Source organism: Bufo gargarizans, chromosome 1, assembly GCF_014858855.1.
Source record: "Bufo gargarizans isolate SCDJY-AF-19 chromosome 1, ASM1485885v1, whole genome shotgun sequence".
NCBI lineage: Eukaryota > Metazoa > Chordata > Amphibia > Anura > Bufonidae > Bufo > Bufo gargarizans.
Window position 1 is genome coordinate 3,192,182 of NC_058080.1, and position 72,089 is coordinate 3,264,270.

Genomic DNA, 72,089 nt, shown 5'->3' on the forward strand with positions numbered 1-72,089 from the left:
AATTATTTCATGTTTGAAGACTCTTACTATTTGCAGAAACGGGGGACCGCGATGGGGTCGAATGTGGCCCCGCCCTATGCAAATGCATATATGTCACAATTTGAGGACGAGTTTGTATATAGCAGCGAATGGTATCACAACCATATCTTATTGTGGAAAAGATTCATTGACGAAATTTTTTGCATATGGGCGGGGTCACATGAGGCCCTCGCGTCCTTCATCTCACATCTGAATCATGTGTGCATTGGCCTACAGTTCACAGTCACATGTGATGAGTATACAGTCAGTTTCTTGGACACTAGGGTAACCAAGGATCCTAATGGTAATCTCTCCACTGACTTATATAGAAAAGAGACAGACAGGAACAGTATCCTCCACTTCACCAGTGCTCATCCACCCTCTTTGGAGAGAGCAATTCCGAAGTCCCAGTATCAGAGGGTTAGGCGCATTGTCTCTAATCCCTCAATATGGGAACTCAGAATTGATGAAATGACCAAGAGCTTTGAAGAAAGAGGGTACCCCACTTCAATTCTAACAAAGACCCTATGTGAATTAGAAACCCCTGGTAGTTCTGATAAAAAACAAGCTAAAATCTCAAGAGTTGCATTGATCCACAAATACCATCCGTTTAACTGGATAATGTTGTAAGAAAACACTGGCATTTGTTAGTAAAAGCGTACCCCCAGATTAACGAGTTCAAAAATCCGCCCCTTATTTGCAATAAAAAGAATCAAAGCTTATAGGGATAAATTAGTACGTGCAGGATATCGGGAGTACTCGCGGTGCCCTCAAACAAAGTGTACTGGCCACACAGCGGAAGGGTACGTTTCCGTGTCTGCATTGCTTCCAATGCTCTAATTAATCAAAGGGCCCAATATATACCACCCACACTACTGGACGTAACATACCCAGTGGACGGCTTCTTCACGTGTGAATCAGCCAATGTTATATACCTGATCAAATGTCCATGTGGGTTGCTATATATTGGGCAAACAATGCAGAGCATTAAAGATCGTATTGGCAAGCACAAGTCAACTATTAGGACTAAAAATCTACTTTTACCTATCCCTTCCCATTTTGAGAAATATAACCATACAATTGCCCTGAAGTTTCAGGTCATAGAGCGGGTCACTCGACCCAGGCGGGGAGGTGACATTAAGAAACTTTTATTGCATCGGGAGGCCTACTGGATCCATACCCTGGACACCCTCCATCCAAGGGGTCTCAACAGAGATTATGAAATTATGCACATTTGAATTCTGGTTCTGTTTACCTATGCATTTTCTGTGTACCATCTAATATTAATTTATGCATTATTGTTTTTTAGACATCCACCATATAATGAAGAATTTTCTCTGCTATGCTGGTATTTACCGTTTACTATCTATCTATATGTTCTGACACCTGTGCCGTTCGCTTGATTGATTAACTTTTCATTATGTTACCATGAATCTACCGCCCCTTATGGGTGTTGACGTCACTGGGAGGTTCCCTATCCTCAATCATTGATGTGTGTATATATACCTGTTATTCACAATGTACATCTACCTGTTGAAAAATGCAGTCTAGCCGAAACGCGTCCTAGATGATGGGACATATTGATTTATGACAATAAATTCTATGAATGAGCATCAAGTCACGTCTGATGGCATTCTGGTAGTGGCAACAGCATGCGTTGATTGGCGTGCTGTCTGGCTGACCCCGGGTGCCGATACATGCTGTCTGACTGTGCCACTAGCTCCTTGCGACGACCTCCCCCTGCTTCCAAATCATCTCCTCCTGCTCTCTGTCTCCCCTTCTTAACTTTCCCCCTCTTCTTCTTCTCTTCGAGCAGGCACCCACGTGGCATCCACAGAAACATCGTCATCATCAACCACTTCACTTTTATCTGACACCTCAGCAAAGGAAGCAGCAGCGGGTACAACATCATCATCTTCATCATCATCACACTGTACGTCCATGTGTGTAATCCTGCCTGAGACATATCCCTGTTATCTACATCCTCTGGCAATAATGGTTGCACATCACTAATTTCATCCAATGTGTAAATAACTCCTCTGACAAATCAAGTGAAGCGGCTGTGGTGGCTGTGGTGGTAGTGGTGGTGGTGGCGGCGGGCGGGAGAGTGGTAACTTGAGAGCAGGTGACCGAAGCTGAGCTGGAGGAGGATGGTGCATCAAGGTTCTTAGCGGAAGCTGTTGAAGATTGGGTGTCCTGTGTAAGCCAGTCAACTATGTCCTCAGAATTTTTTGGGTTCAGGGTACGTGGCCTCTGAACACTGGGCATTATTCCAGGGCCAGTGGAAATCACAGCACCACGACCACGACAGCCCCTGCGGGGTTGCCTGCCTCTGCCTGTCATTTTTATTTAGATACGTGGTACTATGCGTGCAAGGTACTGTGCCACCCTATATAAGTGGTGGGCAGTGGGCACAGTACAGTCTGTGTGGGCCTGACACACACTGGCTTGCAACTGCGATTATATCCCAGAGAAAAAAATAAATTGACTTTAGTTTTATCTGCAAGGTATTGTGACACCCTGTAACGGTATGAGTGGTGGCCTGGCCAGTGGCCACAGTACAGTCTGTGTGGGCCAGACACTCACGGGCTTGCAACTGCGATTATATTTATTACAGAGAAATAATACATTGACTTTAGTTTTATCTGACACCCTGTATGAATGGTGTGCACACAGTACAGTCTGTGCAACTGCGATTATATAAAAAAAAAATAATAATAATTGACTTTTTTTATCTGCAAGGTACTGTGACACCCTATATGAGTGGTGTGCACACAGTACAGTCTGTGGGCCTGCAGCCTCTCACACACGGGCAGGCAACTGCAATATATATATATATATATATATATATATATAAGAAATAAACAGACTGATGTACCAGCCCTAAAAAGGGCTTTTTGGGGTGCTGTCAGGATGCTGTCCTTACAGCAGATGAGTCTGTGGACACTGAATACACTGGCCTAGCTATCGATTTCCCTATTAAATCAGCAGCAGCTACACTGTCCCTCCTCTCACTAAGAATGCAGCTTCCAAATGAATCTAAAATGGATTCTGTCCAGGAGGTGGGAGGGTCTGGGAGGGAGGGTCTGCTGCTGATTGGCTGGAATGTGTCTGCTGACTGTGAGGTACAGGGTCAAAGTTTGCTTAATGATGATGTATAGGGGGTGGACCGAACATCGCATATGTTCGTCCGCCGCGGCGAACAAGCCATGTTCGCCGTAAACTGTTCACCAGCGAATAGTTAGGGACATCACTGGTGATCAGTACAACAAAACACAGGATAGTGCACAAAAGTATCTGTGAGTTTTAATGAATATAGGCCTAAATCTGTTTCCCTTTATTTCTTTCCCCACATGTTTCCAATCATTTGCTTGCAATATTTCAATGTGCAAAAAGCTGTACTCCACAGCTGACACCTGGAGCAGTGGTGACAGGTAGGGACAGTACATGTCTTTAACAGCCCACTGGGTAAATGTTTTATACGGAACTGGAGAAGCAGCACCCTACCTAAACGGCCTAGCTCCCTCATCCACCACCCCTTCCTCCATGGATACGGTCTTGTCCCCAACAGCAGCAGGGTACAGCATTGCTCACACTACCCGTCCTTCCAATAACATGTCAAGTCAAGCATTGCCACGCCATGTTGGAGCTGATCGGCCTTGGCGACAGTACCCACAAGGAGAACAGTTGCAACTAATGTACATTAAGCATTAAACTTCCTGCTGGCTGTCACCCCACCAACTCAAACTGGGCAAGGTGGTCAGCGACAATTGGCGCAACGTCCTGGCCATCTTCAACCTGGTTGAAATAACAAATGCTCCTCTTTTCATCTATTGTCATGTGGTGAGGAACGTTCTCCTGGAATTGCAGCATTAGAAATGTCTGCAGCTACACTGTTTGATCCGCAATGTTGCAACACTCTGGAATTCAACATTGCACATGCTTGAGCATTCCAGTTTGGGCAGTGGCATCTTACACCGGTTATGCTGCAGTTGTCCCTCATCCCCATCATATATATTTTTGAAGAGACGCTGACACTTATGCAATAGGTGGTGACGAAGGAGGAGGAAGGACAGCTAATGCAACTTACTGTTCACCCTGTAGCTGTTACACACCCAAAATGAGAAACTCCTATGAAGGAGGAGGTGCTGCCACTTAAGAGGAGCAAGTGATGATGATGATCACTGTGACAGGACTTTGTTTTCTGTTCTGCATAACGGAAAGCAGATAGATCCATTATGCTGCTCGTAGACTTCTATTATGATGGATCAAAACAGAATGTCTCTTAAAGGCTTCTGTTTTGCATTCCATCCAGGAATTCTGTTATATTCTGTTATAAACTGAACCAATAATGAAATACCCTATTGCAAGTGTTAACCCACCCTTACTGATACTGTATGTCCAGTAAAGTTTCAAAAATATTTCCCTAAGATTTCCTTAATGCACACCTCATGTCCTGGAGTTTTTGGGGTAAAAAAACAAAAACTGCCTAAAAAATCTCCTGATTTGATCAACATTTTTTGCCCCTTTTGTGATTATTTTTTTAGGTGTTTTAGCACCTGCCATTTAATAGTTTCTTTTCCATGCCTAGCATTATTTTCAGTGGAATTTATGTGCCCCTAGTAATGTCACTTCCAATTAGCTGTGTAGGGAAAAAAAGAAAAAAGCAAAAAAGCAAAAATGCTATTATAAAAATCCAACACACATCTCACTTGTTTTTTTTGTTTTTTTCAAGCAGGGCAGAAAAATACAAACATGGTCTGTTAGTGAAGAAAATAAATGCCAGACCCATTTCATGCTGTGATTTGAAATAAACACCAAAGGTAAAAAAAAAAATCTACTATAAAAAAAATGCCTATTGTCCTGTTTTTAATAGACTTTCACACAACATTAGAAGCTGACAATTATTTGCCTAAAGAAAGTGCAGAAAATGCAAGACCCCCGCAAAATGTACCAAAAATTGCAAAACCTATGTGTGACCCAGCCTAAAATTGTAGATTTTTTTTCTAGTATAACTGTGATTTCTTCTTTTTTCTACTGTCTTATCTTCAAATAAAGAAAACCAGTGTAAATTTAAGAAAGTTGCACAAAGCATTCTGAAGGGCATCCATCCACAAAGAAGATGAGCTGCTGTGCACTATAATGTTCTTTTTTATATAATAGACTCACAAAAAGAACAACCGGAAAACAAAATAGATTTTCTTACTAAAAATCCAAAAATGATCTGATCACGGTGCACTGAAGCATGATATATGACAAAGAAATGTCACAAATGAAGAAGTACCTGGCAGCGGGTGTCAGGATTTAACGGTGGTATTAATGAATTAATGAATTTGGTCTGGATGGATGTTATGCCCTAGGATGCAGTCTGTCTATTAATGTTGTATGATTACATTTGGGGGTCAGGGGTTAATACAATAACCAACAGACATAACATGATGTAGCCTATGGTATAAGATACTCTATGAGATACACATTTGATTCATCCTGGTTAGACAGTAGCATATTACATCTTTTCAATGCTACAGTACAAACTGGATTTTGCATTGTGTAAGCTATAACTAGAATACAGTATCTTATTTAGTTGTATTTACTTTTGTGCTGCTAAAAAAGTGCTATATTATTTTATTATTTTATATTACCTGCCCAAACATAATTGGACATCATGTACTGACTGTAGTAAAAAAATAAAATAAAAAGTTATATGGATTTACAAAAAAAAAAAGCAATGGAAGATTATTCTTTATTTTCTATATTCTATTATATACCGGTATTCTTATTTTTATTATTCAGCATAAAGTTAAGTAGTCTTTATGCTAAATGTATTTTCCATTTTATGCATTTGCACAATAATTTGAATCCAAATGTACTCAATTAATGTATTTCTTAGATCTTTGACTTTTCTAATGAATACTTAAGTTATACTTTACGTTGAATGTGCAGTAATTTCACAATATTTTTATACATATTTTAAAATATTTAAACAATATATAAATCTAAAACTTACAATAGATATAATCAGTGTTGAAAAATGTGGATTTTATAGCTCATTTTGTATGTTATTAAAGGGCTTTTCCTGGAGTACAATATATATATATATATATATATATATATATATATTTTTTTTTTTTATTATTTAACATCTTTATTACTATACAAAACAAGTACTAAAAAAAAGTTCAACCCTAATATAATTATCACCATTTTCCCCCTAACCCCATTTCCGCCCAACCCCCCACCCTGCGATGCGTCCACCCCCTCCTTCCCCCCCAAACCCGCCATCGAGAGGGAATAGGGAGAAGGGAAGAGAGAAAAAAAAAAAAAAAAAAAAAAATATATATATATATATATATATATATATTAATTAATTAATTAAATAAATAAATTCCATGTACAATCATATCAGAATTTCCAGCCGTCCCATATCTTAATCCATTTCTCTAATCCACCTTTCTGCTTATAAAGAATCCATTCATAGTTTTTAACCTTATTAACCAGATTTATCCAATTGTTTACCTCTGGAGCATGGCATGCGAACCAGCTCCGACTGATCAGGAGTCTGGCCAATAGTAGTATTCTACCTAATAAGATCTTTTGAGATTTATGGCTACTTAATGTCGAAAGATCGTTCAGTGGAAACAATTGTGGCTCAAGAGGTATCCATATTTTGTGGGAGAGGAGATTATTAATACCATTCCAGTATGCTCCAAGTTCTGGGCATGCCCAGATCATGTGCTGATAATCCACACTGACAGTATCACCTAGAGGACACTTGGAGGTATCTCTTAATCCACACTTGTTTAACCAGATGGGGGTGACATATAGTCTATGATAAATATTAAACTGTATTAGAACATGGTTAAACATGGAGAAAGTACATCTGGGTTAGTAAAAATATTCCCCCAACCTACCATTTGTATGTTTGGGCAATCCATCTCCCAGGCCCTTTGTCCTGGTGATCGTGTCTCAGAAAATTTATATATATTTGAAATCTTCATTCTTAATGATATCTTCCCAAACCTCTCATTTAGCGGAGAAGAATTATCTATTTCTAACAGTTATTTATTATCCAAACTAAAAAGTGCCGACCGAAGCTGAAAATACCTAAGAAAGGTTCTCTACGCTGTGTGGTAATTCCACAAATGACTTAATTTCTCTATTCTTAACAGCCTGTGCCATATAAAGAATCCCATTTTTTTGCCAGAATTGCTCCATTACTATACCATCTAAAGTCTGTAAGCGAATATTGTGCCAGAGTTAATATATCGGGAATAAATCGTGAATATAAGTGATCCCTTTACCCCCATCCATCCTCTAGTAGTAGCCCACATTTTCTATAGTAATTTTGTAGTCCCTTTGTAACCCCGCCTCTGTTAGTCAATAGCCCAGATTCAAGAAGCGTAATTATTATGTGTAGAGCTTCTTACTAGGCTACTTAGAAGTGTACTATTTGGCCATTCATTGCACATCCATAGCTGAGCAGCAATAAAGTAGCCTTTAAAGTATGGGAGATTTAGACCGCATGCTCCAGCGGTTTATATAGATATTCCAGTTTGAGTCTCACTCGTTTTCTTCCCCAGACTAAGTCATTAATTATTCTGTCCATAAATTTTAAGTATTTATCCTCTATCCAAATAGGTATATTCCTAAGAACATAGTGGAATTGGGGTAGAATTACCATCTTAACCAGTGAAACTCGGTCAGCTCTGGATAAAGGAAGTCTCAGCCAAATCCCTATTTTTGCCCTAGTTTTCATTATCAATGAGATCAGGTTAAGATATACAGAATTTTCAACCTTGGGAGATATCATCATACCCAAGTATCGACAACGTCTAGCTGGGTTATCAAGGACTCCTTTTGGGACACCGGGTCTATTGGCATCAAAATTATCTTTGACCAGTTTATATCTAGGCCTGATACCTCACCAAATAGTTTATTATCCATACGGATAATTCTTGGGACAGTTATTTCTGTATTATCTGTGAAAAAAAGGACATCGTCCGCGTATAGAAAAATACGATCTTCCACTCCTAATATTCCAAATCCTTTAATTTGTACATCCTGCCTAATAGCCAAAGCCAGGGGCTCAATATAAATTTAAAATAGGAGTGGGGATAGTGGACAGCCCTGGCGAGTACCTCTATTTAAATCAAAACTGGCAGTAAGGCTCCCGTTGAGACTCAGCTTAGCTGTAGGGGATCTATACAGTGTTTTAATCATATTTATAAATCTCTCCCCGAAGCCCATCCTTGGCAGAACCCTCCATAGGAATCGCCACTCCACCCTGTCAAAGGCCTTAGAGGCATCTAAAGACAGGATGGAGCGAGCAGACCCCCCAGGAGCCTGTATGTTGACAAAGAGCCGGTGAAGATTATGATGAGTACCCTTGTTTGGAATGAAGCTGTTCTGGTCCGGATGGACAATGGAGGAGATGACCCCAGAGAGTCTTGTGGCCAAAATCCTTGTCAGGAGCTTTACATCCGCGTTCAGCAGTGAGATCAGTTTATAGGATCCCAAATCAATGGGGTCCTTACCTTTTTTGGGAATTAGTATTATTACAGCATCCATCATTGAACCCGGCAGGTTCCCCTTCTCCATCGATTCAGTAAGGACCTCCAACAATCTAAGAAAAGCAACCTCTATATTTACCATAAAATTTATATGGTAGTCCGTCTGAACCAGGGGTGGAGTTGGCCGAGCATAGTTTAATTGCCCCTTCAAGCTCCTGGATAGAGAGGTCGACCTCAAGTAATGTACCTTCATTTCAGCCAGAGCGATAGTAGGGAAGACAATACCACAAGATAAGAGTCCATCATTTCATCCGTGATCCTGCAATCGGCACTATAAAGGTCTGAGAAGTAATCAAGGAAGGCCTTCTCTATGTAGTTTTGTCCCCTAACAATCCTCCCATTAGCCAATCGTATATTATCTATATTTTTTTTAGATTCCTGGCTCGAGATCACTCTATATAGGAGTTTCCCGGTCGCCCGATTCAGTAAAATATTTTTGACCCTTAAAGAATAAACTCTGTTGTGCCTTCTCCAGCAAAAAGTTGGAGTATGCTTGTGTAGTCTTCTGCATAGTTTCCCTATTTTCTCTAGTCCTATTTATATAGAAAAATGGTGTGACTGAGGAGTCTTGTTCTTTTAAGTTTTTCTCATTTTTCCCATACTCCCTTCTCAGGTTTGCAATGTAGATGACCATTATTCCCCATATAGGCCTTAAAAGTATCCCATACTATTTGGATTTTAGTTGACCTATAATTAGTATCCCAGAATTGGTTAATTTTCTTTTGTATTATTTCATGGTTCTTTATTAGTGATAGCCAATAAGGATTCAATCTAAATAGAGGCCTCCCTATTTGTTTATCCTGGGTCAGGCAAAGTTCGAGGAGTAATGGTAGATGGTCCAAGAATTACCTAGTCTCGTACTTCATTCGTTTTACATATCACACATTTTTTATTGATCAGAGCATGGTCTATTCTGGACATAGATCTACCTAATTTACTAATATATGAGAAGACCCTTCTCCCCTGACCCAGACTTCCCCAAACATCCTCGAACCCAGCCTCAGAGCAAAAATGTGCCAGGGGGGACCCCTGAACAGAGGCGTCTCCCTCGACACCCATAGAGACCCTATCTACTGCTCTTAACACAATTAATGTCACCAATAATCAATGTAGGGAATTCCGGCCATTTGTCCATAACTGTTAACAGAGAGTTAAGTACTGAGAAAGAAAATGGAGGTGGGATATAAACAAAGGACAGTATAGGAAGACGAATAGGAAGACGAATCTCCCCTGGTGGTCGACAGAGGATTGTCATGGAACCATGAACCAGACGTACAACAAGAGATAAGTGGAAAATAAGAAGGTTTTATTGAAGAGCAAGCCGTAGCAAAGTCCGAACGGATGGCTAAACCGAAGCAGGGTCTTGCGGAGACAGAGGTCAGGAACCAGAAGGGTAGTCAGACGAAGCCAGGAACAGGAACCAACGGGGTAGTCAGACGAAGCCGGAATCAGGAACCAACGGGGTAGTCAGACGAAGCCGGAATCAGGAACCAACGGGGTAGTCAGACGAGGCCAGGATCAGGAACCAGAAGCAGTCTTGGAAGCATGTGAACACAGGAGGACCAAGCAAGGAACTGAAGCCACAGACCTCCTATATATATGAGCTAGGCATCCAGCTCCTCCCAGTGGGAAGGAGGAGCCGCAGGGTGGGAGGCTACAAGAAAACCCAGAAACCAAGATGGCCGCCAGCACATGTCAAACGAAGGGAACAGCAAGGAGGTAAGACCATGACAGTACCTCCCCCTCAAGGGCCCCTCCTCCGCGGAGTAAGGAACGGTTTCTGAGGGAAGCGTGCGTGGAAGGCTCGGAGCAAGACAGGAGCATGGACATCTGCGGAGGGAACCCAGGAACGCTCCTCTGGACCATAACCACGCCAATGGACCAAAAACTGCACCCGGCCGCGGACCAGGCGTGAGTCCAGGATATTGCTCACCTCATACTCCTCACGATTGCCCACTTGGACCGGACGAGGCCGAGGAATCGAGGAAGTGAAACGATTACACACCAGTGGCTTCAACAGGGAGACATGAAACACGTTGGAGATACGCATGCCAGGAGGAAGCGCAAGGGCATAGGCTACCGGGTTTACCCTGCGAAGCACTCGGAAGGGACCAACAAAGCGAGGCGCCAGCTTGGGAGTGGGCACTCGAAGGTTGAGGTTGCGGGTGGACAACCATACGCGGTCTCCGACCTGGTAGGAAGGAGCGGGCGCTCGTCTGCGATCAGCCTGGAGTTTCTGGCGCTGCGCAGAGACCTCAAGGGACCTCTGGATCTGTACCCAAGAAGCACGTAGGACGGAAAGGTGATCCTCCACAGCCGGAATATCCTGGGGAGAGAATACCTCCGGTAACACGGCAGGTTGGAACCCATAATTGGCCATGAAGGGAGACGTCCCAGAGGAAGAGTTCACCGCCGTGTTCCTGGCAAACTCAGCCCAAGGCAGGAGGTCAACCCAATTGTCTTGGTGATCGGAGACATAGCAACGAAGGAATTGCTCCAAGGCCTGATTGGATCGTTCTGCGGCCCCATTGGACTGAGGGTGGTAGGCCGAGGAGAAAGAGAGATGAATCCCCAGCTGGGAGCAAAAGGCGCGCCAGAACCTGGACACAAACTGACTCCCCCGATCCGACACAATCTCCTTGGGCAAACCGTGCAACCGGAAGACCTCCCTGGCAAAAATCGAGGCCAACTCTTGTGCAGAGGGTAACTTCTTGAGAGGAACACAGTGGCACATTTTGGAAAACCGATCCACAATCATGAGAATGACCGTATGGCCTCGGGATGCAGGGAGGTCCACAATGAAATCCATCCCCAGGTGTGACCATGGACGCTCCCCGGTGGCTATGGGTTGCAAAAGGCCCAACGGAAGGTGCCGAGGGGACTTACTCTGGGCACAAACGGAGCATGCCGCTACATATGCGGCGATGTCGGAACGTAGAGAAGGCCACCAGAACAGACGTGAAACCGCCCAGGACAGCTGATTCTTTCCAGGGTGCCCCGCGGCCTTGGAGTTATGGTAGGTTCGCAACAACCGAGTGCGCAACTCCTCAGGCACAAAACATCTGCCGTTGGGTCTCCCAGAGGGAGCACCAGATTGAGCCGCCAAAATCTGCTCACCCAGAGGAGAAGTCAGGCTGGTGCGAATAGCGGCCAGGATCTGATTCGGGGGTATGACCGTAGTCGGAATCGACTCCTCCCCGGACAGCTCGGAGTACTGCCGTGATAAGTAGAGTTGAGCGAACACCTGGATGTTCGGGTTCGAGAAGTTCGGCCGAACATCCCGGAAATGTTCGGGTTCGGGATCCGAACCCGATCCGAACTTCGTCCCGAACCCGAACCCCATTGAAGTCAATGGGGACCCGAACTTTTCGGCACTAAAAAGGCTGTAAAACAGCCCAGGAAAGAGCTAGAGGGCTGCAAAAGGCAGCAACATGTAGGTAAATCCCCTGCAAACAAATGTGGATAGGGAAATGAATTAAAATAAAAATTAAATAAATAAAAATTAACCAAAATCAATTGGAGAGAGGTTCCATAGCAGAGAATCTGGCTTCCCGTCACCCACCACTGGAACAGTCCATTCTCAGATATTTAGGCCCCGGCACCCAGGCAGAGGAGAGAGGTCCCGTAACAGAGAATCTGTCTTCATGTCAGCAGAGAATTAGTCTGCATGTCATAGCAGAGAATGAGGCTTCACGTCAGCCACCACTGCAACAGTCCATTGGCATATATTTAGGCCCAGCACCCAGGCAGAGGAGGGAGGTCCCGTAACAGAGAATCTGTCTTCATGTCAGCAGAGAATTAGTCTGCATGTCATAGCAGAGAATGAGGCTTCACGTCAGCCACCACTGCAACAGTCCATTGGCATATATTTAGGCCCAGCACACACACAGGCAGAGGAGAGAGGTCCCGTAACAGAGAATCTGGCTTCATGTCAGCAGAGAATCAGTCTGCATGTCATAGCAGAGAATGAGGCTTCACGTCAGCCACCACTGCAACAGTCCATTGGCATATATTTAGGCCCAGCACACACACAGGCAGAGGAGAGAGGTCCCGTAACAGAGAATCTGGCTTCATGTCAGCAGAGAATCAGTCTGCATGTCATAGCAGAGAATGAGGCTTCACGTCAGCCACCACTGCAACAGTCCATTGGCATATATTTAGGCCCAGCACCCAGGCAGAGGAGGGAGGTCCCGTAACAGAGAATCTGTCTTCATGTCAGCAGAGAATTAGTCTGCATGTCATAGCAGAGAATGAGGCTTCACGTCAGCCACCACTGCAACAGTCCATTGGCATATATTTAGGCCCAGCACACACACAGGCAGAGGAGAGAGGTCCCGTAACAGAGAATCTGGCTTCATGTCAGCAGAGAATCAGTCTGCATGTCATAGCAGAGAATGAGGCTTCACGTCAGCCACCACTGCAACAGTCCATTGGCATATATTTAGGCCCAGCACACACACAGGCAGAGGAGAGAGGTCCCGTAACAGAGAATCTGGCTTCATGTCAGCAGAGAATCAGTCTGCATGTCATAGCAGAGAATGAGGCTTCACGTCAGCCACCACTGCAACAGTCCATTGGCATATATTTAGGCCCAGCACCCAGGCAGAGGAGGGAGGTCCCGTAACAGAGAATCTGTCTTCATGTCAGCAGAGAATTAGTCTGCATGTCATAGCAGAGAATGAGGCTTCACGTCAGCCACCACTGCAACAGTCCATTGGCATATATTTAGGCCCAGCACCCAGGCAGAGGAGGGAGGTCCCGTAACAGAGAATCTGTCTTCATGTCAGCAGAGAATTAGTCTGCATGTCATAGCAGAGAATGAGGCTTCACGTCAGCCACCACTGGAACAGTCCATTCTCAGATATTTAGGCCCCGGCACCCAGGCAGAGGAGAGAGGTCCCGTAACAGAGAATCTGTCTTCATGTCAGCAGAGAATTAGTCTGCATGTCATAGCAGAGAATGAGGCTTCACGTCAGCCACCACTGCAACAGTCCATTGGCATATATTTAGGCCCAGCACCCAGGCAGAGGAGAGAGGTCCCGTAACAGACAATCTGGCTTCATGTCAGCAGAGAATCAGTCTTCATATCATAGCAGAGAATCAGGCTTCACGTCACCCACCACTGTAAGAGTCAATTTTCATAAATTTAGGCCCAGAACCCAGGCAGAGGAGAAAGGTCCCGTAACAGACAATCTGGCTTCATGTCAGCAGAGAATCAGTCTTCATATCATAGCAGAGAATCAGGCTTCACGTCACCCACCACTGTAAGAGTCAATTTTCATAAATTTAGGCCCAGAACCCAGGCAGAGGAGAAAGGTCCCGTAACAGACAATCTGGCTTCATGTCAGCAGAGAATCAGTCTTCATATCATAGCAGAGAATCAGGCTTCACGTCACCCACCACTGTAAGAGTCAATTTTCATAAATTTAGGCCCAGAACCCAGGCAGAGGAGAAAGGTCCCGTAACAGACAATCTGGCTTCATGTCAGCAGAGAATCAGTCTTCATATCATAGCAGAGAATCAGGCTTCACGTCACCCACCACTGTAAGAGTCAATTTTCATAAATTTAGGCCCAGAACCCAGGTAGAGGAGAAAGGTCCCGTAACAGACAATCTGGCTTCATGACAGCAGAGAATCAGTCTGCATGTCATAGCAGAGAATCAGGCTTCACGTCAGCCACCACTGCAACAGTCCATTGTCATAAATTTAGGCCCAGCACCCAGGCAGAGGAGAGAGGTCCCGTAACAGACAATCTGGCTTCATGTCAGCAGAGAATTAGTCTGCATGTCATAGCAGAGAATCAGGCTTCATGTCAGCCACCACTGCAACAGTCCATTGGCATATATTTAGGCCTAGCACACAGGCAGAGGAGAGGTTCATTCAACTTTGGGTAGCCTCGCAATATAATGGTAAAATGAAAATAAAAATAGGATTGAATGAGGAAGTGCCCTGGAGTCCAATAATATATGGTTATGGGGAGGTAGTTAATGTCTAATCTGGACAAGGGACGGACAGGTCCTGTGGGATCCATGCCTGGTTCATTTTTATGAACGTCAGCTTGTCCACATTGGCTGTAGACAGGCGGCTGCGTTTGTCTGTAATGACGCCCCCTGCCGTGCTGAATACACGTTCAGACAAAACGCTGGCTGCCGGGCAGGCCAGCACCTCCAAGGCATAAAAGGCTAGCTCTGGCCACGTGGACAATTTAGAGACCCAGAAGTTGAATGGGGCCGAACCATCAGTCAGTACGTGGAGGGGTGTGCACACGTACTGTTCCACCATGTTAGTAAAATGTTGCCTCCTGCTAACACGTTGCGTATCAGGTGGTGGTGCAGTTAGCTGTGGCGTGTTGACAAAAGTTTTCCACATCTCTGCCATGCTAACCCTGCCCTCAGAGGAGCTGGCCGTGACACAGCTGCCTTGGCGACCTCTTGCTCCTCCTCTGCCTTGGCCTTGGGCTTCCACTTGTTCCCCTGTGACATTTGGGAATGCTCTCAGTAGCGCGTCTACCAACGTGCGCTTGTACTCGCGCATCTTCCTATCACGCTCCAGTGCAGGAAGTAAGGTGGGCACATTGTCTTTGTAGCGTGGATCCAGCAGGGTGGCAACCCAGTAGTCCGCACAGGTTAAAATGTGGGCAACTCTGCTGTCGTTGCGCAGGCACTGCAGCATGTAGTCGCTCATGTGTGCCAGGCTGCCCAGGGGTAAGGACAAGCTGTCCTCTGTGGGAGGCGTATCGTCATCGTCCTGCCTTTCCCCCCAGCCACGCACCAGTGATGGACCCGAGCTGCGTTGGGTGCCACCCCGCTGTGACCATGCTTCATCCTCATCCTCCTCCACCTCCTCCTCATCCTCGTCCTCCTCGTCCTCCAGTAGTGGGCCCTGGCTGGCCACATTTGTACCTGGCCTCTGCTGTTGCAAAAAACCTCCCTCTGAGTCACTTCGAAGAGACTGGCCTGAAAGTGCTAAAAATGACCCCTCTTCCTCATCCTCCTCCTCCTCCTCCTGGGCCACCTCCTGTTCCATCATCGCCCTAAGTGTTTTCTCAAGGAGACATAGAAGTGGTATTGTAACGCTGATAACGGTGTCATCGCCACTGGCCATGTTGGTGGAGTACTCGAAACAGCGCAACAGGGCACACAGGTCTCGCATGGAGGCCCAGTCATTGGTGGTGAAGTGGTGCTGTTCTGTAGTGCGACTGACCCGTGCGTGCTGCAGCTGAAACTCCACTATGGCCTGCTGCTGCTCGCACAGTCTGTCCAGCATGTGCAAGGTGGAGTTCCACCTGGTGGGCACGTCGCATATGAGGCGGTGAGCGGGAAGGCCGAAGTTACGCTGTAGCGCAGACAGGCGAGCAGCAGCAGGATGTGAACGCCGGAAGCGCGAACAGACGGCCCGCACTTTATGCAGCAGCTCTGACATGTCGGGGTAGTTGTGAATGAACTTCTGCACCACCAAATTCAGCACATGCGCCAAGCAAGGGATGTGCGTCAAATTGGCTAGTCCCAGAGCTGCAACGAGATTTCGCCCATTATCACACACCACCAGGCCGGGCTTGAGGCTCACCGGCAGCAACCACTCGTCGGTCTGTTGTTCTATACCCCGCCACAACTCCTGTGCGGTGTGGGGCCTGTCCCCCAAACATATGAGTTTCAGAATGGCCTGCTGACGTTTACCCCGGGCTGTGCTGAAGTTGGTGGTGAAGGTGTGTGGCTGACTGGATGAGCAGGTGGAAGAAGAGGAGGAGGAAGCCGAGAAGGAGGAGGTGGCAACAGGAGGCAAAGAATGTTGCCCTGCGATCCTTGGCGGCGGAAGGACGTGCGCCAAACAGCTCTCCGCCTGGGGCCCAGCTGCCACTACATTTACCCAGTGTGCAGTTAGGGAGATATAGCGTCCCTGGCCGTGCTTACTGGTCCACGTATCTGTGGTTAGGTGGACCTTGCCACAGATGGCGTTGCGCAGTGCACACTTGATTTTATCGGATACTTGGTTGTGCAGGGAAGGCACGGCTCTCTTGGAGAAGTAGTGCCGGCTGGGAACAACATACTGTGGGACAGCAAGCGACATGAGCTGTTTGAAGCTGTCTGTGTCCACCAGCCTAAATGACAGCATTTCATAGGCCAGTAGTTTAGAAATGCTGGCATTCAGGGCCAGGGATCGAGGGTGGCTAGGTGGGAATTTACGCTTTCTATCAAATGTTTGTGAGATGGAGAGCTGAACGCTGGCGTGTGACATGGTTGAGACGCTTGGTGACGGAGGTGGTGGTGGTGGTGTTGGTGGTACATCCCCTGTTTGCTGGGCGGCAGGTGCCAACGTTCCTCCAGAGGCGGAGGAAGAGGCCGAGGCGGCAGCAGCAGAATAGGCCGAGGCGGCAGCAGCAGAAGAGGTAGCAGGGGGAGCCTGAGTGACTTCCTTGGTTTTAAGGTGTTTACTCCACTGCAGTTCATGCTTTGCATGCAGGTGCCTGGTCATGCAGGTTGTGCTCAGGTTCAGAACGTTAATGCCTCGCTTCAGGCTCTGATGGCACAGCGTGCAAACCACTCGGGTCTTGTCGTCAGCACATTGTTTGAAGAAGTGCCATGCCAGGGAACTCCTTGAAGCTGCCTTTGGGGTGCTCGGTCCCAGATGGCGGCGGTCAGTAGCAGGCGGAGTCTCTTGGCGGCGGGTGTTCTGCTTTTGCCCACTGCTCCCTCTTTTGCTACGCTGTTGGCTCGGTCTCACCACTGCCTCTTCCTCCGAACTGTGAAAGTCAGTGGCACGACCTTCATTCCATGTGGGGTCTAGGACCTCATCGTCCCCTGCATCGTCTTCCACCCAGTCTTGATCCCTGACCTCCTGTTCAGTCTGCACACTGCAGAAAGACGCAGCAGTTGGCACCTGTGTTTCGTCATCATCAGAGACATGCTGAGGTGGTATTCCCATGTCCTCATCATCAGGAAACATAAGTGGTTGTGCGTCAGTGCATTCTATGTCTTTCACCGCTGGGGAAGGGCTAGGTGGATGCCCTTGGGAAACCCTGCCAGCGGAGTCTTCAAACAGCATAAGAGACTGCTGCATAACTTGAGGCTGAGACAGTTTCCCTGGTATGCATGGGGGTGATGTGACAGACTAATGGGGTTGGTTTTCAGGCGCCATCTGTGCGCTTTCTGCAGAAGACTGGGTGGGAGATAATGTGAACGTGCTGGATCCACTGTCGGCCACCCAATTGACTAATGCCTGTACCTGCTCAGGCCTTACCATCCTTAGAACGGCATTGGGCCCCACCATATATCGCTGTAAATTCTGGCGGCTACTGGGACCTGAAGGTAGTTGGTACACTAGGACGTGTGGATGTGGCAGAACGGCCACGTCCTCTCCCAGCACCAGAGGGTCCACTAACACCACCACGACCATGTCCACGTCCGCGTCCCTTACTAGATGTTTTTCTCATTGTTATGGTTCACCACAACAACAAATATATTATTTGGCCCAATGTATTGTATTCAAATTCAGCGGGATATAAATTTGAGGCCTAGTATTTAGGCGCTGGGTGACCGGTATGGATTTAGTGACAGAATTAGACTTGGAAATGCACAGAAGCGTGTGTGTGTGAAGTTATTCTGAATGACCCAATGTGCACCTTGAATATTATATACCCTTTTAGGGATAGATTTCAAATAGCTCTGATATAGCAGAAACCACTAAATTATGAAATTGCTAAATTGGGAATTGTACTTCAACCCAGAACAAAAAATGTGCTTTGACGGACACTAAATATCTTGCCCAGCAACAACAGTACAACGGTGGGTAACGAGAGATTTAGAGGGAATTAAATTTGAGGCCTAGTATTTAGGCGCTGGGTCACCGGTATGGATTTAGTGACAGAATTAGACTTGGAAATACACAGTAGCGGGTGTGTGTGAAGTTATTCTGAATGACCCTATGTGCACCTTCAATATTATATACCCTTTTAGGGATAGATTTCAAATAGCTCTGATATAGCAGAAACCACTAAATTATGAAATTGCTAAATTGGGAATTGTACTTCAACCCAGAACAAAAAATGTGCTTTGACGGACACTAAATATCTTGCCCAGCAACAACAGTACAGCGGTGGGTAACGAGAGATTTAGAGGGAATTAAATTTGAGGCCTAGTATTTAGGCGCTGGGTCACCGGTATGGATTTAGTGACAGAATTAGACTTGGAAATGCACAGAAGCGTGTGTGTGAAGTTATTCTGAATGACCCAATGTGCACCTTCAATATTATATACCCTTTTTGGGATAGATTTCAAATAGCTCTGATATAGCAGGAACCACTAAATTATGAAATTGCTAAATTGGGAATTGTACTTCAACCCAGAACAAAAAATGTGCTTTGACGGGCACTAAATAACTTTCCCAGCTACAACAGGACAACGGTAACGAGAGATTTAGAGGGATTTAAATTTGAGGCCTAGTATTTAGGCGCTGGGTGACAGGTATGGGTTTAGTGACAGAATTAGACTTGGAAATACACAGTAGCGGGTGTGTGTGAAGTTATTCTGAATGACCCTATGTGCACCTTCAATATTATATACCCTTTTTGGGATAGATTTCAAATAGCTCTGATATAGCAGAAACCACTAAATTATGAAATTGCTAAATTGGGAATTGTACTTCAACCCAGAACAAAAAATGTGCTTTGACGGACACTAAATATCTTGCCCAGCAACAACAGTACAGCGGTGGGTAACGAGAGATTTAGAGGGAATTAAATTTGAGGCCTAGTATTTAGGCGCTGGGTCACCGGTATGGATTTAGTGACAGAATTAGACTTGGAAATACACAGTAGCGGGTGTGTGTGAAGTTACTCTGAATGACCCTATGTGCACCTTCAATATTATATACCCTTTTTGGGATAGATTTCAAAGAGCTCTGATATAGCAGGAACCACTAAATTATGAAATTGCTAAATTGGGAATTGTATTTCAACCCAGAACAAGAAATGTGCTTGAACGGACACTAAATAACTCGCCCAGCTACAGCACTAGGGACAGATTTAGCTGGATATAAATTTGAGGCCTAGTATTTAGGCGCTGGGTGACAGATATGGTTTAGTGACAGAATTAGACTTGGAAATACACAGTAGCGGGTGTGTGTGAAGTTATTCTGAATGACCCTATGTGCACCTTCAATATTATATACCCTTTTAGGGATAGATTTCAAATAGCTCTGATATAGCAGAAACCACTAAATTATGAAATTGCTAAATTGGGAATTGTACTTCAACCCAGAACAAAAAATGTGCTTTGACGGACACTAAATATCTTGCCCAGCAACAACAGTACAGCGGTGGGTAACGAGAGATTTAGAGGGAATTAAATTTGAGGCCTAGTATTTAGGCGCTGGGTCACCGGTATGGATTTAGTGACAGAATTAGACTTGGAAATACACAGTAGCGGGTGTGTGTGAAGTTATTCTGAATGACCCTATGTGCACCTTCAATATTATATACCCTTTTTGGGATAGATTTCAAATAGCTCTGATATAGCAGGAACCACTAAATTATGAAATTGCTAAATTGGGAATTGTACTTCAACCCAGAACAAAAAATGTGCTTTGACGGGCACTAAATAACTTTCCCAGCTACAACAGGACAACGGTAACGAGAGATTTAGAGGGATTTAAATTTGAGGCCTAGTATTTAGGCGCTGGGTGACAGGTATGGGTTTAGTGACAGAATTAGACTTGGAAATACACAGTAGCGGGTGTGTGTGAAGTTATTCTGAATGACCCTATGTGCACCTTCAATATTATATACCCTTTTTGGGATAGATTTCAAATAGCTCTGATATAGCAGAAACCACTAAATTATGAAATTGCTAAATTGGGAATTGTACTTCAACCCAGAACAAAAAATGTGCTTTGACGGACACTAAATATCTTGCCCAGCAACAACAGTACAGCGGTGGGTAACGAGAGATTTAGAGGGAATTAAATTTGAGGCCTAGTATTTAGGCGCTGGGTCACCGGTATGGATTTAGTGACAGAATTAGACTTGGAAATACACAGTAGCGGGTGTGTGTGAAGTTACTCTGAATGACCCTATGTGCACCTTCAATATTATATACCCTTTTTGGGATAGATTTCAAATAGCTCTGATATAGCAGGAACCACTAAATTATGAAATTGCTAAATTGGGAATTGTATTTCAACCCAGAACAAGAAATGTGCTTGAACGGACACTAAATAACTCGCCCAGCTACAGCACTAGGGACAGATTTAGCTGGATATAAATTTGAGGCCTAGTATTTAGGCGCTGGGTGACCGGTATGGATTTAGTGACAGAATTAGACTGGGATATGGCCAAAAAATGAACAGACTATTGCTGGTTAAATGCACTTGGTGTGACAGCTTCACCCTGATGTAGGCTTTAGCCAAAAAACAACCACACCATTGAGGGTTAAATGCACTTGGTGACAAGCGCAGCTTGCCCCTGATTTTGTATATGGCCAAAAAATGAACAGACTATTGCTGGTTAAATGCACTTGGTGTGACAGCTTCACCCTGATGTAGGCTTTAGCCAAAAAACAACCACACCATTGAGGGTTAAATGCACTTGGTGACAGGCGCAGCTTGCCCCTGATTTTGTATATGGCCAAAAAATGAACAGACTATTGCTGGTTAAATGCACTTGGTGTGACAGCTTCACCCTGATGTAGGCTTTAGCCAAAAAACAACCACACCATTGAGGGTTAAATGCACTTGGTGACAGGCGCAGCTTGCCCCTGATTTTGTATATGGCCAAAAAATGAACAGACTATTGCTGGTTAAATGCACTTGGTGTCACAGCTTCACCCTGATGTAGGCTTTAGCCAAAAAACAACCACACCATTGAGGGTTAAATGCACTTGGTCGCAGCTTGTGCTGGCGCACCACAAGACACAAAATGGCCGCCGATCACCCCAGAAAAATGAGACTGACAAACGGTCTGTGCAGCCTAAAAACAGTGAGCAATTGAGGATCAGCAGCTCAATGATCCACAGCTGCAGATCGATCAGTTAATCAAGTCCTTTGGAGGAGTTAATCTGCCTAATCTCGCCCTACTGTCGCAGCCGCAACCTCTCCCTACGCTAATCAGAGCAGAGTGACGGGCGGCGCTATGTGACTCCAGCTTAAATATAGGCTGGGTCACATGGTGCTCTGGCCAATCACAGCCATGCCAATAGTAGGCATGGCTGTGATGGCCTCTTGGGGCAAGTAGTATGACGCTTGTTGATTGGCTGCTTTGCAGCCTTTCAAAAAGCGCCAAGAAAGCGTCACAAAAGCGCGAAGAAAGCGACGAACACCGAACCCGAACCCGGACTTTTACGAAAATGTCCGGGTTCGGGTCCGTGTCACGGACACCCCAAAATTCGGTACGAACCCGAACTATACAGTTCGAGTTCGCTCATCCCTAGTGATAAGGCATCCGCTCTGATGTTCTTGGAGCCGGGTAGGTAGGAGACCACGTAATTAAAACGTGACAAGAACAGAGCCCATCTGGCCTGACGTGGTGTCAATCTCTTGGCCTCAGAGAGGTAGGTCAGATTCTTGTGGTCCGTCAGGATGAGAACCGGAACCACCGAGCCCTCGAGCAAGTGCCTCCATTCTTTAAGGGCCTGCACGATGGCCAATAACTCCCTGTCACCAATCTGATAGTTGCACTCCGCGGAAGACAGTTTCCGGGAGTAAAACCCACAAGGAAGCAGAGGACCCTCTGGTGTTCTACGCTGAGACAGGAGGGCGCCTACTCCCGTCTCAGACGCGTCCACCTCGAGGACAAAAGGCAACCCAGGGTTGGGATGCGACAGAATCGGAGCCGACACAAAGGCGGACTTTAGAGCCTCAAAAGCTCGGATGGCCTCGAGCGGCCAGACCTGAGGATTACTGCCCTTCCTGGTCAGATCCGTGAGAGGCTTGGCTAGCATGGAAAAGTCCCTGATGTACTTCCGATAATAATTGGCGAAGCCCAAAAAGCGCTGCAGGGCACGAAGCCCACTGGGCTGGGGCCACTGTAAGACAGCCGAAACCTTCTCAGGATCCATGGAGAAGCCCTCAGCGGAAATGATGTAACCTAAGAAGGTTACCTGGGATCGGTGAAATTCGCATTTCTCAAGCTTACCGAACAGCTTGTTCTCTCGTAAGCGTTGCAACACTCGTCTGACATCCAGAATGTGGGCCTCCATGGATGCAGAATATACCAAGATGTCATCCAAATAGACCACCACACACTGCTGCAACAGGTCACGGAAAACATCGTTGATGAATTCCTGGAAGACTGCGGGCGCATTGCACAACCCAAAGGGCATAACCAAGGATTCATAATGACCGGTCCTGGTGTTAAACGCGGTCTTCCACTCATCGCCCGCCTTGATCCTTACCAGGTTATATGCCGCCCTCAGGTCGAGTTTGGTAAAGACTGTGGCCCCTTTGAGGCGATCGAACAGCTCGGAAATCAAGGGTATCGGGTAAGCGTTCTTGATCGTGATGCGATTGAGACCCCTGTAATCGATGCAAGGCCTCAACTCACCGCCCTTCTTTTTCACAAAGAAAAATCCAGCCCCTGCCGGGGACGAGGATTTGCGAATGTGTCCGCGTGAAAGCGCCTCCCTCACGTACTCCTCCATGGCCTCATTCTCCGCTACCGACAGTGGATAGACTTTGCCACGAGGAGGAACGGCACCGGATTGTAACTCTATGGCACAATCGTATGGGCGGTGCGGAGGTAGGGCAACCGCGCGCACCTTATCGAATACATCCCGGTACTCTTCGTATTCAGGAGGCAACAGAGAGTCCGAGGAAGTACACAGCAACTTGACAGGCCCATGGATGCAACTAGCCCCACACTGCGGTGACCACGAGAGGATCTCGACCGATCTCCAATCGAAAGTCGGATTATGCTTCTGGAGCCAGGGGTACCCCAAGACCACCGAGTAGTGTGGAGACGAAATAACCTGGAGACAGACCGACTCTCTGTGAACGGCACCAATGGCCATCCCCACTGGAAGGGTCTCATGAGTCACGTGTGGCGGCAGAAGGGGTCTGCCGTCTATCGCCTCAAGAGCCAGTGGGGAACCTCGAGGCTGCAGAGGAATGGAATTGGCGGCAACGAACACTCTATCAATGAACAAACCACCAGCACCAGAGTCCACCAACGCCTGGGTCGTCACCGAGCCCCCGACCCAGGAGAGGACAACCGTGATCAGTGGTTTGTCAACACGGGAAACCGGGGACGAGGAGACTCCACCCAAGATCTGCCCCCGACAGGACCTCAGGTGCGAGCGTTCTCCCGGACGGTTCGGACATGCCAACCGAAAATGCCCACTGAGACCACAGTACATGCATCGGCCCTCGCGTCTCCGGAGTACCCTCTCCCCCTCAGACAGGCGAGCAAACCCCCGCTGCATGGGTTCACCCCCAGACAAGTCATCCCCAGGAGGCGTGGGAGGAGAGGGAGGCACGGGTGGGACAGCAAACGTAGGCGCCAATCTGTTAGAAGACCTCCGCAGGCTCTCCTTAAAGGAAGGTCTCTCCCTGAGTCTGGTGTCAATCAAAATCAGGAAAGAAATAAGAGACTCGAGCTCCACTGGTAGGTCCTTAGCTGCAACCTCATCCTTCAAGGCATCCGAGAGACCATGAGAGAAAGCAGCGACCAGAGCCTCATTATTCCAGCCCACCTCTGCTGCCAGGGTACGAAACTCAATGGCGTATTCAGCTACGGATCGTGAACCCTGTCTGATGGACATAAGGAGCTTCGCAGCAGAGGCAGCACGAGCCGGCACATCGAATACCCTCCGAAGAGAAGCAACAAAACCGGAAAACTCGGCAACCACCGGATTGTTGTTCTCCCATAAAGGGCTGGCCCAGGCCAAGGCCTTGTCCGAGAGCAGCGAGATCAAGAAGCCCACCCTTGATCTCTCAGTAGGAAAGGCATGTGGCAGCAACTCGAAGTAAATGCCCACCTGGTTAAGGAAACCTCGGCACTGAGTTGGCTCTCCCCCAAAGCGCTGTGGAAGGGGGGCAGAACCGGTCATACCCTGAAACACCACAGGCGCAGCAACAGGTGTCAGGGTAGACTCTGGCGCAACAACCGGAGCGGCAGTAGGAGCGGGCCCAGGAGCGACAACCGACCCATCGGCAACGGAAGCTAAATGAGCCGTGCGTTCAAGCAGGGTTTGCAACGCCACAGCGAACCGACCCAACAGGTGATCCTGCTGATCAAGTCTGGCAACCAGCGTAGGTAGCGAGGGTGGCCCTGTACCGTCAGAATTCATGGCTTGGTCCTAATGTCATGGAACCATGAACCAGACGTACAACAAGAGATAAGTGGAAAATAAGAAGGTTTTATTGAAGAGCAAGCCGTAGCAAAGTCCGAACGGATGGCTAAACCGAAGCAGGGTCTTGCGGAGACAGAGGTCAGGAACCAGAAGGGTAGTCAGACGAAGCCAGGAACAGGAACCAACGGGGTAGTCAGACGAAGCCGGAATCAGGAACCAACGGGGTAGTCAGACGAAGCCGGAATCAGGAACCAACGGGGTAGTCAGACGAGGCCAGGATCAGGAACCAGAAGCAGTCTTGGAAGCATGTGAACACAGGAGGACCAAGCAAGGAACTGAAGCCACAGACCTCCTATATATATGAGCTAGGCATCCAGCTCCTCCCAGTGGGAAGGAGGAGCCGCAGGGTGGGAGGCTACAAGAAAACCCAGAAACCAAGATGGCCGCCAGCACATGTCAAACGAAGGGAACAGCAAGGAGGTAAGACCATGACAAGGATGCCTCGCACAAAAATTCAATCGTTCTATGAATGAAAACAGTCACTCACTGGAGTACAATATTGATGATACATCCTCAGGATAGTTCATTAATATCAGATTGGTACAGTCTGACTCCCAGAACCCCCAACAATCACCTGTTTACAGCAAATGGCTGCAGCACTCAGATGTCATTGGCCTAGGAAGTGGTTGCAGTACTCAATGGAGTATTCAAACAGCTCATGGGAGGGGTGTCTGGTGTCTGTGTCTTTTCTAAAAATAGGTCATCAAAATTTTACAAGCAAATAATGTGAGGATAGGCGCTAAAACAAAATAATAATGTCTTTATTGATTGTCTGATTAAAAGAGGATATCACCCGTCAGTATGGTAATCAATACTGACTGTAACAGGTATGTGAAAAAACTGATATCTACCAAACAGCGCCACCATCTGGGATACCAGAACAGTATCACAAACTACTAACACATGAGGGGCTCAATACACCACAGGGTTCGAGATGTATGACCCAGGGTGAAAGAGCTCAAGGGGGTGTATTGGTATGGGAAATACACCAAACACCACTCCAAACAGTGAGAGCCGGCGCGCAGACTCTCACTGCACTGATAATTACAGGTGAAGTGTTCTCTGAACGGGACATATCCTTTGCCTCCCAGACTATTACCAGCTCTTCTGCTTTCAAACAAGTCACTAAGATCTATAAAAATTTTGTTAGATTTTGGTGGGAGGTGCAGTCTTTAGAAATGTATATTGGGAATAAAATTGTCCCACGTGGCTTGAGGAACCCTATTACACCAGCAGTTCGACTGAGATCTGCGGATTTCCTGAAAAAGTGGGAGAAGGAGTCCGTAGATTCTTCTCTGAGATTGATGAAACTTCTATTGGAGGAGGAAAAGAGTGTTGTGACATCTTTGGAAAGTGACCTGAAGGAAGCGATTGAGACAACAAAAAAATTCAGTAGTCACACTGATTTTAATAAAAAAGAGTCACTTCTCCAAATCTCTGTGGAAAAATACACTGCCCAGTTGAAAGAAAAGAAACAGTCCCTCTTCAATAGAGACATTAGAGACTTCAAAGAGGGCAAAATCTTTGACTATAGCACTAGACACTCAGATGCCCTTGAGTTAGATACTGAAGTTTCTTCCTCAGAGGGGGAACTAGACTCAGACGCTACTGGTGATAAACGAACAGGGTCCCAGTCTGCAAGAAGACCGTATGGTGGTAGAAATAGAGGTCGGGGTAGTAGAAGAGGACGAGGGGGTAGAGGTCAATACGGTAGGGTTTTTTTTTTAGACGATACCCCGCCGATCTCTCAATACCTACTGAGGAACAAACATTGACATCCTCCTATACGTCCAAAACAATATCCCAATTTTCATCTAGATCGGTGAGGGACGAGTTATAAGTTATTAACTTGTCTTCACGCATTCTAACCACCATGGAGACCCATGTTTTACAAAAGGGCCTTTCGTTTGTCCCGATGGATAGATTTGATTGTTTTGGGTGGGTTAAAGATCTTAATCTATTTGCGCGCAAACTCAAGTGGCACAAATTTTTTGTCACCCATGACCGCAGAAAATGCGAAGAATTAGGAATTGATATATCAGATCTGCCAGATGTCCAAATTCTATCAGATCTTCTTGCTGAGGGACAAAGAGATCCAGGTGATGGTCCATTCACCAAGCTCAGATTACCCTCAACTAAAATGCCACCTATTGGTGACTGCACCCCAATTGACACGTTTGTGTCCATAGTGTCCAATAAGTTGAGTCAGATTGACACGCATGGACTTAATAGCGACAATTTGAATGATCAAGAAAGAGGGGCCTTGTGGTTATTGCAACAGGACAAAGAAGTGGTGATTAAATCATCAGATAAGGGCGGGAATATTGTTGTTCTTGGGCACGAACAATACCGCAATATGTGTATGAGCGTGCTAAAGGATAAGCTTACATATGAATCACTCCCGTCTGATCCCACTCCAGCTTATAAGATGGAACTGTCTTGTATTTTGAACCAAGCCCTAGAGAAGAAACTCATTGATAAGACTGAATTGGCCTTTTTGTTACCTGCACACCCAGTCACTGCGGCCTTTTATTGTCTCCCCAAAGTCCACAAGGGGTATGAACCTCTAAAGGGGAGGCCGATAGTGTCTGGTAATAATTGTTTGACAGCCAATATCAGTACTTACGTTGACACCATCCTGCGTCCATTCGTTAACAGCTTGCCCTCACATGTAAGGGATACGATGGATGTGCTGGGACGCTTGGATGGTGTCCAATGTGACAGAGGCACCTATCTAGCTAGTTTGGACGTGGAGGCGCTCTACAGCTCAATCCCTCATGGATTGGGCTGTGGAGTGATCCTAACGTTCCTTCAGCAGAGGGGTGAACAATACAGGGACCATAATGCCTTTGTCATGGAACTGTTTAGTTTCATACTCACGCATAACGTATTTTTGTTTGATGGCTCTATTTTCCACCAGCTCAGGGGGGTCGCAATGGGTAGTCCCTGTGCCCCGACCTTTGCGAACCTCTACCTGGGCTGGTGGGAAAGGGAGGTAGTGTTTTGTGAGGATATGGAGCGATTCACGGATGTTGTCCCCCTCTGGATCAGGTACATCGATGATGTGCTGATCCTGTGGGGGGGCGACAGTGAGCTGTTCCGTGAATTTGTTGCAGGTCCTTAATAACAATACTGTGGGACTTTTTTTCACCTCAGAAATTGATATGAACAATATTTCCTTCCTGGATCTGTCCATTTCATTGTCTGCTGATGGGCCATATCAGTACCAACGTCTTTAGAAAGCCCACAGCTACGAATAACCTCTTGAAATGGGACAGCGAGCACCCTTTGGCCCTTAGGAGAGGAATTCCTAAGGGCCAATATTTGAGGGTGAGGAGGAACTGCTCTCATCTCAGTGACTTCAGGGTGGCTGCTAAAGATCTCCAACAGAGGTTTCGGTGTCGTGGCTATCCTCAGCAGTGTCTAAAACAGGCTTATCAGCACTCAATGAGCACCAACAGGGATCTGTTGTTGTCTCCGAAAAAGAGGGACACTAGTGAGAACATCGTGAGGATTATTGGGACGTTTGACAGTGCCCATGATAGGGTGCGTCATGTTCTTGCTGAGCACTGGGACATTTTGAAATCTGATCCAGATATTGGTGGTTTGATTTCAGCCAACCCCTCAGTCACTTATCGGCGCAACAATAATTTGCGTGATATGTTGACGCATAGTCTGTATACCAGCCCCCGTCCGCAATCATGGCTACGAAACCCACTTGCAGGTACATTTCCTTGTGGATCCTGTAAATTCTGTGGGTTCATTAAAAAATCTAAAAGCTTTACTAACAGTACTGCGGACAAAACGTTCTTCATTAAGTCTTTCCACAATTGCAAATCGGTTGGTGTTGTGTACTTAATGACATGTGTATGCAACATCAAATACTGTGGGTAAAACCATCAGAGAACTAAGAAGACGGATTGGGGAGCACATTCTGGACATTACTAATCTCAAAGATACGCCAATTGCACGCCATGTTCTTGACCTTCACAGGGGGGATACATCATCGGTCAAGTTTCAAGTGATCGACTCTGTGAAGCCATCACCTAGGGGCGGTGATAGTGATCGCATATTGTTACAAAAAGAGGCGAGATGGATTTTTTCTTTGAATACCATCAAACCATCTGGCCTTAATGATGCGATCTCATTTGTCCCCTTTATATAGTGACAAGGCTGGCTTCTTTGGGATATTGTGCAATGTATTGTGAAAAATAGATTCATGTGTATGATAACTGATGCAGATGGAGATACACATGAATTTATGCGTCTGCTCGTTCATATACATCTCCTGTAGTGATCATCCTCCACTGTATATCTACAGTAAGGCATCCATGCTGCGGTAATTGTATTTAAAGCCTCCTTGTTAATTCCTTGTTTCTTTAATGTGGCGCTTTCTGCGCTTCCCCTGAGACCCACTGTGTTCCTCCTTCTGACAGCCATTGGTTCGCCTTGTGCCGTGCCTCCTGGCCGGATTGGTTGTGTGACGGAGGCGTGTCTAGCAGGGCGGGGTTTCGCCCTGTAAAGCTCGGCGTTCTGTGGGCCGCTTTGCGGCCATCACAGTGCCGAATCCATATGCACACTAGCACACAGCACCTCAGTCTAGAGGTTGCTAACTCAGGCAGGATAGTAACTGTTTGTAAAAGCTCCGTACCTCACACTAGAGGAAAACGGCGCTAGGCAGGTATCTCTATCACTGTCTGTTCGTCCATTACCTCGTCAGTAAAATACAACTGAGGCTCTGGGCTCTATCATAAGTTTGGTGCACATAGCTCCTGACGAAATGCATTCTCAATGCATGGAAACGCGTTGAGCTGTTACCAATAAGTGTATGTCGGGGCAACCATTGCTCCCTTAATCCATCTGGAGTGACAGTGTTTGCTCTGCCATAGTCCAGCACCTGTAATTATCAGTGCAGTGAGAGTCTGCGCGCCGGCTCTCACTGTTTGGAGTGGTGTTTGGTGTATTTCCCATACCAATACACCCCCTTGAGATCTTTCACCCTGGGTCATACATCTCGAACCCTGTGGTGTATTGAGCCCCTCATGTGTTAGTAGTTTGTGATACTGTTCTGGTATCCCAGATGGTGGCGCTGTTTGGTAGATATCAGTTTTTTCACATACCTGTTACAGTCAGTATTGATTACCATACTGACGGGTGATATCCTCTTTTAATCAGACAATCAATAAAGACATTATTATTTTGTTTTAGCGCCTATCCTCACATTATTTGCTTGATTGTATTTATAGGCGTATATTCAATATACCACTTCAGTTTGTTTTCATCAAAATTTTACTCCTAAAACCTACTTTAACCCCTTCCCGACCAGCGCCGTAATAGTACGGCACTGCGGGAAGTGACTTCCCGACCAGCACCGTATTGCTAGGGCGCGCTGATCTGATGCCGAAACATTAACCCTCACTATGCTGCGGTCAGCACTGACCGCTACATGTGCGGGGTGTGTTTAGGGAGGGAGCTCACTCTCTTTCCCCATCGGGTCCCTGCACTCCTGTCACGGGGACCCGATGGCAGCTCGATGCCTTCAATGACAGCCTATGAGATCCAGCCCCCTGGATCTCACAGGCAGGAAGCTATACGTGTATTACAGTGTTTAATACACTTGCTGCCAATGCATTACAATACAGAAGTATTGTAATGCATTGTAAAGGGGATCAGACCCCATCAAGTGATCAAAAAGTCTTATGTACCTCAAAATGGTACCAAACAGTCACCTAATCTCACAATATATGAGCCTCCACATAAGACAATCACTTAAAAAAAAACAAAAAAACAATGGCAACCATAAACCTATCGATCAAAATCTGTGCTTCAAAAGCCATATGACGCTCCTTCCATTCTGAATCCTGCCTTGTGCCCCTACAGTAGTTTACCACTATGTATGGGGTGTTGCCGTATTCAGGAGAAAATGGGTAACAAATTATGGGGTGCTTTTTCTTCTGTTACTCCTTGTAAGAATGAAAAATTTGGGGCTAAAGCAACATTTTATTTGAAGAAATAAAACTTTTAATTTTCATGGCCAAGTGTTTTCAAATTCCGTAAAAAACGCTTAGGGGGTCAAAGTTCTCAGTACCCCACTAAATATATTCTTTGAAGGGTGTAGTTTTCCAAAATAGGGTCACTCTTTGAGGGTTTCCACTCGAGGGGTATGTCAGTGACTCTTCAAATACAAAATGGTGCCCAAACACCATTCAAGCAAAATCTGCCTCCAAAATCTGCCACGTGCCCATAGAGCAATTTATTGCCACATATGGGGTATTTATGTAAACTGCAGATTCATAGTAATGCATATTGAGTTTTAGTTTGCTGCTAACCCCTGCTATGTTGCACGAAAAAAATATATGATTAACATAAAATATTTGCATAATTTTTTTTGAAATTTTGCCTCCATTTTCCTTTAATTCTTGTGGAACACCTAAAGGGTTAACAAAGTTTGTAATATCAGTTTTGAATAATTTGAGGGGTGTAGTTTCTAAAATGGGGTAATTTATGGGTGGTTTCCATTAAGTAAGCCCCTCAAAATCTATTTGTAGCTGAATAGGTGCTTAAAAAAATGGATTTGGAAATGTTGTTGAAAATTAGCAAAATGGCTTCTAAACTTTTAAGTCTTTTAGCGTCCTGAAAAAAATAAAATTACATTTACAAAATTATGCCAACATAAAGCAGATATATGAGGAATGATGACTGATAACTATTTTATGAGGCATTACTATCTGTTTAAAAAGTAGAGAAATATATTTTTTTAAATGTAAATTTTTATATATTCTTGGTAAATTTGGGATTTTTTTAATAAATAAAGGAATAATATATTGACTCAAATTTATCACTGTGGTGAAGTACAACATGTCACAAGAAAACAGTCTCAGAATGGCTTGGATAAGTAAAAAGTGTTTAAAAGTTATTACCACATAAAGTAAAACATGTCGGATTTTCCAAAAATGGACTGGGCAGGGAGGTGAAAACTGGCCCGGGGTAGAAAGTTTTAAAATATAATAATAATAATAATAATAATAATAATAATAACCTTTATTATTAGTATTATGTGTTGAGTGAATAGAAGTTCACAAAATTGAATTTCAAGAAAACTTTGATTTGTTATGAAGCCGAATTTCCTGGCACTTCATGGTAATAAAACTGATTTTTTTCCTAAAATACCCGCAGCACATGTCACAAAGTGAAAATAAGTATAGCGGAGAAAAGCTTGGGAAAGCGAGATCACGCATAATGCTGTGCAGCCAGCCAATCCGGAGCTATCCACCTCCTGTTATGTCATAACCCTTCACAAGCCTAATCTCTCTTGGTCGCTGCCATTTCTGTATCAGCTGCACATAGGGAGACACGAGGAAGCGCTATTGTGCTAGGGATAGTTTTGCTGATAATCTGTTAAAAAAAAAGAAAACTGAATTGCAAGCGTGAAAGGGACAGTGCAGGGACAATCTTCTGAAACTGTAGGGATACTTAAGAGACAGTGCAATCTAATTGAACATTGTCCTCATTGGGGTGTCCACATTGATGAATAGATAAGCAATTCTATTAGTTCCAGATTCGCAAATTAGAGTGACACACCTGTCTCATTCAACTGTTTGTAGGGGGTCCACACTGATTAATAGATCAGCAATTCTATTAGTCCCTGATTTTAAAAATTGGGGTGATACACCTGTCTTATTCTATTGTTTTTGGCATGCCCACATCGATTAATAGATAGGCAATTCTACTAGTTTCAGATTCACAAATTGGAGTGATACACCTATCTCATTCTACTGTTCGTGGCGTGTTCACATTGATTAATAGTAAAGATAAGCAAATTTCTCAAAAACTTGATTTGGCTGGTTCGCAGAATTTTAAATAAAATTTGGTTTGATCTGAATTTATTTGTTGCAAATCTCGTTAAAAACGGCTATTTCCTGGCTGCAGAGAGCCTTTATAGTGGTATACAACACTGTGCCTTGCAGAAACACGCATAGGGAGTCTGCTGTGGTAGTAAAACAATACTGTGAGTCAGTATGACATGCACATGACAGGCGTCGCTCTTAGAATCACTGCACACTTCACTTATTTGGGCAGTTACGGGGCCAAATCTGATCAAATAACTCAAGTGTGAAATTAGCCTTACAGGTCAATGTTATCTTCAAGAAGAAGTGCACTCCTTTTACACTGTCGGCAGCTGACTCCACATAGATGTCTACATAATCTGATCTATTAAACGCTTATACAAGTGGAGCCCCCCCCAAAAAGAAAGATTGGAGAGGGTGTCAGCAGTAAGTTTGTGATGACATCACTGATTGTTTTGCCCTTCCTCTGATCCGTCAGAACAATAACCCCCACAAAATGGATCCTGTATTTATTCGGTCAGCATTTGGTCAGAATTCCTTCAGTATTGCTAAAGCCCCCCCAAAAAGGCTTGGATCCAAAACAGAGATGACACGTGAATGGAATAGATGCATGTCTTCTGTGTTTTGTTCCCACTCCTGCTTTTGGTGACCAAATCATAAGCCAATTCTGATGCAAAATAGTGACCATGTCATGCAGGCCTTACAGCTGTTACGTAGAAAGGATCCATTGTGCATCTCATTTTTCTTTCCTTCTGACAGATCAGAATAAGGGTCAAATAAATTATGATGTCAGCCAGGCCGAAAGGCAATATAGTGGCCCAATTATGAAGTGGGGAGGGTGGGAACAGCATGAGAAGTCCACAGAGTGGCCCTATGACATAGTGGTGAGGTGGAAGCAGCATGAGGAAACCACAGAGTGGCCCAATGATAGAATCTGGACGTGGCAGCAGCATCAGGAGGCCACAGAGTGGCACAATGATAGTTTCTCAAACCTATATAATCTAGATGACACCCATTTTATCTCACCAGGGAATCAACAAAACAAGGACTGCATAACCCTCATAAACACATTCTTAAATAGCCTTATCCACCCAAGAGTAAAAGATGAGGATTTCACATCCTTATTAGCACTAGTGATGGAAGAAAATCATCCGGGACGATTATTGCAGCCACCAAATACTTACAAGAAGTGCACAAATCATCCCGCAACATGGACAGTGACATACCAGAGGGGGATCAATGGAAAAAATTCCCACAAAAAAAATATGTATTTTAGTCAGGGGCCATTTTTATGCGTCTTAAAGGGAAACTGTCAAAAATGTGGCCTGCTGGAGCCTAGAATTTTTATTTATTTTAGGCCCCACGGGAGTACAGTCCCCAAACATTAGGCATTCACCGGACAGAAAACATCAAGTGATTATGTGACCGGAGGTATATTAGACGGCCATTGCATAACAATTTTACTTCAGGCCAATGGAGTACAGGCCCCAAAAATTATTCATTCAATATACAGAAAAGAACAATTGATAATGTGGCTGGAGGTACATTAGGCAGTCACCGTATAACAATTTTACTGTTTGCCAGTTAGATTACAGGCCCCAAAAATGATGCATTCACCATACATAAAAGATCACGTGATTATGTGGTTGGAGGTATATTAGACGGTCAATGGATATCAATTTTACTGCAGGCCAGTGGACTACAGTAGTGATGAGTAGAGATGTCGCAAACATGAAATTTTCCCTTCGCGAGCGGCGAACGCGAATTTTCGCAAGCGTTCGAACGGGCGAACCGCCATTGACTTCAATGGGCAGGCGAATTTTAAAACCCACAGGGACTCTTTCTGGCCACAATAGTGATGGAAAAGTTGTTTCAAGGGGACTAACACCTGGACTGTGGCATGCCGGAGGGGGATCCATGGCAAAACTCCCATGGAAAATTACGTAGTTGACGCAGAGTCAGGTTTTAATCCATAAAGGGCATAAATCACCTAACATTCCTAAATTTTTGGGAATAACGTGCTTTAAAACATCAGGTATGATGTTGTATCGATCAGGTAGTGTAACGGTTATGCCCGCTTCACAGTGACAGACCAAACTTCCTGTTTAACGTACCGCAAACAACCGCAAACAGTCCATTTGCACAACCGCAAACTCCCCATTTGCACAAGGTTAGATACCATGCTAGCCATGTCCCGTTCCTTGTCCTCACTGATGTCATTGAAGGTCTCTTCCTCCACCCAGCCACGTACAACACCAAGGGTCCACGAAAGGTGACAACAAGCCCCCTGGGACGCCTGCTGTGTTTGGTCTTCCACCTCCTCAAAGCCACCTTCCTCCTCTGACTCCTCTTCTTCAGACTCCTCTATCTGCGTTGCCACTCTCTTCGTTATTATAAGGTGTGTTAAGTAGTACTATTCCTATCAGTTTAATCCCTGTTACGTCCCCTATCAGGGGACGTGTATGGAATAGATTTTAGACAACCGCAAAGAGTTGTCAATAGTTGACACACTCATGACGTAATTTTATTTCTCTATGCGTCAATCTTGGTGTAGTGATGACTGTGCTTGTGCGCATGTTTGGGAAATTGCAGGCGATGGGGTTTTTTCAAAGTCTATGGTCGTGCTCAGGTAGTTCAGTGACAGTTAAGTGACCCAGAAAACAATGATTCTGCAGTGTGGGCCCATTGTTGGCCTAGTAAGCTTTAATGATCACCTTAGAGGATCACAAAGAAAATTAATGTTTTTTCAATGCAAAATTATCCAGCCGATCGCTTTTGGTTTGTTCACAATGAAGCAACGACCTTATCATCTAGGGTGTGCCAACATTGCCATTGCCAACACACTCATAGAGGTAGTCGCTTCATTGTGATACGCAAGCCCCTTCACCACAACAAGATAACGATCACGAAGGGGAATTGACACATGTATGTGCCTTTTTTTTGTTTGGTTTTTGATGCCGCAGTGCAGCACCAGAGGCCAGAAAAATTAGGCATGTACACATGCCTGAAAAATTAGGTATTGTTGCAGCCGCTGCTGTAGCAGCAGCCAGAAAAATTGATGTTTGTTTCCCAGGCCCTAAAAGTGCCCTAAAACATTGCGGCTTGAACCCTAGTTGGTGGCGGATAAGTCACACAAGTCATCCGGCATTCAGAGATATAATACAGCAGCGTGTGGACCATTTTTAGCCCAAGGCAGATCATCTCATCACCAGGCCTTTTTTAGTCGAATGTATCGCTCACTGTCAGTCCCTTTGGGATCCATCCCTCATTTATCTTAATAAAGGTGAGGTAATCTAGACTTTTTTGACCTAGGTGACTTCTCTTCTCAGTGACAATACCTCCCGCTGCACTGAAGGTCCTTTCTGACAGGACACTTGAAGCGGGGCAGCCCAGAAGTTCTATCGCAAATTGGGATAGCTCAGGCCACAGGTCAAGCCTGCACACCCAGTAGTCAAGGGGTTCATCGCTGCTCAGAGTGTCCATATCTGCAGTTAGGACGAGGTAGTCTTCTACCTGTCGGTCGAGTTGTTCTCTGAGGGTAAACCCTGAAGGGCTGTGGCGATGCGTAGGACTTAAAAAGCTCTGTATGTCCTCCATCAACATCACGTCTGGAAAGTGTCCTGTCTTTGCCGGCGTGGTCATGGTTGGAGGAGTATTACTTTCACCTCTTCCCCTGTTAGATTCCTATTGTGCTGTGACATCACCCTTATACGCTGTGTAAAGCATACTTTTTAATTTATTTTGGAACTGCTGCATCCTTTCCGACTTCCGGTAATTCGGTAACATTTCAGGCACTTTCTGCTTATACCGGGGGTCTAATAACGTGGACACCCAGTACAGGTCATTCTCCTTCAGCCTTTTTATACGAGGGTCCCTCAACAGGCTCGACAGCATGAAAGACCCCATTTGACTTCTCTTCCTCACACTCCTCTTCCGGCGTTGCCGCAGGTCCTGCAAGCGATGCTGGTAAGGCTGTTTCTGGTGGTGGTGATGGTGACCACAACTCTTCCTCTTCACGCTCATCTACAGCCTGATCCAGCACTCTTCGCAGGGCATGCTCCAGGAAGAAAACAAATGGGATGATGTCGCTGATGGTGCCTTCGGTGCGACTGACTAGGTTTGTCACCTCCTCAAAAGGACGCATGAGCCTACAGGCATTGCGCATGAGCGTCCAGTAACGTGGCAAAAAAATTCCCAGCTCCGCAGAGGCTGTCCTAGCACCCAGGTCATACAAATACTCGTCAACGGCTTTTTCTTGTTGGAGCAGGCGGTCGAACATTAGGAGTGTTGAATTCCAACGTGTCGGGCTGTCGCAAATCAAGCGCCTCACTGGCATGTTTTTTCGCCGCTGGATGTCTGAAAAGTGTGCCATGGCCGCGTAGGAACACCTGAAATGGCCACACACCTTCCTGGCCTGCTTGAGGACGTCCTGTAAGCCTGGGTACTTATGCACAAAGCGTTGTACGATGAGATTACACACATGTGCCGTGCATGTGTCAACTTGCCCAAATTCAATGGCGCCAACAAATTGCTTCCGTTGTCACACACCATTTTGCCGATCTCCAGTTGGTGTGGAGTCAGCCACTGATCCACCTGTGCGTTCAGGGCGGACAGGAGTGCTGGTCCGGTGTGACTCTCTGCTTTTAGGCAAGTCAACCCCAAGACGGAGTGACACTGCCGAGTCCGGGATGTGGAATAGCCCCTGGGGAGCTGGGGGGGGGGGGTGCCGTTGATGTGGAACAAGACGCAGCAGCAGAAGAGGACTCAGCCGAAGAGGTTATGGAAGAGGATGGAGTAGGAGGAGTAGAGGAGGTGGCAGCAGGCCTGCCTGAAAGTCGTGGTGGTGTCACCAACTCCTCTGCAGAGCCACGCATTCCATGCTTGGCAGCCGTCAGCAGGTTTACCAAATGCACAGTGTAGGTGATAAACCTGCCCTGACCGTGCTTTGCAGACCAGGTATCAGTGGTCAGATGGACCCTTGCCCCAACACTGTGTGCCAGACATGCCATTACTTCCTTTTGCACAAACGAGTACAGGTTGGGGATTGCCTTTTGTGCAAAGAAATTTCGTCCGGGTACCTTCCACTGCGGTGTCCCAATAGCTACAAATATTTTGAAGGCCTCAGACTCCACCAGCTTGTATGGTAAAAGCTGGCGGGCTAAGAGTTCCGACAAGCCAGCTGTCAGACGCCGGGTAAGGGAGTGACTTTGTGGGCTTAAACATGGCTCAAACATGTCCTTGACAGACACCTGACTGTGGGCAGATGGGCAGGAACTGCTCAAGGCGAGAGGCGGAGTGGCGGGTGTTTGAGAGGGAGCAAGGAGGATAGCAGTAGTTGACGTGGCTGAAGATGCTGGACCAGGAGGAGGATGGCGGCTTTGAGTTTGTGTGCTGCTTGTGCTCATGTGTTGATCCCATAGGCGTTTGTGATGTGCGATCATGTGCCTTCTTAAAGCAGTTGTACCTAGGTGGGTGTTGGACTTCCCACGACTCAGTTTCTTTTGGCACAGGTTGCAAATGGCATCGCTGTTGTCAGAGGCAGACACACCCAAAAAAAATGCCACACTGCTGAGCTCTGCAATGACGGAATTCTGGTGGTGGTGGTGGTGGCAACAGCATGCGCTGATTGGCCTACTGTCTGGCTGACCCTGGTTGCCAATGCATGCTGTCTGACTGTGCCGCTAGCTCCTTGCCACGACCTCCCCTTGCTTGCAACTAGTCTCCTCCTCCTCTCTGTCTCCCCATCTGAACTTTCCCCCTGTTCTTCTTCTATTCTAGTGGGCACCCACGTGACATCCATGGACACATAGTCATCATCAACCGCTTCACTTGTATCTGACAACTCAGCAAAGGAAGCAGCAGCGGGTACAACATCATCATCATCACACCGTACGTCCATGTGTGTTATGCTGCCTGACTGAGACATATCCCTGTTATCTACATCCTCTGGCAATAATGGTTGCACATCACTCATTTCTTCCAACTGATGTGTAAATAACTCCTCTGACAGATCAAGTGAAGCGGCTGAGGTGCTAGTGTTGGTGGTGGCGGCAGGCGGGCGAGTTGTAACTTACAGAGGTGCCCGAAGCTAAGCTGGAGGAGGATGGTGCCTCAAGATTCCTAGCGGAAGCTGTAAAAGATTGGGTGTCCTGTGTTAGCCAGTCAACTATGTCCTCAGAACATTTCGAGTTCAGGGTACGTGGCCTCTGAACACTGGGCATTATTCTAGGGCCAAAGGGAATCACAGCACCATGACCACGACAGCCCCTGCGGGATGGTCTGCCTCTGTCTGTCATTTTTTTTTCGATTAGTGGTACTATGCGTGCAAGCTACTGTGACACCAGATATGAGTGGCACTATGCACTGGCAGAAGTTGGCAGAGTAGACGCTGCAGGCCTGACACACATGCTTGCAGACAACTAACTGCTATTCAATCTATTACAGTCAAATTTATTTATTAATTTTTTTATGAACACTACTGTTACACCAGATATGAGTGGCACTGGTGTGACACTGTGCCCTGGCAGGCCCTGAAACGCACACATGTGAAGGGCAGGCAACTGACTGCTATTTCACAGTAAAAAATGTAATTTTTTTTTAATAACACTACTGTTACACCAGATATGAGTGGCACTGGTGTGACACTGTGCCCTGACTGGCCCTGATACGCACACGTGTGAAGGAAACTGACTGCTATCATTTCACAGACAAAAAAGTTTTTTTATTATTTTTTTTTATTCAAGCTATTCTGACACTAGATATGAGTGGTGGAACTGGGCAATTGGGCACAGTATAGGCTGTGAGCCTGACACACATGCTGGCAGGCAGGCAACTGCAATAAGATTACACAGGAAAAAAAAAAAAAAAAAAAAAAAAGCAGAAGGGCTTTTTGGGGTGCTGTCCTTACAGCAGAGATCAGATGAGTCCTTCAGGACTGTAGTGGACACTGAATACACTTGCCTAGCTATCGATTTCCCTATTAAATCAGCAGCAGCTACACTGTCCCTCCTCTCACTAAGAATGCAGCTTCCGAATGAATCTAAAATGGATGCTGTCCAGGAGGTGGGAGGGTCTGGGAGGAAGGCTACTGATTGGCTGGAATGTGTCTGCTGACTGAAGTTCAGGATCAAAGTTTACTCAATGATGACGAATAGAGGGTGGACCGAACATCGCATATGTTCGCCCGCCGCGGCGAACAAGCAATGTTCGTCGAGAACTATTCGACGGCGAACTATTCGGGACATCTCTAGTGATGAGCGAGCACCAAATTATTCAGGTGTTCGGCCCGAACACATTGCTATATTCGTGTGCTCGGTCGAGCACCCGAGCATAATGGAAGTCAATGGGAGACAACCAGGAACCTCCTGCTCAGAAGAAAAGAGGGTGTCTGGTTCATAAATGGTTAGAAATGGATGGAAACCACATCAAAATGGTTTGGAAACAGCATTAAGAGAATAGCTGGATACGACTCCTATTACATGTACCACATACAATAGACAACCACACAAAGGCTATATGCCAAAAGCTAGGTATGTGCATGCCATCAATCTATCCATGAGACAGATGACAGGCTTAGTAAGCATACCTTACAATGGCAGCCTTGTGCACCATGAGATACAGTGGGGCAAAAAATTATTTAGTCAGCCACCAATTGTGCAAGTTCTCCCACTTAAGACACCACCACCACCATATCCCCTTCACTCGAGTCAGAGGAATTATTTTCCCATACATTCCAAGACCTTACCTATGCGCAGCCATTCTTGGCATCGGATCAGGAAGAGGAGGTATAAATGGTCGCCACACAGCAGTCTGACGACAGTACCCAGATCAGCTCAAGGAGGGTGGTCCCCACTGTTGCTGCTTACTTCAAGATCTCTAATGTCAGAAATGGTGAAGGTGACAAATCCGATGATGACGTGTCAATGGACGTCATGTGGGTGCCTACAAGAGAGGAAGAGGAGGGGAGTTCAGAGGGAGAGACAGAGCAGCAGATAGGGAGGAGACGGAGGAGAAGCAGGTAGAACTTACAGTGCACAGGAGGCAAAAAGCAGACTGCTAATGTATCTGGAACTAAACAGCCACCATGCAAGGTCACATCTGGCGCTCCCTGGACGCCGGCACATGGCTCTGCAGTGTGGGCTTTTTTTAATGTGTCCGCTGCTGACAATAGTGTTGCCATCTGCAGCCTGTGCTGTCAACGCATAAGTTGCGGTAAGCCCAACACTCACCTAGGGATGACTGCCTTAAAAAGGCACCTGACCTCCCATTACCAAGCCTAGTGGGAGCAACACCGTCAGAACCCACAAAGCCACACTCCTGGAGCTCACCGTCCTGCTTCTTCTCCTTCTCTTTCTCCTCTCTCCTCCCAGTTATCCTCCACTCTACCTACCACCGTGCCACTGTCGTGTTCATCTGGCAAAAGGCAGGCTTCCTTGCTCCAAATGTTTGAGCGAAAAAAAGATGATGACGCCGGATAACCCTCTTGCCCAAAGGCTGACCGCTGGCTTGTCAGAACTGCTAGCCTGCTAACTTCTGCCATGGTGGAATCGGAGGCCTTTAGAAAATTTGTGGCCCTAGGAACACCGCAATAGATGGTCCGCGGAAGGAAATATTTTTTCCCAGAAGGGCATCCCAGAGCTATATGGCCATGTTCAGCGGCAAGTGAATGTATCTCTGGCGCACAGTGTCGGTGCCAAGATACATCTGACCACAGAAACGTGGTCTAGCAAACACGGGCAGGGAAGGTACATAACTTTTACTGCCCACTGGGTGAACCTTCTGACGGCCATCAAACATGCAACCGCCACAGCATGTGTGTTACCGCCACAGATTGCATGCAGGCCTGCCTCTTCTTCTCCTCCTCCTACTCCATCCTCCTCTCCTCCTCAGCTCTTCTCCTTTTCCGCTGCTACCGTCTCTTCTGCCGTGCCCCCCAAGCTCCCCAGAACCTATTTGACGTGCCAGTTGAGATGTTGCCATGCTGTGTTGCTTCTATTGTGCCTGGAAGCCAAGAGCCACACCGTTCCTGCACTCCTTTTAGCTTTGGGGTCACAGGCAGATCAGTGGCTATCCCCGCACAATTTGACAGTTGGTAAAGTAGTGTGCGATAACGGTGCCAATCTACTGAGCACACTGAAACAGGGCAAAATGACACACGTGCCGTGCATGGCACAGGTCCTGAACTTGCAGAGATTCATTGCCAAATACCCCAGGGTCCAAGACATCTTGCGGCAGGCCAGGAAAATATATGGTCATTTTAGAAGATCTTACACGGCCATGGCTTGCCTTGCTGACATTCAGCGGCGACACCACCTGCCCGTCACACCTCTGATTTGTGACTGCATGATGCGATGGAACTCCACATTGTATATGCTTGATAGGCTGCAGAAACGTGCAGTGAATGACTACCTGTACGAACTCTGCGGCAGGACAGGCTCTGGGGAGCTTGTTTTTTTCTTTATTGCGCCGTGTCATTGATCAATCGTCGAGGAGCAAGAGCAGAAAGATCAGGAAGTCACAATGCTGGATGAATTCCTAGGGGGGCTACTCCATCTGAGACAAGTCAACAACATGAGTCTGAAGAGGAGTCAGAGGAGGATGGTGCCGGGGCGGAGGAGGAGCAAGAAGAGCATGCTTTAAAAGTTTCTGGGATCCCTGGTGTTGTCCGTGGATGGGGAGAGGAGAAAGAGTACGACATTATCTTGGATGATGAGCAGGAGCCAGACCACTCCACCGCTTCCAGTTAAAGCAAATGGCGGCCTTCATGCTCCAGTATTTGAAGAGGGACCTCCGTATAAATAGCATAAAGGGCAAGGACAAGTACTGGGTGGCAACTCATATACAAACACAAAATTGCAGAAATGTTGCCACCATTACAGATGGCTGTCAGAATGAAGCACTTCCAGGCCTTGCTTCTAGAAATGCTGCATTCTGCTTTTGAGAGCGCTGGCAGAGGAGTTTCCACTCACAGAGAAACAGTTGCGGTTAACAATCCAACAGCGCATGTAAGAAGAGGGCGGTTTGACGATCTGTCGGTCACTTCAGATATAAGTTCATTCTTGCAGCCAACCTATTGACAGCCGTCCTCCAGATCCAGCCTCAGGGAACGCCTAGACAGACAGGTGTCCGACTACATCGGTTTACGGGCCGATGTGGATGCTCTGAGAAGCGATGAACCCCTGGACTACTGGGTGTGCCGGCTTGACCTGTGGCCAGAGCTGGCACAATTTGCCATGGAACTGTTGGCTTGCGCCTTGTCAAGTGTCCTGTCCGAAAGGACGTTCAGCGCAGCAGGGGGGGGGATCGTTAACAATAAGCACACTCGACTACCTCACATTTCTAAAAATGAATGATCTCATTGGAATTCAACACATGTGACATGTCTGTTGAATGCCTAATTTTTGGGGCCTGTACTGGCCAACAGTTACATATTTATCCTGTGACCGCCTTATGTACCTCCAGCCACAGAATCCCAAATTCTTTGCTGTCAGGTGAATGCCTATTGGCTAAATTTTGGGGCCTGTACTGGCCTACAGCTACATATTTATCCTGTGACCACCTAATGTACCTCCATCCACAGAATCCAAAGTACTTTGCTTTCAGGTGAATGCCTACTGGCTAATTTTTGGGGCCTGTACTGGCCGACAGTTACATATTTATCCTGTGACTGCCTAATGTACCTCCAGTTACAAAATCCCAAATTCTTTGCTGTCAGGTGAATTCCTGACCTGGTAACCTCCATCACATGGTCTGATATGGGTGTGGCTTACAGTCTGGCTTTGTTCACATTGCACTAGTTGTCCTGCTAGGCGGTTGTGTGGAAGCTTGGCTGTGAGCTGGATTACATCACCTTCAGACCTTGTTCACACCATAGGTAGCTTAGTGGTAGGACCCCTTGCCATGCTGAGAACCGTGACGTGGTGCATGTTGGGCTCCGATATCTTCCTGACAGGAATATATTGGCAAAAGTCTCAGCTTTTAATATCTGCCTTTATGACTAGCCAGTATAGTCAGTGGCATATCCGTTTGGTGCATTTCTTCTGTGATTTATATGATTATACTTTCATCCGCACAATGCTCCGTTTTGTGTAGGATGCCTTTGTGGTGCATGTGGACCGCGCCGACATCCTCCACCGTATGCAAAAAAATGTTTGGCTGGGGATAGTCGTTTGCTGCGGTCCACATGCGGTGGGGCTGCTCCCCCAATGAAAAACACGCTACAGTGTTAGGGGTTGAGCAGCTCCCCCAGATTTGCCACTATATTTCTGTGTTTTTGTCTTGTTTTATATGTAGTGTATGTGCCTTTACCTGGCATTCAAACACTCTCCTTTGCACCTGGTAACCTCCATCACATGGTCTGATATGGGTGTGGCTTACAGTCTGGCTTTGTTCACATTGCACTAGTTGTCCTGCTAGGCGGTTGTGTGGAAGCTTGGCTGTGAGCTGGATTACATCACCTTCAGACCTTGTTCACACCATAGGTAGCTTAGTGGTAGGACCCCTTGCCATGCTGAGAACCGTGACGTGGTGCATGTTGGGCTCCGATATCTTCCTGACAGGAATATATTGGCAAAAGTCTCAGCTTTTAATATCTGCATTTATGACTAGCCAGTATAGTCAGTGGCATATCCGTTTGGTGCATTTCTTCTGTGATTTATCAGGTGAATTCCTATTGGAAAATTTTGGGGGCCTGTACTGGCCGACAGTTACATACTGCATTTATCCTGTGACCACCTAATGTACCTTCAGCCACAGAATTCAAAGTTCTTTGCTGTCAGGTGAATGCCTATTGGCTAATTTTTGGAGCCTGTACTGGAGTGGCAAGTTCTCACAACAATACTTAGTGCACCAATCACTAATATCTCATGAGACCTTATAAAATGTGAAGTTGTGTGTACAGCGAAAAAATTAATTGCATTATTAAGGATTTTTGCAATGGCGCTTTTTTTAAACACTTAATCTGCATATATATGGCGATTGTTATAACATGCATGTGAAATGTAATCAAATATACTGTTTTAATGTCAAATTACTTACAGTGAACAACAATTGAACAGACGATTTTACAAAAATTAGGTCCCTGTCACCTATGCAGAGCAGGGGTTTGTATATGGCAAAATTGGTAAAATGTCACCTGACAATTTAACAGACGATTTTTTGAAATTTATGTCCCTGTCAAATGATAAAATGTCAACCAAGAATGTAACATCACGGAATAATATTTCTTTTATGGGTGTTTTTTCTTTTATGTGTAACGGGGGTTTGAGGGCGCCCCCTAGTGTCTTTGGGGTCCCTAAACCTAGTTGACTCACTATGCCTGACAGGCGGATCCTGAGCCTCCGCTATCTGGTAGCTGGGGTACAGTGGAGCATCCGGGGTAGGGATGTGGGGTCCCACTGGGAACATACTTGGTGCAATGAGACTGACACAGCCTAACTGAAATTAACTTATATAGTAAGTAGCAAATGAACCAACATACATAGGAAAATACAATAGAGTAACACAGATAACAATGCAATGTGGATTTTCCTCTCCCACCCACCAGCACACCTGTATCCCACCCCCCTTATCTTCGCCCTAGTGGCCGTTGGTGCACATAGGAGAGTTGGGGCCCTATAAGTCCTGCTCCGCAGGGTTACTGAAGCAGCCTGAGCTGTGTAATGTCCGTCACTGGACCTCAGAGTCTTTACTGTTAGTGAGGAGACAGGTGCCCTGTGGTGATACAGGGAGAGGTTTGGCTTACCCTCACAACACGATTAACCAGGTCAGTCAGCAGCAGTCTCTTCTCACTGGATTCACCAGACGTCTGGACTCAGTGCTTGTCTTTGCCAGCAGGTCCCTCTCTCAGCAGATGTGATCTTGGGTGAAGCAAGTTCTCTCCACAAGGTTCTATCTCTGTGCTGCAGTCTCTCACAACTCGACACATGTCCTTTCTCTGGCTGAGCATGTGGTAACTACCAGAAATCTTCCAGGACCTCCCTCCTCAGCGCTGTGCCGGAAGTATATCCTCAAAGGACCTGCGATGATGCCACAATCATGTGACTGATTTCAGCAGGTCATGTGATCAATGCTCAATGTTTTATTAACAGCATACTGAGTCCATCTGCCATCTACTGGGCATTTCAGATAATGCAGCCTGTGTAACTTCACAGGGTTACATATGTATTATTATTATTATTTTTTTACTTAATATATTTCTGCTACATAATATGTCCCCCAAGAGATCATAAAAAGACTGTTGTGGGACAGTGAACAGTCTTTTATCAAAGGGTTATTCCCATCTTGAAAATTCATCCTCACCTGCAGTCACTCTGCTGTTCACTTCCTGGTTTTCTGCTGCTAAGGCTGGACGGGCTTAGGCAGCTAGAGTGAAGGCTGGCCACGCCTCCTTATGACATCCGACTGAGAGCTCAGTCCTTGCGTGCTAGTTCATGTGAAGAGTATGACTCATCAGTCTGGCAGCCTGCAGTGTCTGTGAGGCCCCTCCCCCTGCTGGGGAATCATCAGAGAGCTGTGATAAGTGAGCTCAGTGTACAGTAACACGTGGCTGTTCTGCACAGTTTTAGGGTCCATTCACATATCCGTGGTGTGTTGCGGACCTGCAAATTGCGGATCCGCAACAGACCCGGCCGGCACCCCCTATAGAAATGCCTATACTTGTCCGCAGCTGCGGACAAGAATAGGAAATGTTCGATATTTTGCGGTGCTGCAGACTGGAAGATCAGGGCCACGCTCGGATGCGAACAGCACACTGTGTGCTGTCCGCATCCATTCCGTCCCCATAGAGAATGAATAGGTCCACACCCGTTCCGCAAAATTGCGGAACGGATGCAGACCCATTCCCGGACGTGTGAATGGACCCTTACACACAAAATCTCTGTCTGATCTCTTACAAACCCATTTTGTTTATCAAAAAATATAATTCAATATTATACATTAGCTCAAAAGCTTGTCAGCTAGTAAACATATAATCTGTGCTTTTGTCTCCCATAAAGCATGACCATCCCCCACCCACCAGCACTAATGCAGATATTTTTCCATTACAGCTGTACTACAATTGTGTATAAACCTATGTATCTGTATAGATGCATATACAGCTCAGCTACATGTCTCTGTTTATCTCTTCAACCAGCACTGTGGCTGAACAGTCTCATATACAGCTCTGCTACATCTGTTTCTCTCTTCCATCATCATTGATGCTGACCCACCACATATACAGCTCTGCTACATCTGTCTATTCCCTTCCCCATTAGTACTGTGGCTGAACAGCAGCTTATTCAGCTCTGCTACATCTGATTGTCTCTTCCACCAGCATTGATGCTGACCATCCACAAATATATATATATATATCTCTGTTACATCTGTCTATTCCCTTCCCCATTAGTACTGTGGCTGAACAGCAGCTTATTCAGCTCTGCTACATCTGTCTCTCTCTTCCACCAGCATTGATGCTGACCCGCCACATATACATCTCTGTTACATATGTCTATTCCCTTCCCCATTAGTACTGTGGCTGAACAGCAACTTATTCAGCTCTGCTACATCTGATTCTCTCTTCCACCAGCATTGATGCTGACCCTCCACAAATATATATCTCTGTTACATCTGTCTATTCCCTTCACCATTAGTACTGTGGCTGAACAGCAGCTTATTCAGCTCTGCTACATCTGTCTCTCTCTTCCATCAGAATTGATGCTGACCCTCCACAAACATATATCTCTGTTACAGCTGTCTATTCCCTTCCCCATTAGTACTGTGGCTGAACAGCAGCTTATTCAGCTCTGCTACATCTGTCTCTCTCTTCCATCAGAATTGATGCTGACCCTCCACAAATATATATCTCTGTTACAGCTGTCTATTCCCTTCCCCATTAGTACTGTGGCTGAACAGCAGCTTATTCAACTCTTCTACATCTGATTTTCTCTTCCATCCGCATTGATTCTAAACCGCCACATATATCTCTGTTACATATGTCTATTCCAGGCATAGACAACCTGAGGCTCTCCAGCTGTTGTAAAACTACAACTCCCACCATGCCCTGATGTAGGCTGATAGCTGTAGGCAGTCTGGGCATGCTGGGAGTTGTAGTTTTTTTTTCAACAGCTGGAGAGCCTCAGATTGGCCATCCCTGTTCTATTCCCTTCCCCACTAGCACTCTGGTTCAGATACAGCTCTGAACTATATATAGTTCCATATAAGGGCGGGGGGAAAAATGGACACGGACAAAAAATACTTTCTTGTGCATGAGCCCTAAGGGTAGGTTCAGACTGAGGGTTTTTTAAGCAGGTTTTGAGGCAGATTTTCATTCAGATTTTTCAGCCAAAGCCAGCAGTGAATCCAGAAGGAAGGCGATGTTGAGTCCTTCTTTTACATTTCCGATTCCTTTCGAACCCACTTCTGGTTTTGAATGAAAAAACTGCAGGAAAATTTGCCTCAAAACTCCTCCAAAAATCTCTGTGTGAACCTACCATTATTCATGCACTTTTACGCAAATAACTGAAAAATAACGGGGCATATATGTCAATTTTCTGGACAAAATACTGTATTTATGAAGCACTGCTCTGTACCATGCACCAGTGTTGATACACCTTCGTTCACACTGCAGTCAGTGGACGCAGTTGGCATATGTAGCCATAGGCCTGTATTCACATTCTTCGCTTCTATGGCAATTTACTACCTTATAAAAGAGCGCGTCGGGCTGCCTATTTCTATACAGCAGGTCATAGCTTCTTTTAGTATTATTTAGTAGCCATAGCTTTTTTATTTTTTAACCGATTATCTTAGGTAGGGGCTCATTTCTTGCGGGATGAGATGACGGTTTGATTGGTACTATTTTGGGGGCATATGCCCTTTTGATCACTTGGTGTTGCACTTTTTGTGACAGTAGGCGACCAAAACATTTTTGGCCGTGTTTTTTTTTTTTTTTTTTTACATTGTTCACCTGAAAGGTTAGGTTATGTGATATTTTTATAGAGCTGGTCGTTACCGATGTGGCGATTCCAAACATGTTTATGGTATTTTATTTTCTTTGTCTTTACTGAATTATAAAATTACGTATATGGGAAAATTTTAGATTTTTTTTTTGCTTTTTTTCAAACTTTTTTTTACACTTTTTTGACTCAGACTCACTTGGTTCTTGAAGATCCATTGAGTCTGATGCCTCTATAATACACTGCAGTACACTGTACAGTGTACTGCAGTGTATTATCTATTACGCTTAGCCTGGTCAGTCTTAGATATACCATGGCAAGCTGGATGCCTGTGAAGGCATCCGGTTGCCATAGTAACCATCGTGGCTGACACAGCAGCGCAGCACCTGATGGGGGAGAGAGCTCCCCCTTCCATACAGCGGTCCCTACGGACCCCGGGTTGGAAGGGGTTACTGGCCGACATCAGTGCAGGCATGGGGGCATGGGGTTCCGCTTGGCCATCCTGAAATTGAAGGAGGGGGGGGGCCCGGCACAGTTATACACAGCAGCTCAGCCCCGATCTCCTCACCATTCACTGAGGAGATCCAGGCTGCGCTGCTGAAAGCCCGGACAGCTCCTCTCCTCCACTAATAGGAAACCATTCTCCCCCCATATGGCCTTCTCCTTCTGTTCAAGCGGCCGCGCATGCGCGCTCACAGTGTCAGTGAGAAGGCGGGCCACTAGATCGCCAGGGAAACCACTGCGCAAGCGCAGCCCATGGATGCGGCAGGCGAGCGGTGGCCGTATCCATGGGCAGCGAACATAAACAATCGAATAGGAGACTTCAATTATAGAGCGAACATTAGTTTTTTTTTTAAAGCAATATATTTATATAATTAAATAAAATATGATCATAAAGATGGGAATACCCCTTTAAGCACTTTTTCCTTTTTATTGTATTTATTTATTTATTTTAATAATTTTCTATTTTTTGTGCCACATTATATTTTATTTCTCTTTTCTTTTCTTTACATTATATAATATTTTTATTTTGTTTTCCAAAAAAAATTCTTTTTTTTTTTTTTTACTTTTTTTATATATATTTTTACCACATAATTTGTCCCCAAGACCTTTGGGAGACAATAAGTGACTTTTCTTTTCACTATTTCCACTGTAACTGGAGCATCCAAAAGAACCCCAGTTACAGGGAAACCAGCCTGCTGCAGAGGCTTTGTACCAGGGCAGCTCTCCTCTGTTCCTGAGACACCCATCGATCACGTGATCGTCGGGTCCACACTGCAGAGCGCTCATAGAGGAGAAGGCAGAAGCGCTAATAAATCGCTTCTGTCTTCTCCTCGGCTTCCTAGCTCTCACTAATAGCCGTGACCCTTTCCGCTCCTGCTACAGTGGAGGAGCAAAACCTGTGATCCATCTGCTATGCGGCGCTCTGTGCAGAAACACCACTGATTGCAGGATCAGCTGTGTTTCTGCCCAGCAGGGCGGGGGCTGCAAACCATGGATCTGGGGGCCGCAGGTTGTGCACCCCTGATTTAAAGCTTGTATTTCACTGTGACAAATGTAGCAAAGGCCCCAGATGTAGGGTCTCACAAAAAATTCAAAAATCACTGCAGAAAATGCTCAAAATGATACGCAACTGACAATACTAGCTAATTCCTCAAACTGATATTAAAAGCTGAGAACTTTGCCAATATCTTCTAGTCAGGAACATATTGGAGCCTCTCATGCACCACATCACGGTATCTCAGCAAGCATGGGTCCTACCACTAAACCCTCTGTGAACAGGGTCTGAACAATGCTAGAAACCAACTCACAGCCAGACTCTCACATGCCTCCATAGTGGTATCACTAATGCACTGTGAGGTAGAATAAAGCTGTGAGCCGCACCCACAACAGACCATGTGACACGGAAGCTACCAGGTGCAAAAAAAGTTACTAACAGAATGAAGTGGCACATTCCATACACAAATAAAAAAACTCACTGAAAAAACTCACTGAAACAAGTGGCCTAAACAGGTGGAAAAGCTCCAAACCCAAACACTGTAGTGTGTCTATAACCAGGGAAGCAATTCCTCCGCATGCAACGGCAATCCCCAGAAAAAAATGCGTACAATGGAGGATGCCGGGGTGGACCACATGCACCACAAGGACATCTTACACAAAATGATACATTGTGCATATGAAAAAATATATAAATACAAAAATCACTCTAGAAAATGCACCAAAATAAAACTGCATTGTCCTTGCAGTTTAGGTTCCAAGCATTCACACTGAGATTGAGCCACCAAGTAGGATGCATATAATTAGGCAGAGTGGCCTGGTTATACCAGATTTTTTGCGATTCATGACAAATTAATTCAGAATAAATCAAATTAACTGACAGACTTCAGCGAGCAGTCCGATTCAATTTTTTCCAAACTTCACTCATGTCTAATTATTATTATTAGTGATGAGCGAAGAAAAATTTGATTTGTTGATTGGCCAAACTTCAACAAGAAATTTAATTAATTACGAATGAATTCATCACAAATTGCTATAAATTAGGTATACCCATATGTCACTGTGGCTGAGGGAATGTATGGAGCGGGCTGCTACATTGAGCCCACTCAATACACAGCAGGTGCCGGATGTATCATACAAAAGGCACCTGGCCACAATGATGGGGAATGAAGATCCTGCCCTCAGAATCTGCAATCAACACAGATTCCCTTACGTCCTACCAGCAGCACAGACTGCCCCCTGTGGACTGGTAGGACCGGCGGAATTTTTAATGAGCGCAAAAACCAATAACAAAGTTCCCACTCTCTCAAAAGGAGGGAACTACCCCCCAGCCACCGTGTTTTTTCTGTCCTTTTGGACAGGTGGACAGGCGTGTAGCTCCCCCTTTTTTCTTTTTGTTTGGGGGGAGCAAAGAAAGGGGGATATGGTTTCCTCATATATCTTTCCCCTCATATTTATTTATCATTAGGGCTTCTTTTTGTGATTTCCCTTTTTTTCTATTCCCCCCCCCCTCTTCCTCCCCTCCTGTCTGGCTGTGAGGGGTTCCTTCTCTATCGGGTTTTCTTTTGTCTAGCCTGCTTTACTTTTGCCTGTCCAGGGGATCTCCGGCTGTTTACGGTCCCCTCGTCGCTCTTCTTGTTGCGGGCGCCGGCTGAGGGATTCCAGCGGCGCCGCGTCCACGGCGCTCGCCGCCGCCTTCCCTGGATGACGTCACCAGCGACGTCACTTCCGTGTGTCTCCTCCTCGCCGGCAACGAAGCGCTGCTGGCGCTTACTGCTAGTGAGGGGGGGGGAATTAGATTATATATATTATTATATTATATATTTCTCTTTAGAATATATATTTTGTGTTTAGGAAGGGATATTATTAAATCCCCTGTTTGAGTGGGGAATGACATCCCTATTGAAAAATAAAAAAGTGAAAGTAGGTGGCTGCATTAACAGTGGTTTCATTGGCCAGTAATAGTTCCGCCTTAGGGCGGACCTTTACGCCTCCTTATAAGCCCTCGGTTGCCTTTACTCAGTCTCTGGTTGCGCAGCTATTCAAGCAAGCCCCCAGAGCCCTATTGCGAGAGAGAGAGAGAATTTTCTAGTTCCTCTTGTGATTCTGAAACTTCGGAGCTTCGTTCCAGTTTGGTGGGCTTATTCTTAATGTGGAGTATTGTTTCTTATTTGCTGAATAATATTTTAATCCTCCTCTTTTTTTCACAGTCATGTCTTCTCCGCGAGACTCTGACCAGCGGAAATCCACCACCAAACGCAAGCACTTGGCCTGTTTCGAGTGTAATACCCCCTTGGACGACAACTGTCCGTATTCAAGATGTGACAGCTGCCGTTCCCGTACCACTACTAGGTGTGGGCTAGGTGTTATGTGGATGACTCAATCAAGGGGGTAGTCAAGCTGTTGAATGAGAGATTGCCGGGACCCTCTGTGACGCTTTGCGATACTAGGAAATCGCAAATGCGCCATATCAACATAGAAATATAGAAACATAGAATGTGTCGGCAGATAAGAACCATTTGGCCTATCTAGTCTGCACAATATACTGAATACTATGGATAGCCCCTGGCCCTATCTTATTTCACAATCACAAAGACAAAAGAGCCTTCACTAAGAATCTTCTCTTTTGACTAAAAAAGTAATTCACAGAGCAGAGGTGCCATTATCACCACCTTGTGACAAACCTTTCCTGCCCATGCCAAGTTGAGTACCCATCCATCTAGTTCTCTTATGACAGAACCTCATAAACCTGGTCTTTCTGCAGCCATAGTGTCTCTAATACCAGCAGGGGTCTCACACTTTTAGCCTGGGCAGCGAGCTTCAGAAGAAAAGGACAGATCCTTATCACACAGCTGGTTGGTACAGGAGGGAAGATGACCTGAAAGTCACCTCCAATCCATAAGCTTCATATTCTTCCCATATTTTCCTAATATTTCATGGGTTATGGAAATGTGAAAGAAACCATCTATTCAAAGATGGTTTTGGTTCTCCTAACCCACCTTCTAGGAAACCCGCGGACAAATCAGAGATTCCCGCTCTGAGATATAAAGGTTTTCGGGCACCCTGTATTATCTTCTAGTCGTATTTGTTATCAGATGATGCGTAAAATTGTACTGATTATCAATATCAACTATATTTCTTGATTGGACTTACGAGATATGGAGAAATGGGCAAAGCAAAGATGCTGCCAGGTTTTCTCCCTATGGGGCAAAGGACTGCCCCTGTTCCAATTACACAAGGCTGGACCTGAACGTGTCATAACCACTCCCCACTTCAGAGTAGGTAAAAACAGTGACACACTCAGGTCCTGCGTCCTTCACCTACCATCTGACGTCGTCTAACATCTCGACCGCCCGCAGGGACACGGACACCCCACCATCTTGGATTATTCTACAAAGACTTTGCCTATTACTGGACACTACCACGGTAATTCTGAACTTACAGACATTCTATTCCCTTCCACCTCTTACCTATTTCTATCCAAACCAATCTGTTCAACTGGCAGGTATATTTATCTGTCAGCTTTAATATATATATTTTTTGTGTGTAGTTTTAGAAAAAAAACTAACGATTTCATCGTTCCAGTTTTGCCCTTGTTACTTGATGACCTGATCTATGCTAAGAACTCTGTCCTCAGAAGACATACTACCAAATAGTTTTATTTTTTTTATAAATTGCTAATGTACTAGCTAGGTTGCAAATAACCGTTTCGTCCCTTTAGGATTAGCTAGCCGGGGTCTCTTCGCCCCGATTCAATACGAAGAGTGGTGGCAGCAAAATGTATTTGATTTCCAGCGTGAAATCAGTAATTTTATTTTTACCGATTGTACATACAATCGTGATTGCATCCAGTCTGGGCCCACCAACCAATCTTAAACGTCTCCTGTGCTCACAGTGGATTCGCCTCCAGAAGTCTCTAGTGGAGACCTGTATGGCAACTGTGGCTTAGTACGACGGGATTGGCGGGTGGTTGTCACACCCTCCCAAACCCCTATGGAGGTCACCACACCAAGCTAGAGACCCGCTGTCTTTTCTGTGGGCTCATCATCCTCTGACGAAGATGAATTAACCTCATGTTTTTTCCCTCCAGGTCGGGGGACCATGATGTTGATGTTGGGGAGTCCTCCGATCCCGCCGGTTGGGCACAGCGTGTCTTTAAGGCGGATGAGACCCTCCGTTCAATCATGCGTACTGAGTGGAAAAAAACAGAGAAAGGACCAGTCTTGACTCGCAAATTCAAGATGATGTTCCCGATGGCGAAACACTTGGTGGAATCGTGGGGTTCCATTCCCAGGGTTGACATGGCCATAGCCAAACTGTCTAGACGCACTCTGGTGCCTGCAGATGATGGGTCGAGTTTGCAAGACCCTCTTGATAGAAGGGCGGAGTGCACACTAAGAAGAGGTTATTCAGCCGCAGCAGCTTCAGCATCCACTGCCATAGCAGCATCCGAAGTGTTGTCCTTCTTGAGGAATAAGCTGAATCAGATCCAGACCAACGTGGATCAGAGTGTATCCCGTGATGACATCCTGGCTGCCTTTAAAACGGTGAATCTGGCTATGGACTTTCTATGTGATACTGCACAAGTACAGCTAAAGCTTGCAGCCAAGGATTTAGTCTCTGCAGCTCGTAGACCGTTACGGCTGAAACCTTGGAAGGCAGATTATGCCGCAAAATATAATTTGTGTGGGCTTCCATTTGAGCCCAACTGGCTTTTCGGTTCCGAACTGGACAAAATCATGGAGGGCCTCTCTGATAAGAAGGGCAAGAGTCTTCCTCAACAGCCCTTTCGAGGACGCTTCAGACAGCATCGGGGGGGGGGGGCAGACAGGGCCAGCAGTCTACTTCCCATAGAAACTGGGGGGGGGGGGGTAGCGAAGATCTTCGAGGCGCCAATCCCTCCTGACTATGGGCCTCCCAGAGGCTCTTGGTTTCCCCCTGCTGTTCCTGCTGTTACCATCTCTGGCTTTTCCGTACCCTCTCCCCAGATACCCGTCTTTCCCATTTCAAGGGTTTTGGACTCAGGAGATTGCGGATCCCTGGGTTCTAAGCATCATTTCCTCCGTGTACCTTATAGATCTCGTCTCTCTCCCCCAAGAAAGATTCGTTATCAATCGAGCCTTTCAGCCTGCCAAACAGAGGATTTAGAATCCTACATCCAGGACTATATTTCAAGGGTGCTCTGGAGGAAGTTCCGGCAGGGGAGCAGGGCCTAGGGATCTATTCTCCAGTTTTTCTGGTTCCCAAAAAAACAGGTGATCTCCGGATGATAATCAATTTGAGATTCCTCAATCGATTCATAAGAAGGCCAAGGTTTCGTATGGAAATCATAAGGTCAGTCAGCCACATACTCAGACTTGGAGATGTGATGACCACTCTGGATCTCAGGGATGCTTACCTCCATATTCCGATCCATCCCGTTTCTTGGAAATACCTCAGGATCGCGGTCCAGATTTCTGGGGTTCTCAGGCATTTTCAGTTTGCTGCCCTTCCCTTTGGAATGTCATCCGCCCCCCTTATCTTCACCAAGGTGGTGGTAGCAGTGGTGGCAGTTCTGAGACTTCAAGGACTGACCATTGTCCCTTACCTGGACGATTGGCTCCTTTTGGCGGCCACCGTACCAGTTCTGACCCACCATCTTCATCTGGCAATTTCCTTTCTGCTCCTCTTAGGGTGGATCATCAACTGGGAAAAGTCGAATGTGAGCCCTTCGACTTCAATACAGTATCTAGGTTTCATAATCTACTCTGTGGAGATGTCCCTTTAGTTGACACCATAGAGGAAAACCCGGGTACAAGACCTGGCAAGGTTCCTATCGGTGCCACGATGAGTATCCATTCGGACTCTCATGAAGATGCTGGGGCTCATGTCAGTGGCTGCGGATGCAGTCCCTTGGGAATTATGGCACTTCCGCCCTCTTCAATCAGATGTTTTAAACAAGTGGGCAGCCCTACGGGGCTATTCCCTATACTCTCTATCCTCCCAAACTCAGAATTCCCTGAGATGGTGGTTCCATCTCCCTGCAGGGAAGTCTATGACCCAACCATCTTGGCTCATATTGACAACAGATGCGTCCCTAGTAGGCTGGGGTGCTCATCTAGACGGTTCCACAGTTCGGGGACCTTGGTCTCCCATGGAGCGGCGTCTCTCCTCCAATCTCTACAAGATGCCAGCTATCCGGCTAGCCCTCCTTCACTTCGCCCCTCATATCCGGGGCAAAGCGGTGAATGTCCAGTCAGAAAATATGACTGCAGTTCTTTACATAAACAAACAGGGGGGTACGAGATCCCTACCCCTTCTTTCAGAGATCGGGGTAATCCTACGGTGCACAGAGTTGTCCCTATCCCAGCTATCTGCCACCCACATCCGAGGGTCCCTCAACATGATTGCAGATTGTCTAAGTCGCGGATTACCGACTATGGAGTGGTCTTTGCATCTGGAGATCTTCAAGCAGATAGTCCTCAGATGGGGATTACCGGAGGTGGATCTCATTGCAACCAGGTTCAACGCCAAGGTACAGAGGTTCTGCTCTCTATACAGGGAGGACAACCCCCTGGCGATAGATGCTCTGTCGATACCGTGGAGGTTCGGGCTGGCTTACATCTTCCCTCCCTTTTCCATGATACCGAGGGTATTGATGAAAATCACACATCTCTGGTACACACATCTCTGCCCAGATTCAACCTGACAGCCTGGAGGTTGATCAGTCCCTTCCCAGAGTAGAAGGACTCTCTGAGGCAGTCCTGAGAACGTTATCACATTCAAGAGCGGAGTCCACTAAGAAGGCCTACTCCAGAGTGATGAGAATCTTCACCTCATGGTGTGATTCCAACCAGATGGCGTCTGCAGATCCGCCCCTTTCCGCCGTACTACAGTTCCTTCAGGATGGACTAGACAAGGGCCTTGCTTCGGCCACTTTGAAGGTTCAAGTCTTTGCCATCTCAGCCTGTCTAAACAAGCCATATTCTCGGGATCCGCTCATCAAACGCTTCCTTAAAGGAGCCGAGAGATTGAAGCCTACAAAACTGAGACCCATTCCTCAGTGGGACCTTTCAGTAGTGCTCAAGGGGTTAGCATCTCCTCCCTTTGAGCCATTGGAGGAGGTCGGTTTCGAGATTGTCACCTTAAAGACAGTTTTTTTGCTAGCTGTAACCTCAGCTAAGAGGGTTTCGGAGTTACAAGCCTTCTCGGCTCTGCATCCGTGTATATCACCTTTTTGCAGGACCGAGTCCTCTCAAGATTCTTACCCTACTTCAGACCTAAGGATTTATCTTTTCAGAATATTAACCAGGTAATTCCTTTACCAGTTTTATTTTCTTCTGCCTCCTCCGATGCTCTTGTCAGACATTCTCTGGAAATATCGAGATGCCTCCATATCTATGTGGATAGGTCCAAGGAGTTCAGGATTGATGAGAATCTCTTCATCTTGTAGGCCGGTAAGTCTAAAGGCTGCAAAGCTTCTAAAGTCTCCATTAGTCGCTGGATCAGAGAAGCCATTAGAGAATCCTTTGTGTCTCAATCTTTGGACCCTCCGGAGTTTGTTAGGGCCCATTCTACTCGGGCCGTTTCAACCTCTGTGGCGGAAAGAAATCATCTAGAGTTGATCTGTAAATCGGCTTCCTGGAGCTCTGAACTCGACCTTTATCTCGCACTACAGAGTTAGTGCTAAGTTTGCAGAGTTTTCAGCCTTTGGGCAGATGATTCTTAATTCTGCCAGGCAGGAAGGCCCTCCCTAGGGGTTTCTTCTTGTTATCTCCCCGTCTGTGCTGCTAATAGGACGTAAGGGAATCGTTAATTTCTTTTTTAACAAATATCTTTTTATTCATTTTCTAGTCATAAGTGAGTACAGAACAAGTGCCGAAAGCAATCAAAGAAATAGACATATGCACAGTTTACAGCAAAATTAGAAAAAACATATAGGAATGACGTATAATCAACTTGAAAAGCTGTATCGGCTACGCCCTGAAAGGGAAAATGCCCTCCACAGAGAGTGATAAAACATGTGTAACCCCGAATAACCGGCGTGAGCCAGAGAGCCTCTTATAATCATGTGAGCTAATACTGTTCACTTTCCACAGATCTACTAACAACACATTGAAGAGCTGAGCATAATCGCAGGGTAAGTGTGGGATTAAATGGCATCTGGAGGACAAAATAAAATAAAATATACTTTCTCGGCAGTACAAAAAGCAAAAAAAAAATACTTAAAAGAAAGACAACATAAAAAGCAATAACAAGAAAAACAACCAACATGAAAAACTACGCAGGCTGCTTCAGGTTGCGAAGTAATAAAGATCCAGGAAATGTTTGTAGAGATATAAGAAAATCAAATTGAATCACTGTTGTATTTGTGTGATTGTAACTATGATCCTTGCAGATCTGCAGATCCCAGATGAGGCAGGGCTCCTGTGTACCATCCAACCCTTTTCCACCGTGTTTTCACCAAGAGGAAACGTAAGTGTGATTGGGCTTGTTGAAAACCGGTTACTACATGACAATTATACAATCAGATCTCATGTAAAATGAAAAGATGCTAACTTGTCTAATCATTTCTGTGATCAATCCAGGGTTTCCAAGTGTTAAGGAATTTGGAGTGTGAACGGTTGGCCCAACTGCTGAGTTCCTCCATGAGGTATAGTTGATTAACCTTGGCTTTCCACTGGTACAATGTGGGAGGGTCTGGATGTAGAGGAATTAGTGATCTAGCTGCTTGGACCAGCCAAGTGACTAGATCGAAAGCCTTAGGGGACCAACTACCATCTGGAAGCCATAATAGCACTGAGACAGGAGTGAGTTTAATTGAGGTATTACAGATTTTGTTTAGCTCAGATTCAATGTCTGACCAGAAGCCAGTTATTTTGGGGCATGTCCACATTATGTGTCCTAGAGTACCCACCCCTCGAAAGCATCGCCAACAAGTGTCTGAATCAGTAGGCCCATTTTCGAGAGTTTACTCGGGTCGTTGTACCACCTGACCATTGTTTTATAAGAGTGTTCTTGGATTTTAACACATCTGGAGAACCCATGTGATCTTAGATGAATTTGGTCAATATCCTTTGCACTAAGTTCTACACCCAGGTCTTTCTCCCACTGAGCTATATAGTCAGGTTTGTTCTGTTTTCGAATGTGGAGCAGGTTTTTGTAAATGTTGGAGATTGTATGACTTAGGGTTTTTTGTTCTTTTATAATCTTTTCAAACCAAGTTAATTCCTTGTTCAAGGTATATTTGTTATGTAATTTGCAACACGCATCTCTAAACACTTCCAAATCCAGGAAATTGTTCTGTTTTATATGAGAGGAGCTAAATGTATCTCTAGCTGAGGTTGTGGTGGTGTTAGTCATTAGTTCTTCTATGGTTATGTCTTTAAATGAGTTCCATAAGTCTGGAGGGTTTGTAGTGTTAGGATAGAGTAGGAAAGGGCTTAGTGAGGAGGGTAGGAAATTGGGGGGGTCAGATAATAATTGTGCAGTTTTGGAGATAGTGTCGAATGTTGTGAGGATACCTCTGGACAGTTCACCTAGTGGGTAAGCAGATTTTTTTATGCCCCACAAGTTTGCTAATTGACACTTGGTTAAAGACAGGAGTTCAATATCAGAACCTAAAATTCTAAATTTAGGTATGCAAAGTTGGAGCCACCTTTTTAGTTGGATCGCCCTGTAATATGTCTGCGCATCTGGGAGCCCCATACCCCCTTGGGATCTATCCCTAGTCAATTTGTCGTACGCTAAGCGTGATTTTTTCCCCTTCCACAGAAAGGAAGAAAATAGGGAGCGTACCGAAATAAAAAAGGATTGAGGCAAGTGAATGGGAATCATTTGGAGGAGGTATAGTAACTTAGGCATAATATAAGTCTGAAGCAGATTTTTCCTGCCCAGCCAAGATACAAAGGGGAGAGACAGCGAACTCAGTTGATCTTTTATGTTTTTAAGTAGTGGGATATAGTTTTTGGAGTATAGAGACTTTGCATCGTTTGTTAGGAAAATACCTAGATATTTGATCTTTTCTTGTTGCCACATAAACGGGTAAGAAGAGCGCAGAGATTGGGCTTGGGATGAAGGGATGGAAATATTAAGTGCTTCTGACTTAGAATAATTAATTTTAAAATTTGATAGTGTGCCAAATTGTTCAAATAGAGACATGAGTGGTGGGAAAGCTTGGATAGGATTTGTGATTAGGAGGAGGAGATCATCCGCGAAAGCAGCGCATTTATGTTCTTCTGTAGGGGTTTTTAAACCTTTAATTTGTGGGTTGTCCCTTATCGCCTGCAGCAAGGTCTCCATGGTGATGATGAAAAGAGTGGGGGATAACGGACAACCTTGGCGAGTGCCATTGCTTATATTGAATGGTTTAGATAATGTACCGTTAATCCTCACTCTTGCACTGGGTTGATGATAGAGAGACATAACTGCATCAACAAGGGGGGGGGGGGTATATTGAATCTAAGGAGAGCTTTTTGCATATACGACCAGTCTACACGGTCGAATGCCTTCTCGGCATCAGTGCCCAGAAGGATGAGAGGAAGTTTTTTCGACTTTACTAGCTGAATCGCATGCAGTACTCTGCACGAGTGATGGTTTCCTTCTCTACCCCTCACAAATCCAGCCTGATCTTTATGGATTATACTTGGGACAATTTTATTAAGACGATTGGCTAGGATCCTCGCCCATACCTTAATATCTAGATTCAATAGAGATATAGGCCTATAGCTACTACATTCTGTTTCCTTTTTTCCTTCTTTCGCTATGACTGTGATGGTGGCTTCTAGAGTTTGCTTTGGAGGCCGAGATCCTGACATTAGTGCCTGGCACCATGATGTCATATGTGGAAGGAGAGTAGGGAGTAGCTTTTTATAATAACCCGCAGGTAGTCCATCGGGGCCTGGGGCTTTTCCATTGGGGAGGGCTTTAATTATATCCATAAGTTCTTCCGCAGTTATGGGGGTAAGAAGGGATAGGCTATCTTCTTCTGAAATGCTAGGCAGGTTGAGCTTGGAGAAAAAGGCTTCAGTTATCTGTGATTTTATTTCTTTCTGTGCGTTCGAGGATAAATTATATAATTGACTGTAAAAATGGCTGAATTCAGTGGCTATCTCACTGGTGTCACTAACTGTTATACCCGTGTGTGTTTTAATGCACTTAATAAATTGTGCATCCTTCCTTTTTTTAATCAGGAGGGATGTTAATTTGCTTCCCCTGTCGCCATGCGCATAATGTTTGAATTGTGCATACTGGTATGCTTTAGCGCACCTAATATTGAGCAGTTCTTTTAATTTATTTCGAAGGGAAATCAGGTCATTATTCATGATCTTTGCTTTTGACTGTTTCTGTATGGATTCTAGAGCTGCAATTTGTGACAAGAGGGAGTTTATACTTTTTTGTCTATCTTTTTTGATCTTAGAGCCTAGGGCTATCAGTTCACCTCTAATGAACGCTTTATGTGCTTCCCAAACCACCGTCTGAGAGGTGTCAGAGGGTTTATTTTCTTGAAAATAAAGGGTCCAGTTTTTTAGATAGATCTAGCACAGAGCGATCCGAATCAAGCAATGTCTCATTAAGCCTCCACGCCCACTCCCTCACCGGAAGAGAGGAAAGGGACAGACACACCGAGACTGGTGCGTGATCAGAAATTGTGATAGAACCAATTTCTGCTTTTTTAAGGGTGCTCAGATGCGCGTCTGAAATGAAAATGTAGTCGATTCTTTGAAAAGAATGATGCGTTTGTGAGAAATAGGAATAATCCTTAGCTGATGTATTAAGGGTTCTCCATGTGTCAATTAAGTGAGAATTGGATAAGAGTTTCTGGATGCCACCAAGAGATCTTTGTGCCAGGGCAGAGACACCTCTTGAAGAATCTAAACTAGGGTTGAGGGACACTGTTTAAGTCCCCTCCTACTAACAATAGGCCTTCAGCAAACATCTGGAATTTTTCAAGTGTGGCTTTGAGCCATTTAAATTGGTTTTTGTTCGGTGCGTAAATACTCGCTAGTGTAATTAAGGTCCTACCTATTTTACCCTTGACAAAAATATAACGACCCTCCAAGTCAGAAAGAGTTAAAATGTGCTTGAAGGGAATATGTTTAGCTATAGCTATACTAACCCCCCTAGCTGCTTTTCTGTATGTGGAGTGATACCACTTGTCATATCGTACTTGTGGTAATTAAGGAATCCTGTCAGATTTTAGATGGGTCTCTTGAAGAAAGCAAATGTCTGCATTCCCTCTCCTCAAGAGAGCTAGTACCTGAGACCTCTTTTGAGGCGTGTTGAAGCCTCTGATGTTAAAGGTGGTTGTAGTCACAGAAGCCATGGAGTTGAGATCTGCAAGGGGACATAGTCTTCAGGAGTAAAATTTTCCAAAAGCAGCCTACAATAAAACAAAAATAAAAGAAATAATAACAAAGCCATTAAAAACTGACTTATAGCGACATTAGAAACATCTAACTGAATATAAACATCAGGTCCAATCGTTGTTAATTTTAGATTAAGTGTAGAGAAGGACCAAAAACTTCTGCACGATAGAGCGGGCCTAATACTTAGGCCGTTGTTGCTCATGCAGATGTGGCTTACGGGGACAGCGGATCTCATGGGAACCTGATCTGGCACCGCAGACCCGTGTGTGGTGTAGGCAAAGGTATGCAATCAGTAACATAGCATAAGTGAATGTTAAGGATGGTCGAGTCTTGAGACACTGGTAAATAACAGACATTTGAGCCTAGTTGGGAAGGCGAAAATGAAGGGGGGAGAGGAAGAAATACAGAGGGGTAGGCATTAAATGAGATCAACCTGAGAGGTTGCTAGGGTAGGGTAGTCGTTGTATAAAGGGTTAATTGTAACCCTGAATCCTGACTCGACCATACCTGACCTTTAACCTAGAATAATGAAGTAAGGGAAAGACACCTAGTGAGCTGTTGCTAACTGTGACTGTACGAGACACAGTGAATGGTCCTGTTACGTGACCATTACACTGCCCATATACCTGTTTCTGATCATTAGGTTGTAAAATCATGTTAGCACTTTGGTATGGCATTAGATAGAACACTTATAAATGCAATGATAAAAGGAAATTAGCGAGAGACAAGACTGGGTAAAATCATATGAAGTATAAAAGGATAATGCTAATTTGTACAGGAGGAGGAGAAGGTGAAGGGGGGGGGGTAGCCTATGGGGGGAAAGGTAGTGAACAAGAGAAGGGGGGGCGAAAGAAAAGAAGAAGAAGAAGAACCAAGAGAAGGACACAAAGGGTGGAAAAATAATAGCTGAGAGATAAACGTATAGTACGCAGTGCAGCTGGTACACTGTTCCTTAACTATACATGCAGTAGAAAAATCAGCAGTAATTGATTTAAATGGGTCCTATATAGGACACAATGCTCAATTAGCTGGTAAGTTTGGTATAACTATTCTGTATAATAAGAAATTCTCATTTTTTGGTAGATCTCGAGTGTCTGTTTCTGGATGGGGTCGACCATGGTTCCAGACTTGGTAAAGGAGGTAGCTGTCTAGGGAAACTGTTTACAGGCATCCAGGAGTCCACCAATATAGGGTCAATGTCCAGGTGATCCCATAACTCAGGAAGATCAGCCGGGGTCTGGATCGTGAAGCGTCGGCCATCTTTGGAGAAGGTAAGACCGAAAGGAAACAGCCATCTATATCAAATCTTCTGTTCCCTGAGGTGGTCCGTCAGAGGCTTCAACAACCTTCTTTTATAAAGCGTTGACGGGGTGATGTCTTGATATAGTGAGATTTTTCCGTCTTCATAACGCAGCTCTTTCCTTTCTCTCGCTGCTTGTAATAATGCCGCGGTGCTTCTGTAACTTAGTAGGCCACAAATGACATCGCGTGGCGGTTCTCCCTTCTTAGGGACTGGCCGCAAGGATCTATGGATCCTTTCTATCACAATGTCCTGGGCTTTGTCTGCCCCCAGAAGATCAACAAAAAGCTGTTCCGCAGTGTCCTGCAGGTCTGCATTACTCACGGATTCTGGAAGGCCTTTAAGCCGGATATTTTTTCTTCTGCTCCGATTCTCCTGGTCTTCAATTAGCATCAGAGCTGTATTGAGCGATTTCTCTTGTTTTTCCAGGAGTACGGATACTGCAGACGCTCTGTTAGTTATCAGGCTCTGGTTCCCTTCGAGAGATTCAACTCTGTGGCCTAGTGATTTCGTGTCCTCCCTCATTTCTCTGATCTCTTGGAGCAGCGGTGCCAGTGCTTGGGTAAGTGAATCTTTGAGGAAAGATCTGGTGAGAATGGTACTGCCGTCCTCAGACTGAACGGTGTCGATCTCCTCTCTTCCTCCCTCTGCACCTCTGCATTCATCGCCGTCCTCCTCCTCCAATTCCAGCAGCGAGGGTTGCGGCGCCATTTTGCTCAGCCGCGCTGGTGAAAGCGCCAGCTTTTTCCTGATAAAACGGTCCATCTCCGTCTGTCCCTTCTTCTGCTTAGGGGTAGCCAGATGGTCTCTGGGCTTGTCTCTCCCGATTTTAACCATGTTCTTCGGAGTTTGGGTGTCTTTTTGTCTTGAAACACGGGTCTAGGCGGCAGGAGCTCTCACTCAGACCTCCATCACGCTCAGCGGTCAGGCTCCGCCCCGGAATCGTTAATTTCTAACGATAATTTGTTTACCCTTAGTCCTAACAGCAGCACACAAATTTCCCACCCTAAGTACGTATGCTTGCTGAAAACATGGTGGCTGGGGTGTAGTTCCCTCCTTTTGAGGGAGTGGGAACTTTGTTATTGGTTCTTGGGCTCATTAAAAATTCTGCCGGTCCTACCAGTCCACAGTGGGCAGTTAACCCCATCTGTGCTGCTGTTAGGACTAAGGGAAAACAAATTATCATTAGAAATTAACGATTGAGGCATCTCCCTCTGCCTTCCGATTGGAGCACTCACAGTAAAACCGTGGTTCTCCAATCAGTTATGATGGCAGTCTGTACATTTTTTAAGGTTCCCATAGCTGCCATAGTAACCTCCCTGCTGAGCTGTGCATCAGCCCGTCAAAATGTTATTCACCCTAATAGATCTCTATAGGAAAAGGGATCAAAAGATCCCAGGTTCTAGCCCCCTAAGGAAGTTAAAAGTTATCACTGTAAAAAACAATAAAAATTAAAGTTAAATAAAACACCTCTCTTTCCCAATTTTACAAAAGTCTAAACAAACAATAAACATATTAGGTATCACCTCATTTGAAAATATCATAACTATAAAATATTTCATGTGTGCTGATCACCGTAATGGAAAAAAAAGTTGAAAAAAATTTAATAACAGTGATCAAAGAGCAGTATTATACCAATAAACAAAATTTTGTCCCGCAAAAAAATAAAATAAATAGAAAAAAGTTATTGCTGTCAGAAAATGGTGATGCAAACAAACTTTAGATTTTTTTCAAAGGTTTTAAAAAGCAGTAGATTAAAAATAAAAATCTTGTTTGGTTTTGCCGTATTCATATTGAGCCTCAGAATAAGGATGCACATAGTGAACGCTGTGATGTCAAAACCCCAAAACCCTTGGTGGAATTGTAGTTTCTTTTTTTACAATTTAACCCCACAAAGATTTTTTTTCCCATTTTCCAATAACAGACATGGTAAATTAAAGGTGTTTGTAAATAGTACAACTTATTACCCCCTTAAATAGCCCTTATATGGCTATATGAATGGAACATTTGAAAAAGTTATGGCTATAGGAACTTTGAGGAAAAAACAAAAATGTAAAACCAAAAAAGTGCCCTATACTATATGCTCTGAAAACAATACAATAAAGAACTTTCAAAAACAGAGTGAAAATAAATATAAAAATGCATAAATTAAAATAGTAAATTGCTCTTTTCTGTTAAATGAGAAAATACAGAAATAGTTTTTTAACACTGTGGACATGAATTCTGTTAAAACAAAAAGAATGACTTCTATATGTAAAGTGAAAACTATAAAAATATCTATTATGAACCGGATGGTATTTCGCTTTAAACATGTATTACAGTTAATACCAGATTGGCTGAACATGGTGGATGGATCAAACATGGCCGCAGGATTATTGCCATAAGGGACAGAAGCCTGACAGCAGGTTACCAGCAGTTGGATCCAACAAACTGTTAAAAGAGGAGAAAAAATGGTCATGGGGCATTCCTGAAGTGACACAAGAAGAACGCCCACCAGTTGCAAATCTACTTCTTCAACCCCAACTGATCTCCTGCCCTACAAGTGAAAGAACACTTCTTCTGCCATATGCATTTCCTTCTTTTTCCAAATCCAAATCATCCAATACAACTTGTTGCCAGCTGAAAGATAATCGCCCATGCAGTAGTTATCCAATAGTGATGTCCCGAACTATTCGCCGGCGAGCAGTTCCCGGCGAACATTGCTTGTTCGCGTTCGATGCGGCGGGCGAACATATGCGATGTTCGGTCCGCCCCCTATACATCATCATTGAGTAAACTTTGACCCTGTACCTCACAGTCAGCAGACACATTCCAGCCAATCAGCAGCAGACCCTCCCTCCCAGATCCTCCCACCTCCTGGACAGCATCCATTTTAGATTCATTCAGAAGCTGCATTCTCAGTGAGAGGAGGGACAGTGCTGCTGCTGATTCAATAGGGAAAGTGTTAGCTAGGGCAGTGTTCTGTGTCCACAGACTCTGCTGTAAGGACAGCGTCCTGACAGCACCCCAAAAAGCCCTTTTCATGGCTGGTACATCAGTCTGCTTTTTATTTTATTTTATATATATCTATATATATTTCAGTTGTCTGGCTGCCCGTGTGTGAGAGGCTGCAGGCTCAGTCACAGACAGCACTGTGTGCACACCATTCATACAGGGTGTGACAGAAAATACCTTGCAGATAAAAAAAAATTATATTTAATATTTGCAAGCCCGTGTGTGTCAGGCCCACACAGACTTTATTGTGGCTAGTGGCTAGGCCTCCACTCATACCGTTACAGGGTGTCACTCACTCAAATACCTTGCAGATAAAAAAAATATATTTAAAATGTTTCTGTGATATAATCACATTTGCAAGCCCGTGTGTGTCAGGCCCACACAGTCTGTATTGTGGCCACTGGCTTGTGGCTAGGCCTCCACTCATACCGTTACAGGGTGTCAATCACTCAAATACCTTGCAGATAAAAAAAAATTATATTTAATATTTTTCGGTGATATAATCACAGTTGCAAGCCCGTGTGTGTCAGGCCCACACAGATTGTATTGTGGCCACTGGCTAGTGGCTAGGCCTCCACTCATACCGTTACAGGGTGTCACTCACTCAAATACCTTGCAAATAAAAAAATTATATTTAATATTTTTCTGTGATATAATCACAGTTGCAAGCCCATGTGTTTCAGGCCCACACAGACTGTACTGTGCCCACTGCCCACCACTTATATAGGGTGGCACAGTACCTTTTTTCAAAAAAGGCAATCCCAAACCTCTACTCAGTGATTGAAAAGGAAGTCATGGCATCTCTGGCAGACAGTGTTGGGGCAAAGGTCCATCTGACCACTGATACCTGGTCTGCAAAGCACGGTGAGGGCAGGTATATCACCTACATTGCACATTGAGTCAACCTGCTGACGGCTGCCAAGCATGGAATGCGTGGCTCTGAAGCGGAGTTGGTGACACCGCCACGACTTGCAGGCAGGCCTACTGCCACCTCCTCTACTCCTCCTACTCCATCCTCTTCCATAACCTCCTCAGCTGAGTCCTCTTCTGCTGCGGCGTCTGGCTGCACATTAACTGAATCCCCCCAGGGGCTATTCCACATCCCGGATACGACGCGTAACGCTGTCTTGGGGTTGAATTGCCTGAAAGCAGTGAGCCACACCGGACCAGCACTCCTGTCCGCCCTGAACGCACAGGTGGATCAGTGGCTGACCCCGCACCAACTGGAGATCAGCAAAGTGGTGTGTAACAATGGAAGCAATTTGTTGGCGGCATTGAATTTGGGCAAGTTGTCACATGTGCCGTGCATGGCACATGTGTTGAATCTCATCGTACAACGCTTTGTATCTAAGTACCCAGGCTTACAGGAGGTCCTCATGCAGGCCAGGAAGGTGTGTGGCCATTTCAGGCGTTCCTACACGCCCATGGCGCACTTTTCAGACATTCAGCGCCGAAACAACATGCCAGTGAGGGGCTTGATTTGCGACAGCCCGACACATTGGAATTCAACACTCCTAATGTTCGACCGCCTGCTCCAACAAGAAGGGTGCTAGTTTTTGTCACCTATCTGGGACCCGTGGTGTTGTACGTGGCTGAGGGGAAGAACAGACCGTCAAGGACGAGGAACGGGAAATGAGTAGCTCGGCATCCAACCTTGTGCATGTTTGTTGAGGGACCCTCGTATAAAAAGGATGAAGGAGAACGACCTGTACTGGGTGGCCACGCTACTAGACCCCCGGTATAAGCAGAAAGTGGCAGAAATGTTACCAAATTACCAAAAGTCAGAAAGGATGCAGCAGTTCAAAACCAAACTTGTATATGCTTTACACAGCTTATAAGGGGGATGTCACAGCACAACGGGACTCTAACAGGGGAAGAGGTGAAAGTAATCCTCCTCTTAACACGACCACGGCGGCAAGGACAGGACGCTTTACTGATGTGTTGTTGATGGAGGACATGCAGAGCTTTTTCAGTCCTACACATCGCCAAAGCCCTTCGGGATCCAGCCTTAGAGAACGACTCGACCGACAGGTAGCAGACTACCTCGCCTTAACTGCAGATATCGACACTCTAAGGAGTGATGAACCCCTTGACTACTGGGTGTGCAGGCTTGACCTGTGGCCTGAACTATCCCAGTTTGCGATATAACTTTTGGCCTGCCCCGCTTCAAGTGTCCTGTCAGAAAGGACCTTCAGTGCAGCAGGAGGTATTGTCACTGACAAAAGAAGTCGCCTCGGTCAAAAAAGTGTTGATTACCTCACCTTCATTAAGATGAATGAGGCATGGATCCCAAAGGGACTGACAGTGGGGGATACGTTTGACTAACAAAAGGCCTGATGACATGCCTTGGTCTCAAAATGGTCCCCACGCTGCTGTATTTAATGTCTGCATACCGGATGACTTTCGTGAATTCTCCACCACCAACTAGGGTTCAAGCCGTAATGTTTTAGTCACCTTTCTGCCTGGAAAACATCAATTTTTCCGGCGCTTCTACAGCAGCGGCTGCAACAGTACCTAATTTTTCAGGCATGTGTACATGCCTAATTTTTCTGGCCTCTAGTGCTGCACTGTGGCTGCAAAAACAAAACAAATAAAAAGGCACATACATGTGTCAATTCCCCTTCATGACTGGTACCTTGTTGTAGTGAAGGGGCTTGCGTATCACACCCCAGATAAGGCAGTTGCTTCATTATAATCAGACTAAAAGCGATCGGCTGGATAATTTTTCATAGAAAAAACTTTTTTTTTGTAAAGTTTTTTTTTTAAGTTGTATGGGTTTTTAATACATAAAATAATAAAAATCATAATAAAGTCTCTTAATAGTTTATTAGAAATAATGCAGACAATTTAAAAAAAAGCCCCATCAATTCCAATACAAAGCAAGTACAGAGCTCAGAACAAAATTATTTCAGGATGTCGTTAATTCGACAATGATTAATCAATTCGACACAGGTCCCCGGATAGGGACGTAACAGGGATTAAACTGATAGGAATAGTACTAATTCAGACACCACTCTTATAGGGTGTCACAGCATATTGCTCCGTGCACGCGCAGTGCCCCAACTTGGGAGTAAGAATACCGACCAAGCTGCTTTTTCCATCTCCAGGTTCCTAAAATCAATTTAGTTTGGTGTATCAGAGTTTGGTCTGTCACTGTTAAGGCACAAAAGGCAATCCCTGATATGGGACGTAACAGGGATTAAACTGATGAGAATAGTACTACAGAAAATACCACTCATATCGGGTGTGACAGTAAATTGCACGGCGCAGACGCAGTGACCGTGGCGTGAATTCAAACAAAGGGGAGGGAGCCAGCATTTTTTTAACCATCTCCCCGTTTGAAAAATCTATTTAATAAATGGACCCCAGATTGGGGACGTCACATAACAGGGATAAAACTGATGAGAATAGTACTACAGAAAATACCACTCATATCGGGTGTGACAGTAAATTGCACGGCGCAGACGCAGTGACCGTGGCGTGGATTCAAACAAAGGGGAGGGAGCCAGCGTTTTTATAACCATCTCCCCGTTCGAAAAATCTATTTAATAAATGGACCACAGATTGGGGACATCACGTAACAGGGATTAAACTGATGAGAATAGTACTATAGAAGATACCACTCATATCGGGTGTGACAGGAAATTGCATGGCGCAGACGCAGTGACCGTAGGGGAGGGAGCCAGCGTTTTTTTTAACCATCTCCCCGTTCAAAAAATCAATTCAATTCACCTTTTGGGGACCCTTGGTGTTGTACGTGGCTGGGTGGAGGAAGAAACCTTCAATTACATCAACGGGACATGGCTAGCTTGGTATCCAACCTTGTGCAAATGGGAAGTTTGCGGTTGGGCAAACGGACTGTTTGCGGTTGTTTGCGGTGCATTAAAAGGGGAGTTTGGTCTGTCAATGTCTGTGAAGCGGGCATAACCCTCACACTACCTGATCGATACAACATTATACCTGATTGTATACACACACTGGATGTTTTAAACCATGTGGTTCAAAAAAATTTAGGATTGTTAGGTGATTTATGCCCTTTATGGATTAAAATCCAACTCTGCGTCAACTATGTAATTTTCCATGGGAGTTTTGCCATGAATCCCCCTCCGGCATGTCAAACTCAAGGTGTTAGTCCCCTTGAAATAACTTTTCCATCACTACTGTGGCTAGAAAGAGTCCCTGTGGGTTTTAAAATTTGCCTGCCTATTGAAGTCAATGGCGGTTCGCCCGTTTGCGACCATTTGCAGAAATTCGCGTTTGCCTTTCGCAAACTGAAAATTTTATGAGTATAGGAGGCTCATAATTATTTGCTTAGTTAAATCCAGGTGGTGACTTTTTTTGGGACAGGCAGTGTCTTATACCATCCACAGTAATTCTATGTGTAAACTAAGAGATTGAAGGGGATTGTGTCAGCAATCCCCTGTGATGTCCATGCTCTCTCCCTATCCAATTTCTGCAATTAAAAGCTTTCTGAAACACTGTCTCTAGCGCATAAGAGCTTGTCCCATCTTTCCCTAAGATCAGCTCACAGTGAAATGGCAGACACCATATGGGATGAGGTTTTTTATAGGGCTGTGAAATCACAGGGGATGGACAATCTTCTGACTGGCTGACTGCACGGCATTATGTGTCAAATCGCGTTCCCAGGATTCTTACTTTCACTTTGTAACACATGCAGCAGTCATTTTTGAAAAAAAATCTATTTTGTTACCACAATGTGCAAGGAAATTTGGCCTTTTGGAAAATCAAATTTTACCTAAACATTTTTTAGAAGTAGATTTGCAACTGGTGGGCGTTCTTCTTGTGTCACTTTAGCAATGCCCCATAACAATTTTTTTCTCCTCTTTTAACAGTCATGAGTTGTATTGTTTTTTGGCACCATCAATATATATAAGGACATAAACTAAACCATGCTGACATGGCATTTTTTATAGAACTAATTAAAAAATCTCTCATATTTCTTATTATATCAGAAATGTCATGTAGTGTTCTTGTTATAATTTAGCTCACCTACCATTCAGGGTAAGATTAGGTGCCCATTGATATGACTGTGAAAGAGCTGCAGGGCATCTGATAAGGACACTTTAATCTATTATCCATTATAAACTAGAAGAAATAGATTATCTAAGAAAAATATCACCAAATAGACCTAGAGGCCAGTTGGTTAATGATTTATCTGTCCGTACCTGTTATTTTTTCTAGTTCAAGTATGGGTTCTCTTTTTACTTTACAGAAATGGAAATTGAA